Source organism: Abramis brama (assembly GCF_963993115.1).
Source record: "Abramis brama genome assembly, chromosome: 2".
Classification (NCBI taxonomy): Eukaryota; Metazoa; Chordata; class Actinopteri; order Cypriniformes; family Leuciscidae; genus Abramis; species Abramis brama.
In genome coordinates this window covers 61589735-61661823 of record NC_139964.1, presented here as the reverse complement: position 1 = coordinate 61661823, position 72089 = coordinate 61589735, and the positions used below count along the sequence as shown (strand labels likewise).

The 72089-nt window shown below is 37.2% G+C and overlaps 3 protein-coding genes across 3 annotated transcripts; 1 reads left to right on the top strand and 2 right to left on the bottom strand.

The window, feature by feature from the left end:
* Positions 1 to 13815: 13815 nt before the first annotated feature.
* On the bottom strand, positions 13816 to 24418 carry efnb2b (ephrin-B2b). The gene is made up of 5 exons (XM_084105752.1): positions 23712 to 24418; positions 20447 to 20736; positions 16260 to 16352; positions 15760 to 15873; positions 13816 to 15398 (listed from the first exon to the last, which is right to left on the bottom strand). Exons 1-5 carry the CDS (start codon positions 23822 to 23824, stop codon positions 15001 to 15003), a joined length of 1008 nt encoding a protein of 335 aa, XP_083961878.1. The 5' UTR covers positions 23825 to 24418; the 3' UTR covers positions 13816 to 15000.
* Positions 24419 to 26104: 1686 nt separating this feature from the next.
* arglu1b (arginine and glutamate rich 1b) lies at positions 26105 to 38519 on the bottom strand. The gene is made up of 4 exons (XM_084105758.1): positions 37910 to 38519; positions 35648 to 35873; positions 33969 to 34052; positions 26105 to 27079 (listed from the first exon to the last, which is right to left on the bottom strand). The coding sequence occupies exons 1-4, from the start codon at positions 38242 to 38244 to the stop codon at positions 26915 to 26917; spliced, it is 810 nt and encodes a 269-aa protein (XP_083961884.1). The 5' UTR covers positions 38245 to 38519; the 3' UTR covers positions 26105 to 26914.
* Positions 38520 to 45837: 7318 nt separating this feature from the next.
* en1b (engrailed homeobox 1b) lies at positions 45838 to 50324 on the top strand. Its single transcript, XM_084105757.1, has 2 exons — positions 45838 to 46620; positions 49401 to 50324. The coding sequence occupies exons 1-2, from the start codon at positions 46116 to 46118 to the stop codon at positions 49718 to 49720; spliced, it is 825 nt and encodes a 274-aa protein (XP_083961883.1). The 5' UTR covers positions 45838 to 46115; the 3' UTR covers positions 49721 to 50324.
* Positions 50325 to 72089: the final 21765 nt, after the last annotated feature.

Sequence of the window (72089 nt, the reverse complement as noted above, 5' to 3'; positions counted from 1 at the left end):
CCATTTATCGGTGCTTGCAAAGACGTGCCTCAATACTACTTTTTATTTTCTGCAGAAAACTTGCTGTGTAAACTATGATGCATCATTTGTGCTTCACATGAATATCTCAACTTTTGCACCTTTTTGGAGGATGTGCAATTACTTTTCTTAATTGTTATTTATAGGACTATCTATCTATCTATCTATCTATCTATCTATCTATCTGCAAAGATAATAGTTATATATTAAAAATGAAAATCATAAATTTTACGTTAAAAAGAAAATAATACTCTCTTGAGCTGTATTTATCTGGTACAAAAAATAAGGATCTCCATTAGTGACCCAGCAAAAAAAAAATGTTCTTAGGAAGTTTTACTAACATTCCCATTAAGTTATGAAAAAGTTACGTCCAAAAGGTCCAGTTTTTTAAACATTTTGCAAACAGTACATGGACATTACTTTTTAATGTTTTCTGAACGTTCTCAAACAAGTAGTAACCCAGCAAACACAGAACGTTCCCCTAATATTCCCAAATGGTTCCCATTTGGTTAGTTTTTGGAAACCAAATAAGAACGTTCTCTGTAGGTTCTCTTTTTTTTTAAAAAAACTTAAGAGAACCTTTGAACGTTCCCTGTACAAACGTTCCCCTAACAAACATTACAAATACATGTTTTGGGATCAAAACTAGCGTTCACAGAACGTTCTGGGAACCAACAATCATTTAAAAAAACGTTAGATGAACATCCAACTAAAATGTTTCAAAAAGAAAAACTATTTTGCGAATGATAAATACATTTTAATGATAACATGTTGAGAACATTATTAAAGACCATAACTCTGAACAAACATTCTATTACTCTTTTTCAAAATGTAAAACTTTAATTGTGAGTAGCTTGTAGCTTGATAAGGTACAGTTTAAAAGCAACTCCTCAACGCTGATGTGCATGTATATAAGTCAGTAATATAGTAAGAGAACCACTGCCGTGGCATGATGTCAGCCTTGGTACAACGACTCTTCCCTTCCCCCGCACTGGAAAAGCCAGTCACAGGAAATTATGTTTTTTTTACACAGAATATTTTCCAGGCTCTTTCTCTTTGTTTCTTTTACTCTCTCTGTCTTTTCCCTTTCTCATGTTCTCTTTACTTCTCTAATTTCTCTCTTGCTGTCTCACGTTCATTCACAAATGACTTGCCTTCAGCTGTCACTGTGTTTGCAGGTATTCACAGGGTGCATGTGTCGCACCTTAAAGTTGCCGCTAGCTGTGACTCGTTTAACACATATATTTTAGCTTTCTGCTGCTGGCTAGCTTGGCCAGATCTGTTGATTTAAAGCCTCTCTAGTACCAGAACTATTGCTGAATCTCCACACATCAACTGTGTGTTTTGCAGCCTTCAGGGAAGCCTAACGGGATCTTGAAGCAGCATGGGCTTCAGAAATGCACCCATGCAAGTACACTGTTGCGTGGACACACCCTGCCAGCAATCAACCTTTGGCCCACTGCCTTCTGGGTAAGTCTAGAAAGACAAAGCTTTGTGAGCACACATACATACTGGGAGAAAAAAAACAACAAATTTTGGGTGATCCAGTAGCACATGTGAAGGCCTCAGTTTGGAGAAGCGTAAGATTTGGTGGATCAAGCAAGAAAAAAGCCCAAAAGAAGCATGCAACATTACTGATGTTAGGCAAGTGACAGCTGAAAAAAAAAAGATAGATAGATACAGTGCAATGCATAAGTGAATACACCCATGCTAAAGTTGACTAAAAAGAGGAATAAAAAATCATATTTTGGAAATTGAACTTAATGCCTTAATTTAAAAAATTAGGAAAAATCCAACCTTTAAGGACACCAATTTTCTTTGTGAATGAATAATGTATCGTAAATAAATAAATGTTCTTCCTTAAAATACATGGTGCATAAGTGAGTACACCCCTATGTTAAATTCCCATAGAGGCAGGAAGATTTTTATTTTTAAGTATTTTTTTTATATTTTTTTTTAGGATACTATGCATCCTGATAAAGTTCCCTTGGCCTTTAGAATTAAAATATCCCCACATCATCACATAGCCTTCACCATACCTAGAGATTGGCATGATTTTATTTCAGTTAGCCTAAAAGCTAGTTTGATTTGCATTGAGAGATGATCTTATGGAAAGTACCCCATGCCAATCTCTAGGTATGGTGAAGGCTATGTGATGATGTGGGGCTATTTTAATTCCAAAGGCCAAGGGAACTTTATCAGGATGCATAGTATCCTAAATTTTTTTTTTTTTTAAATACTTAAAAATAAAAATCTGCCTGCCTCTATGGGAATTTAACATAGGGGTGTACTCACTTATGCACCATGTATTTTAAGGAAGAACATTTATTTATTTACGATACATTATTCATTCACAAAGAAAATTGGTGTCCTTAAAGGTTGGATTTTTCCTAATTTTTTAAATTAAGGCATTAAGTTCAATTTCCAAAATATGATTTTTTATTCCTCTTTTTAGTCAACTTTAGCATGGGTGTATTCACTTATGCATTGCACTGTAGATAGATAGATAGATAGATAGATAGATAGATAGATAGATAGATAGAATCGAAGGTGGAAGGAAAAAACATTTCATATTGATTTATGGATTTGTGCCAGTAAACTTTTGTGTAATGAATATAGCCACCATAATAATGAGTAATTAGATACATGAGTATCTGAGCCTGTATCGCAATAACTGGTGCAGGATGTGCATGTAAAGTGTTTTGTATGTGGCATGGCTGTGGTTTTCTGTGATTCACGGGTTCCTTAGACACAACAGTAGTGGTCTCTTTTTCAAAACAAACACAGAAGTTAAACAAAGTAAAGATGGTGGTTGTGGCCAAGTTGGAAATATACTGTGGCTTTAAATGTTTTCCCAAGCTTGGCCAACAAGGTGATGGATTGAAAGAGGAATATTATGGCCAATAACGATGTATTGCTTATTTTAACATTTTTTAATAATGACTTTGATTAATAATGATCATGAGAGACAAAAACTAAAATTTAAAAAGCTTCGGGGAAAAAAAAAAAAGTAAAGCCTTCACAGTCAGTTTGATTTACTGTGGCCAACATATTTGATTTACTTTTTCTACATTAAATCAAATTGACTCTATTTACTTTCTTAGTACACATCACTGGTCTTATTGTGAATGATTAATCAGCACGAGTTATTCCAGAGAAAAAAAAATGTTTGTCTTTGCAATCCTTCATCCTCCAACCACCTGTCATATTGAGTCAACTTTTCACCATTTAATCAATCCCCTGGAAGAAAATATCCAAATCCGGTCCTACTTTTTTTTCTTGTTGAATTTACACTTTCACATAGAAATATGTACCATAAAAATGGTCTGCTAATGCCATTTCATGGTGACTATAATAATTACCTGATGAATATAGTTTACAGCACAATTACTTTACGTTTACATATAACTGACTTTAAAAGCTTGCAGATCTATATTAGTGTATATTGATCTGAACATATTAAATTGTTTTTCATTTCACATTTTTAGCAGGTCTTAAATGTTGCACGTTGTCTGGTTGAAATACATGTAGGTGAATTAAATTGACCAAATGTAAAAAGCCTCACAATTAATTAACATTTCTGTAATCTGTTCATTACATGAGTGATGGACATTTAGGACTAACTGACTTACTAGAATGATTCAGACTTTACAAAGCAACATATGAGATTATAGGATGAACAAATTCACTAAAATGTATCAGACTTGAAAAAATGTCTGAAAAAAATAGCACTGTTTTAAGATGCATGGTAAGAATAGAATGAATCAGACTAAGCAGCGCTACATAAGAGAGAGAGCCAACAGTGTTGTTGTTTACCTCTATTCACAGTAATAAAAATTGAACATTAAAAACTGCTGTTGCTCTAAACCACAAACTAATGAGTTTTTCTCAAAGCTACTTAAGTTATATAGGCTATGTGGTTGGAGTGCCATAGTGCTGAATGTAGGATGGTAAAAAGAACCCCACATGGTGTTTCTTTTACGGCATGAAACAGATGGTGCGATAGTATTTCCTTCCCTATTGTGACGTATATCCAAGTGCAACAGATTCTTGAAGAAAGAAGAAATGTAGGGTGGGACTTGATTTAGTCCATCTGGAATTGATTGAATGGTTGTTGTTTGCTATTGGTCGACCTCATGTGAGTGACAGGTTGCCCCGCCCTTGCGCCAGTAAACACGTCAGAAGAGAAGAGATACGCTACAAGACGGAGGGAAGTTATTATGATTAAAGATTATGAGGGGACATGACATAAAAAAAAATCATTTTTAATAAATACTACAAAATTCCTTTTTGATTTCATGGTGACTAATTTATTTTTGACCATCTGTTTGTGCAGAAACAGAAGACTATGGTGGTGTTGTTACTGTGAAAGAAAATTAATCACTCTGAAAGTGAGAACAAAACAACAGAGTTTTGTGACTAGCAAATATTTTTACCTTGAAAAAAATGTGTTTGAAACCTCTTCAATCTTGTATTCACACCACTTGACATTTTAGTCATTAAATCAACATTTATTTTTCAAAAATGTTTGAAATCAACATGAATTTTAAGGTTACATTTCTAGATTTTTAAAAGATTCATTTTTTTACGTCTCATACAATCTTACTTTGATGTACAATAGAATATCAAAAGATCCTCTCCTGAGATCCTCACACCAGCTTTAACAACCTACAACAGATTTAGTCTCCTTTTGAATGCCAAAGCGGCTTTTATTTATTTATTTATTTTTATCGTGACTATAAAGCTAAATATTAAAACTGTAATCCAGACTATCTAAATCCTGCAGCAGTCCAAATCAATCATATTCTGCTGAAACCTTGTAATCCCTCCGTGCAGTCCATCCTCACCTACTCAGGATGGATTTTGTCATTTGTTTAAATTATTCATCGTCGTGTCTTCCCGTGCTGAATCTCTGGAGATGGCAGGAGCTGGAATGATCACTCTGGTGTCAGGCAAATGTGGAACGGATGCTCTGATGTTTCCTGGAAGCCGTGTGTGTACCGTAGCGTTAACACGCTCTCCTCTCTTCTCCAGCCCGCTTCCCAGGGTGCACACAGAGTCTTCGTCAGACTGTAGCGTGTGGCAGATTGGGTGGACTAATTCAGGATTAATTGCATGCTTGTTACAACAGGGCGCCCATATGGCCTCAAACTCACTGGAGTGGCACTTTTGTGTCAAATCACACGTTTGCTTGAGGAAAGGGAGGTTGCTGTTGGACTGAGTCGTGTTTCACGATTCTGTCGAATCGGCAGAAACATCCAAAATCCTGCTGGCATGTTACATGGATCTTCCTGAATTTCCAGCGGCAGTTCCGCAAGATTGAAAAGGACGTGATTGAACATTATTCTCAGGCAAAGAACTGCTCACAATGGAGAGTGATAGGTTATATTGTGTATTCAATCAGAAATCGAAGACATTCGAGATGAGGGAATTCATGAGTATGTGAAAGGCACGGGGGAAGGCATTTAAGCCTGTTTAGAGTCAATGTCATACAGATGTTCAGGATGGGATCCGTTCCTCAGCAGTAGAAAGCTATTAGAATCAAAAGCTCCCTGAATGCTTGTTAACTCCACAGTACTAAATCCATGATCCGATTCAAATTTTCAGAAACAATGCCGTCATGATCTATTTTTCACTCAAGAGGCCACTTTTATATCAAAATGCTTCAATGATGATCAGTTTTGGCTTTTAGCAAGAGAAAATTCACCCTAATGATTACTATTCCATTGCAGTTCCTTTTTGCTCAATGCAACTAGTATTCAGCATTTTGTAATTGCCTGCAAATTATTGTATTGACAATTCTATACTTATTTTGGTCATTGCATATTGGATGTGACATTTAACCTTGTTGGCTAAAGGCACATGCAACGGAGACAATAAAGTCGTTACTTTGCAATGACATATATTAGAGGAAGTGTGCTCCAGATGCAAACCTTTCCATTCTTTCCACTTTTACCTGTCACAACAAAGAAACCTCAACTCAGAATGGAACACATGAAAACATGGTGATCATTTGCAACAGATGTTTGCATAGCGGATTCCATCTGCTAGTTTTTTCATCAAAACATACAGGGCAACTTTAGCAGGCTCTCTAATTCAATTACAAAGTGGCAAACAAAAGGTTTGCAGTGTTGTAAGAACAAATGCTCAAAGGTGTCATCTTCTTTTGTGGTCCACACACTTCCAATTAGCTGCTTCTATCTGGGTGTGAAATCTACTAGCAAGAGCGATTTACCGAGCAAGTGACAGCAGACAAACCAGTTGGCTGCGAGGACAGAAATGAAGGTGGCAGGCGGACTGTTTGTGGTGTGCCGTAAGGCTCTCACAGCGGGTTTGGCTCTCACCTGTTTCCCTGCGAACATTTCACACTTCTCTGCAAAGCTAGTCTCTCTATTGAGGTTTGATCTAGGGACTTTGTTCTTCTGTCTTAGCTGTTTATATTAAATCAAGTTTTTTTTTAATTTTCTGAAGAGTGTACGTTCTTTCTTGTGCAAAACTCACCTACCACACTGTTGAAGTTGGTCTGACATATTTCCCAGTATATTCTATTCTGTTGTGTTCTGAATGGTTTCTAGGGCATTCCGATGGTTTCTAGGGTTTTCTGAGGGAGTCTTGCTATAGTTTACAGCCCAAAGTAAAAAAAAAAAAAAAAAAAAAAACTGCTTTGATTCCTTTTACAGATTTCCTACAGATTTTTCAAACCAGGCTCTTTAGAGAAAAACAAAAGAAAGAAAAAAACCTTTCCATTTCTGCAAAATGATATTGCATTGCTTCTTGTACATTTCCCAACACGTTCAAAGTGAAATTTCCAGTGAGGGGTGCTAAAAGATGATGTTTGAAATAACGTACCACCTACACTAAATCCTACCCTAAACCTAATCGATAGTCTTAAAGGGTTAGTTCACCAAAAAAGGAAAATTCTGTCATTAATTATTTATGTTACCCTCATGTCGTCCCAAACCCGTAAGACTTTCGTTGATCTTCGGAACACAAATAAAGATATTTTTGATGAAATCTGAGAGCTTTATCTCCCTCCATAGATAACTATGCAACGCTTCAAAAAGTTCATAAAGCAATTGTAAAACTAATTCATATGAATTGAGCGGTTTAGTCCAAATTTTCTGAATAGACACGATCACTTAATATAATGAACGGATTTAATTTAGGCATTTATTCACATACAGTATAAACATTCATGAACTCGCACATCAGTTGTGGTAAATGGAAGCTCAAGCATGTTCGCTTCAGGGTTATTATAGTTTTGCATTTTTCATTAGTTTTTATTTTTATTTCGTTTTGACTTTTTGTTTTCAAATTCAGTTTAGTTTTAATTAGTTTTTAAAGTGGGTTTGCTAGTTTAGTTTATTTTTTATTTTTTGAAAATGCTTAGTTTTAGTTTAGTTTTTATTAGTTTTAGTGTTAGTTTTAGTCTGTTTTTGTAATTTGGGTTATTTGTCAGGGGCAAGATTCAAAAAGGTCAGAAAAAGTATTGTGTAATACTAACTCAACAAAAATGTCATACAATTTTAGGAAAAAATTCACACCCCATTGAAATTCCTTTACCTCTTACATTTTGTAACACGCCATACCAGAAATCTACACATCTTCTATACAGAATTCACACCCTATACAAATACCACAGCTGTACAATTTTCACACCCTATACTTAATTTATCCTATATAGTCAATAGCCTACTCATCTGGATTGAAGCAGCAAACATTCAGTGTAAAAGTAAAAAAATGACATAACATTATTTAATATCTGAATCACAGCTTATAGCCTATAGTGTTTTGACATCGACAACCACAACCAAAAAGTGCATTTTACCTCAAACTTGCGACTAGTTAACTTTCTAAAGAAGGCGCAATCGCTTCTCGGGTCAACATTAACACACTGACAAAATTATATTCAGAATTTAAAATATTTTTATACCACTTTTTAATGTGTGATTGTGTAAAGGTGTTCACGAGATGGAGATACCAACCTTTCGCGTACTTGCAACGTCGAACGAACACTCGTTCTCATGGAGACGCGGTGTGCACGGAGGGGAGGGGCTGTGTGTGTGTGTGTGTGTGCGCGCGCGCGCGCATGTGAGAGACGCATGAGTGACAGAGAGACGGAGGGTGAGCAGGGAATACGCTGCGTGTTTTAAATAGCATTAAAAAATGAAAGACCTTGACAAAGACGAAAACTAAGGACATTTACTCTATAATTTTATTTTATTTTAGTTAGTTTTGCCAAACACACATTACAGTTTTAGTTATGTAAATGCCTCATTTTTATTTTTATTTCAGTTAACAACAATGTTTTTTCGCACCTAGTTTTCGTTTTTTCGTTCACGATTATAACCTTGGTTCGCTTGACATGCGAGAACCAATGAGGTTCATTCTCGTGTTACGCAGCACGTTTGAGCTTCAGCAAGAACCAATGAGGTTTGTTCTCACGCTTTAAGCAGGTTCGGCTGAGCTTCTGTTTATGTTCGCTGATCAATGTTCATGTGAATAAAAGCTTAAATTCTGTTCATCATATAAAAGCAATACAGTCTCTTAAGAAAATTTGGACTAAACTGCTCAATTCATGTGGATTAGTTTTACATCACATTATGAACTTTTTAAAGCGTCAATTAGTTGCGTATCGGTCTATGGAGGGACAGAAAGCTTCCTTTTTGTGAAAAGCAATAAAGGTTGTTGGTGTTTTACTGCTACTAGTGTTTATTTCAGCTGGAAACTTCAGTGAATTTTGTGTGGGTACGTTTTGAAGCAAAAATGTGGGTAGATTCAAGTTTTTTATTGAGCCTGTTGAGGTTTTTAAGCCAAATTAATTAATTAATACAATTAAGAAAAGTAATCGCACATCCTCCAAAAAGGTGCCAAAGTCGAGATATTCATGTGAAGCACAAATAATGCATCACAATTTACACAGCAAGTTTTCTGCAGAAAATATACAAACAAACCAGATAGATAGATAGATAGATAGATAGATAGATAGATAGATAGAAGAACAAAAGTTTGATTGTTTCCTTGGCGGTCTAATTAAATATTCATCCCCTTCTGTCTCATTCTCCATAATGATCTGTAACAAAATGCAATCAGATGTCTTTCTAAACCCTGTTTTGTGAAAGGCCTGTGCGGGTTACGAGGTCAAGGTTCAGCTACGAGGGGTTGAACTCCACTAATTGTCTCCCTAGAATGAGGTCTACATCTCTTTCAAACTGCTTTCATTGAGTCACGTTTTGAATTCGGTGCTTTGACTAACTTTACAAAGACTAAATTACAGACACCGTGAATGAAAGCGGCAGATACTTAAAATGTAAAAAAAAGGCCTCCAGACAGGGATGTCACATCACAGATTGAACAGAAGGGGAACTCCACACCCTTGGGCCAAAGTCTTTCTAGTGCCAAACAAACGACAGACAGCACATCTGGCTGTCAATGTGCGTTCCTTTCAGCTGAATGTTGGTTTTCTTTTACTGGGTGGTGGAACAAATGTAGAAGCATTTGCAATTTTAACACTGGTTGCTGCTTTATTACCTGCATACGCAAGGCTCCTTGAAAGAGAACAAATTTTTTGACCTTCAATTCATTGGCGTGACATGCCGGAAAGGCAACCTGATTTAATCGAGCTATTAACCCTGTGCCCTGAGCATTAAGTGTAGCTGAGGTAGAAAATGGACGTGTTTTTTAAATGTTTTCACACATTTTATTAAAACTCCATGTTGCGAGATGCACCGAGCCGTGGCAGCAATGACACTAGGCGCTAGAAAGTGAGAAATGAGATGAAGGCACAATCAAAAAGGTGACGCTGGGGCCTCGGTGGGACTGTTAGTCATCTGCTTGGGTGAGGATGGGGGGGGGGGGGGGGGGGGTATGGGGGGGGTATGGGGGGGTGACAGACAGAGGAGGCGTTCCGCCTTTTCTTCTCCATTACTTTAATTGTTTCCAAACCATTTGGCCTTGAACGTGCGCTAGTCTATACTCAGCACACATGCTTCAACCACACTTAACATTCCTCGGTGCACAAGCCCTTAATCTTTCCTCCACTTTCCCTGTCACTTGAACGTAAGGAGGGTGATATATGGCGTTGAGAGACACTGAAATTTCGGGTAACTTTGAAGGCATCATCCGCAGGCAGTTAGTCTGCAGGTCTGAGTGATTGCTTTTTGTCTTTCGTGCTAGCCAGCTTATTGCTTCCAATATAATATTGGAATATTGCATCTTATGTGGCACTTCATAAAGAGTCTGGATATTTTTCAGCGTATGTCATGCAGAATTTTTTTTTTTATATATGGCCATGAATTAAGAATTTGTTTCCATGACTAAATTCATGACCATGTTTTATTCATTTGTTCCCTCGTTTTAGGTCAATTGTGGCCACTTTGAACAAATTCATCCCTTGGTTTGGTCACGATTGAACTAAATAAAAATGAGGAAACTACGTAGCACAATGTGGCCATGATTTACCTAAAACAAATTAATAAGTTGTGGGAAGAAATTCTTAATTCATGGCCATGATATCTTATTGTTTTTTTTGTCCCTGAATGTCCTGTGCAGGGCTCGATATCGTCGCTGGCGGATGCGTAGCCTATCTCCAAAAAAGCTACTAACGCTACAGGTAATGGAAAAGTATTTTTTCACTTATTAAACACCACGTTGTCAAAGTTGATAATGGGGATTTATATGTGGTCAGATACTTGCTTGTGCAATTATATTACTAACATTTTACCAAAATCAACTTTTTTAGGGAATTTAGGAATTCGGACATAGGCTACGTTTGGTCCATCATTAGAAAGGCCGCATCTGAGGCAGTAAGTGCATTGCATTAGTTTTTCATCAACTTACATGTTATAAAGGTTGCTGTAGCTCATCTTTTTTCTGTTATTTGGCCAAAATCTTGTGTAGAAGACGAAGACGAAGCTGGACGATGACATCACGGACAAAATGTTTGCGGCACTTCATTCATGATAGAGGCGGGTGGAGTTATGAGGTTTGTTGACTGACAGTTTGAGGATCCAATGGAGTCACAAGGTTTAATCACAAGCTGTTTTTAATACTTTTCATCGGTTAAATATTTGCAAAACCCACGGGCAGACATAAAGGGTGACCAAGAGTAAAGATTTATGAAAGAAAAGAAAAATGAGATTGGCCTACAAGGTTTCCGCCCGAGATCGAGGGACGATTTTGTCTGTTAGAGCATTGCATTTATTTTTCCAATTGGCCCAGCAAAACGGTTACCTTGAGCACGTTGAAAGTTAAAAGTTCACACAAAAAAATTAATTCTGTCATCATTTACTCACAGTCATGTTGTTCTAAACCTTTGGTAAAATGTTTTTCTTCTTTTGTGTTCAACAGAAAAAGAGAATGTCATACAGGTTTGGAACTATCACATAAAAAAGATAGCATCCTTTATGCTTTATGACTAGTGATATCTCCTGATAATAAAAATACAAATATGTTTTCGTAGCACAATGATATATAACAGAAGCCTGCTAGACATTTTGTGGAGTCTAAGTGAGCACCTCGATTTAGTCTAATACAGGTTAAGCGACCTCATGTCGTTTAAGGAATTCAAACTTGTGTACAGTAGTGTTTTCACACAGAGCCTTTGTGACAGGTCTCAAATGATCTATGGCTCTCCTCCAGAGTAAAAACATACTTGAGGCCTTTCCTCCCTTTTCTTTTCTCACCCTGCATGACAGATGTGTCTCCCTTCCCCCACTAACTCCCCCTCCAGCACCCTTATTTTTCCTCACTGGTCCTTTATTTCATCCTACACGCTTTGGTGGGGAGGAAATGTGCCTGCCACATGATGATATCTTGATTTTCCCCAAAAGTTTCCCATTTCCTGTGAGTTCTGACTCACAGACATTAACAAAAAGGCGCACAATCAACCACGTCTCCAAAAGTTATTCAATATGGCATAAGGCATTGTGGTCTCTGAGTAATTGTTCCTGATTTTTAACCAGCTGTAAATGTTTGGGGCAACTAGAAAAGGTCTTTTGTCATTTCTAGTCCAGATGTGTGCTTTCTTCCGGATATGCGACTTCAGCTGTTCTCTCTGATTTAATGAAGCATTGTGTGTCGCGGAATCGGATGATGTATTTCAGTCATTGTTTAGCTTTTATGTATAGTGTGTAATAAAACCTCTCAAGTTATCCATACTTGGCAGAATATTGGTCCATTGTAAAGTGCTATAGGTTTAATTTCATTGTAAGTTCTTCAGAATAAAATCAAGAAACTTTGCTACAAATTATTGCTTGACTGATATGACAATTCCGTCATCATTTACTCACCCTCATTATTGTTCCAAAACCATAAGACTTTCATTCAACTTCGAAAGCCTAACTTAAATCTGTTCATCGTATTAGGCAATCATGTATCTTCAGAAGACTGTTCAATTCAAATGGACTTTTTTAAGTGCCAAATTTTTGGGCGAATGGCCTTACAATGGAGGAACAGAATTCTCTCAGGTTTCATTAACAATATGAAACAAACAGCAAATGATAGCAACATTAACAAATAATACAATTCAATGATGGCAAATTATATGTATACTGAACTTGTTTTACGCAATATTTGAAATTGGAAAACATTTTGAAAATGACACATGGGGAAACTAACAAACTGAGCTGCATCAGATGATGCCGATTCTCTCAAATTGAACTAATATAAGCTTATTAAACAGCTTGGCTGATATATTGGCCAATCAGTACAACTAACCTTATCTAAGAGACCTCCAGACCTTGTCAGCATTTCATAATCCTGAACATAAGAAATTGAAGTTCGCGTTTCAATGATTGTGGAGATGAGAAAAATATATTTGCAAAACAACATCATAAATGTGTACATTCCAGGATGCAGGTTTTTATAAAATGACAGAAGTGTTTCTTTTGGCCGTCTGTGACAGGCAGCTGGCTTGACTTGTAGATTTACCACCCCATTGTTCTGTCCCTCCATAACAAAAACACACTGTTTCCTGTTCTGTTCTAACCATGCTTAGTATTCAGGGTGGAATATTGTTTGTAACGTACGAGGGTAGAGGAAGGGCCACAGATAATGTGCTGTGGAAGGTTAGAGGTCCTTATCTGAGTCTGTAAGAAAAAGCGCAAACGCAGTGTGAGAACATCATGTGTGTAGCCGGGATTGTGTGAGGGGGTAAAGTGTGTCTGAGGTCATGAGGTGTGAGTGCTTCTTTTGAAATGCATCACACTACACTCCCCACCGTGGGAGAGCTCTGAGTGTCCTGTGACCCAATGCGTCATTTGGAAATCAAGCCAAATGGTTTGTGCTTCCTATGTAGTCATCAGGGACAATGATCGGACAGTCTTGTTTCTGATTAAGTTCTGATTAAGGTAATACTTTAGTTTAGGGTCCAATTCTCACTATTAACTAGTTGCTTATTATCATGCATATTACTAGGATATTGTCTGTTTATTAGTACTTATAAAGCACACATTAATGCCTTATTCTGTATGACCAAATTCTACATCCCTTAATCCACCCAATACCTGAACTTAACAACCTTACTAACTATTAATAAGCAGTAATTAGGAGTTTCTTAAGGCAAAAGTCATAGTTAATTGTGAGAATTGGACCCCAATCTAAAGTGTGACCCTGATTTGTTTTTTGCTTCGAAATTGGTTGAAAATCAGCAAACTTGGTAAGTATTGATGATGCATATGAGGGCACATCTCAATTATCTATCTTAATATTTAAACAATTTTCAAACTGAAATCCTCTAAGCTAATGATTAATGATTTACTAACAGTGATGCTTTCAGATATTGAGTCAAATTTTGACAAGAGGCCACTTATTTTATTTGAACTTTTCATTCTTTCAAACAGAGAGAGAGAGAGAGAGAGAGAGAGAGAGAGAGAGAGAGAGAGAGAGAGAGAGAGAGAGAGCAGCTCAAGCGACTATGGCAAATCATTTCATTCAACCTTATCAGCCATCTGGAATGTGAAATTTCCTCAACACACTATTGGTTAGAACCAACAAAAAAGTTTAACAAATGCAAGATTTAAAAAAAACAACAACAAAAAAAAAAGCCATTATATCCAACATGTTGCTTCACGTTTGCTGAAGTAAAACCCTGAAGTATTTTAACAAAATTGACTGAACATTCAATGATGAAACGTAACGGACGAGCAATATTCAGATTCATAGAAAACATAACTTAGAGCATAATTTCAGTGCTTGGCTATTGTATTTACATTACCAAGTCAACAAAGGATCTTTCTTTATTTTGATCTTTAGATTTGTTTGTTTGCTGTTTGAATAAATGTTTGAAAAGTTATAAGCAAATGGGGATAAAAGAACCACATGCGTTTTGGACCACACCGGCTTGCACATCAACAGCATAAGGGCTACAAATGTCTGAACTGATATGTAATATGCATCCATCAGGCCAGCTTTGGGATGCAGGCAGCCAAAATTACATTGGATGGACTCAAATGACTTGAAGTACAGGAATCAAGGCCTCTTCTCGTGCATTAAAGTTCGATATTCAAGATCTGAGAGTTGAGAAACATAAAAACAATCAAAAAACAATAAATAAAAAAAAAAAATCCTGTATTTTCCTAACAAAACCAGTTTTTTTGTTAGAGTATTCTCAGATTCTTCACATGAGATGTTTATTCAGCATGAGATTGTTATTCTGAATAACAGCATGTTATTCAGCAAGTTTTGCAGCACTTCTTCACTGCTTGTTCATTTGTTCAATCCTTTGAAAGTCATCCAGATTTCCAAGTTAAGGTATAAACAGAGGGCAAATTCCCATGTGCTCCAGCATCTAATCCAGAAACCAGGCCTCATGACCAACAAAGAATGAGTTCTTCTGAACTAGACAACACTTCGGCCCTTGTAGCATCCAGCCAACAGGGCTAAATCAACTGCAACAAGCAACTGATCTGAGCAGCATCAAAAGACTGATGTCCATCATTAAAAACAACACCATTTCAGTGTCCGTAGCTTGTCCATGCTCTGTCAAACTTTGTAGTAGATGTTTGCAGGATTTTGTGGTGGCATTTCTTGGACGATGTAAACAGGGTGTCCGTAGTCACCACTGACCTTCTCGTAGTGCGGACAATACATGCTTCCTGAGGTCCGAAGTGGAAAGATGATGTCACTCGGCTCAGAGCCGTTATTGTTGCTCCCGCCACTGGCGGCGCTTCCGCGTTTGGGCAGCGTGTTTAACGGCAACTGGGCAGAGCACTGCGCGGAGTGTTTCTGATGACGCCGATGAAGGAGTGCTACAAGAGCAATGATGATGATGATGAAGATGACGGCACCGGATGCAACACCAGCAAACAGGGCTACTTCAGATCCAGCAGATCCTACAGACTCTCCGCTCTTCCCTCCGGACTCACCATTCTGTATAGAGTCTGGGGAACGAGAAAGAGTTTATGACCAGATGTAGTGTACTCTTTGTAGTTTAAAATTGAGGAAAAGTTTGACATCTGAGATTTATTAACATCTACATTGTACATCTGAGTCATATTTCAAATCAAAATCAAAAGAAATATATAATTTTAGGACTAATTGTATTAAGACTTTTTGCATTGTGTCATTAATCCTCATTATTTGTATTTAATTATATTATATATTGTATAAAGTATAATTATATATATTATTCCCATTATTTAGGCAAAATATTATTTTTTGTTTTTGTTTTTTTTGGGGTGAAATTTGAATTGCATAACTTATGATTTAATGAGATTTACCCTCATATACATGAATACCTACCGATTTTGCTGACAACGTCATTCTCTTTGCTGAAGGTGTTTTGGTCCTTATTGTCCGGGTATTTTGGAGGATGTCTTGTGGGATGATTTTTTGCTGAGATTGAATCTGTTGGACCTAAAAACAAAACAGAAAATTAAATATAATACAGCAACAAAGATTACTAGTGGAGCTCAAGCAGTACGAAATGTTCATCGAACTGAAAAACTGATCTGAACATAATATCGGACCACCCTTACATCTTTTTGGCTTCTAGGCATTATGCCCCAGGTTTTGAGAGAGAATTTAATGAATTGGCGTAAAGCTGCAAGTATCTCCCCACAAGCCCAAAGAAGGGACAGCTGGCATAGCCATAGGAAACAAGCTCACATGACATTTCAATTACACGCTGAGGCACACTAGCATGGACACCCACTAGAAGACCGGTGACATGAAAGACTGTTATGGAAGCAGTGATCTTCATCATTGCAGGTACGGAGAGAAAGGTTGTGGGTGGTACTCACTCTGTCCAACTCTCAGAACCAGCTTCATGGATTTGGTCTTACAAACACCGCCATCATGGTTGTCCAAACCTTCAAATGTGCTGTTGGATGTGGCTGAAAGAGGGAAGAAGGAGAAATTAATTAGCCATTGATATCATTTTGTTAATCACACACACAAAAATCTCACAAAATCTGTCAAAAACATGTCTGGATCATATTTTTCCTGATGAAAATACATTTTTTCCATTGTGACATTATTTTCAAAACAATTAAACACATTCAAATGTCATTATAATGAATCAAAAATAATAATACATTCAGTATTAGAGCTGCGCGATTAATCGTTAAAAGATCATAATCTAGATTCAAACACTCACTCAGTTATTAAACTTATCATGTATATCTTTTTAACCACACAGTATCATTATATCTGGGTTACAATGATTCAGAGTATCACATAGGCTAAGTACTGGGATAAAAGTTTAAAGTTCGAATATAAACACTGATGTCTAAAGTAGTGATCAAAATAGAGTAAATCACCTTTAGAAAGTAACGTGAAGCTTTAAATAAAGATTGTATCAAATACATCATTACACCAGTAGGTTGCGACAAGTGAGTGTTAAAAATGTATTTGTCAATGAATCATTCATTCAAGAGAATCGTTCAAAACACTGATTCATAATGAAGCAAGTGAAGTCTTTATGAGTGAGTCATTGAATCATTCATTCAAACCGATAAAAAAAAAAAATCAAGTTAATTAAACATTTTTAAATAGACTGCAGTAATTAACATTTTGTCAGAACCATAGTGAATTGCATGCTATTTTGTTTAGTTGTCTATTCAGAATACAGAGAGAATCGTGATCTCTATTTGAAACAAAAAATCGTTTATAATCATTTTTATTATTGCTAATTATAATGTGATTGGGAATATAAGGATCAACAATGACATAATAACGAGAATTACAAAACATCTGCATGGATTACAGTAATGACAATATGGGGGGGGGGGGATTTGTTTGTTATGAAAAGTCAAAGCAATGTTGAAATAGGAACATTTCTAATGCAATTTATTTGTTTTTTATTGTGAGAGTCACCCATACAACATTTAGTAGCTTACATTTCTGATGCTGAATATTTATAGCCATCATCCATCTTAAAAACGTTTGCATGCCACCAAATTATTCTTTCCTCTCGAGGCTCATTTCTCTTACAGTCTTGTGGATGAATTTGGCCATATAAGGTTTAGTAGCACTAAGTGAGCTAGTTTATGACCGGGTCAACTTTCCACAAGTGTACTCACAGGTGCTTTAAAATCTTTAAAGTGTTCCTTGCGGACATACGAGTCACATGTTCATCAGTCACTGTGTATGTGTATGCAGAAGGTGAAGGTTCAACTTGCTCGCACAAAGAGAAAATCACAGTTTTGCAGCTTGGCAAAGCTTCTTAAAAGCTTGCGTTTGTTTGCTAGTAAATCCTTACGAAAAGCATTAAGAGGGGCGCGCACGCACTCACATGCACGCTAATTTAGAAAACCCTCATACTGTGAGTAATAAACCCAGTGTAATCACACAGGTTTGAACTTTACAGAAACTAAGCATAATACCAAAGCCTTTTCACATCATTATCACAGAATATCAAGGATTTGCTTTGACCGTCAATCCACGGCTAGTGGAGTGGCTTGGTGGAACGATTTAAATACCATTGTGGTTGGGCACCCATGCTGTGTCCTCTGATAGCAGAGCTAAAGAATTCCATTGGGCCGTAATCTCTCTTTCCCTGCGAGGATTAAGACCAATCCCACATGAACAAATGGACTTCCCCTTCAAACTGCTTAGGGCACAGAAAGAACTGAGTGACCAGCAAGTGAAAGGGCAAGAGAGTGGGGGGGGGGGGGGGTTGGCAGAGAAAGCAAACGAGAAAGAGAGCTAAGAGGGGAAAACAGGGAGGGGGGGGGGGGGGGGAGAGAGAGAGAGAGAGAGAGAGAGAGCTTTTACCCAACATGTCCCAGTTCCCTGCAACCATTCCCACATTCATCTGCAGCGGCCACTCTAGATGTGACCCGACTCTTCGGCTTGAATGAAGCCCGCTCATTTCCTAACCACAACAAGCACATTTAGTGCCTCGGGCCGGCGCAGCTCAGTCACTCACGAAGCCAGCGACCGAGCAACAAAGTGGAGGTGGAAAATTGAAGTTGCGCGCACACAAAAAAAAAAAAGTGTATCCAAGCAGATGTTATGGTTTCAGTAGGGTTTTTTTTGTTGCTTTTAGCAGACATTAAGAAGTCTAACTATCCTAGAGATCATATTTTAACCACATATACGCAGTGAAACATATCCTGTCTGACTGTCTGTCTAGAAAAAAATGCTAATTATTTGTTGTAAGTTGCAGCAGGACTGGTTGCGCAGATATTCAATGGTTGCTCGTAATTTCTTACATATTTATTTGCGGATATACATTGAGTCATAAACATAAATGCAATTTAAAAGTCTCTCTTTCTCCTTTTAAAACTACACTTTAAAATATGTAAGAAACTTAATGTAGTCAGGTTGATTCAGTCAAATAAAATATTAACAAATGTCTCTGTGACTTATTTTTCCAATTACTTCCACATGAAGTGAATTTACGTTTCTTAATTTACTGTACCAAAAGTCAGTTAATTAAATGAAATATTCATTGTTACAAAAACCTTAATGTCTCTCTAGAAACTTAAATTGTTAAGAAACTAATAGTAGCTAGTGTCTTGTTCACAAGAAAATACAAATAAAAACAAATATAAACTACAGCTTGAAAGTTTGGGCTCAGTACCATTATTTAATGTTTTAAATAAGTATTTAAGTCTTTACGTTCACCAAAGCAAAAATACAGTAAAACAGTACTATTGTGAAATATTATTACCGTTTAAAACAACTGTTTTCTATTTTCATATATTTTAAAATGTAATTTATTCCTGTGATGGCAAACTTGCATTTTCAGCATCATTATTCCAGTCTTCAGTGTCACATGATCCGCCAGAGATCATTTTAATATGCTGATTTACTGCTCAATATACATTTCTTATTACTATCATCAATGTTGAAAACAGTTGCGCTGCTTAATATTTTCTTTGCTAAGTGAGATAAAAAATGTTCAGGATTCTTCTATGAATAGAAAGTTCAAAAGAACAGCAATTATTTGAAACACAAAATGACAGTAAATACATTCATAATGTTACAAAAGATTTGTATCAATTGAATGCATCCTTGCAGAATTAAAGTATTAATTTGTTTTTTTTAAATCGCACTGACCCCAAACTTTTGAACGGTAGTGCATGTCAGGACTTTCCAACACGCCTAAAAAATGTTTTTTAAAAATTGTTCTCTTCCTCTCATTTTGTCAACTCTCACACACATCACAGTTACATGCACATGTTCTGACATTCACATGCACACAAGGCACACACTCACACACAAACACACACTCAAACATCGAGGTAAGTCTCTTTAGAATCATTTAGGTCAGATATCCATGTCCCTCGGGCTGCAGGCCGAGCTGCCCTAAACAATCACATCAAACCGATCCGTCTCATACTGGCAAAGGATTGGGGGATTTAGAGCGTGTAAATCTTAAAATCACATAAACGGCCATTAAGGAATGTGCCAACTGAAAAGGGGCTGAGATCAACACACGCTAAACTGAACGATAACCACTTTTCGAAGTGGTTGAATGATACTAATAACATCCATGTAAAGGGCCATCAACAAGACTTGCTTCACAGAGAACATCTCAGACTCTAGACATTTCCCTCCCCACATGAGAAGAGGACAAAAATAGACCTGGGAAAAACTACATTTAAAAAAAACAAAGAATTGATGTGTGCTAGGCAAGCTAAACAATATAATGATTAATGAGCATAAATATCTTTATGTTAATGACAAAGACATCTTGTGTGGTAAACACACTTGCCAACGGATTTAACACATTTCCATTAACTATAAACTTGATTTGTTCATTATGTTTTGAGGGCTACTCTAGACAGTCGCCTTCCCAGACGAAAAGACGGAAAAGATATCTTGGGAGACAATGCTGGAGGCTGAAATTCCCATGGGTGGGATCAGTTCTGCATTTGGCTCCTTCTACACAGTGTTCCAGCTGGCAATGGAGGTGAAAAACTATCATGAATCAGCACCTAAAGGGAAAATTTTTGAGTAAGAATGGAAATGAACTTACAGATGATGTGATAGTCCTTTCCTTTGAAGAACTCCAGGCCCCACAGGTTGGGGCTGAACTCTTGAAACTTGAAGGTGAACTTCACGTCCTGGTCCGGCTTGTCACAGTTGAGCAGTAACATGTCGCTTTTAGTAACTCTACAGGTCTCCAATTGTTCTTTGGGAACAAGATAGACCCGGAAGTATTCAATGTTCATCTGCTCAGTGGAGCCTGCCTTGATTCTTGGACACACAATGTCCATTTTGTCTCCGATCTGAGGGTATAGTACTACACCTTTTCCTGGAACAAACCTGTAGGGAACAAGGGATGTTAAATATCTTATAGTGTTACAGAGATGGTAAAAAACCTTATCATGACTAATAATTATGAATCAATTAAGCATGAGAACTTTAAAGGTAATGTAAAATATATCATGTTTGGACGTCTAATAAATGAATCTGTATCTGGTGGTTTCTTCAGGTAATTCAATTAACAAAAGAATCATTGGCTTCAATTATGTCTTTTGAGGGTCAATTATCCTAGATGGGGATAGTTTACCCAAAGCAGTCCAAAAAAACAACAACATTGGCCCAAAAAGGGATCCAATTGGGTCGAAAACGACACTGGACCCCATTGACTTTCTCTGTATGGTAAAAAAAAAAAAGAACAAAAAAGAGACATTTATCTAAATATCTTTGGTAAAGTTACACAAAGAACCCAAGGCTGCCCCCTCCATTCATATTAAAACAAGCAACTGACTGAAATGGATTGAGACAAGCGATTTCCTTTGGCTAATCAGAGTTCTGTCTTGAAGCAGAATGCAAATGCATATAAAGCATTTGGGACCTTGGCTTACTTACACTTTTTTTTTTTTTTTACTAATGTCTGCAACTTTTCATTTTTTACTAATGTCTGCATCCCCCCCCCCCCCCCCCCCCCCCCCCCCCCCCCCCCCCCCCAACTTTACATACTTCTCTATTCTGTAATGCATTTGCACAATTAACAATCGCTCACTCCTGACCGTTTGCTGGCAGTCCTTTATCTGCCCTCACCGTTTGCTGGCAGTCCTTTATCTGCCCTCAATGTTTATTACAACCTCACTATAGCTCCTATTACAATGTTCACTTGTTGTAAAAGGATTCTGAAATTGACCTTTCAATTATTTGCAGATTCTCAGATTAAGCTGATTTCTGATTAAACACACAAATTCCATTGTAAACAGACTTGTGTGCATTGGGTCTATCCCTTTATATTTTAAATCTACCATGACAAAGTTAGACATGGTCTCATTCTCGCTAACACCATAAGGCAGAATAAAAGAGTCACTTTCTAAGACTAGCTTCCATCCTCATAAAGTCATTAAGAAAGGGACCCTCAAGGTTCTGCTGGGGGTCCTGAGAAGACAGGAAGCTTCAGTGCCCCTCCTCCGCCCCCCCCAATACCAACTTCAGTGTGGATAAACCGGGATGGGGGTTGAACAGTGCCTTCATCCCAGCGCACCTTTTGTCTCCAAAGCTCTGTGATAAAGATGACCCACTGAGCTACTGGAACTCATGAAAACCGATTACAACCTGCAGCAAAGCTCTGCTGCACAACGGCTTAGCATCTTAAAAGAACGTTATCCTGCATCTAAACAAAACTGATCTATTTGAATACAGGTTCACCACTGTGAAGAAACAGCCACGATGCTACCAAGGCAACAGTTTCACTCTTGAGCGATCAGATGGTGGAATAAAACACAAAGACTTTTAACACAAATTGAAATCTAAGTGCATGTTTGGTGAAATGTTTGCCCAAATGTCCAAACATGTTTCAGGTAAGTTTACCAATTGACAAGACCTCCCAATGGCAGGAAGAGAGTATGTGGCAGCTGAGAAAACACCAGGCTGGGTGTCTCAATCTCAGAAAGTAGTACTTAAATGCATTTCCCTTTCTTTTAACAGTGTACTGAGACTATTTGTCCTGACGCAGGAAGGTGTGCTGAGGAACAGATGCATAATTATCACAAGACTTTGGAGACACACTTCACAGTGGAAAAAAGGAGCTCAGGCAACAGATCTCTCTGTGGCAATCAGCGAGAGGTTGTAATCCACTCTTCAATTTTACATTTCTCAGCTTATAATCAGTCCTAAATTTAGGCTGTGGCAGCACTCTTACACGATATTAACCATGATGTAAGGTTTCCAAAAGTTTGATTGCTCTAAGTGCAGATTCATTCTGCAGCTTTTCCTCAGCAAATACCAGGGTGCATGGAGTTCGCAAGCCATGTTACAATCTCGCCATATAATTTATAGAAACCATTGCATTTACCTGCACTTTTTGACAGGGCGCGCACAGGCTAATTACTTAAATTACAAAATGCATATAAATGAACATTTACAAATAGTGGTAACATCTATGAGGTGGAAGTTCGTAAAGGATAGCCCAACTGATCTGTTTTTAAAGTTTACGCGGTGCTCTCCTTTTAGCTTGATTCTGTAAATGAATGCACTTGCATCTCAATGTTACTGCCAATAAAGCATCATTGTAACTAATACCCTGCAGTCTGGAAAGGTGGGTGGTCCTCCAACAAAATGCCATGGATTACGAATATGTTTAGTGGGCTGTCTTGTGTTTAAATGACTATGACATGGTAATAAAAATCAATGGAGAAATCAGCTGATTAAAACTGCAAATGAAAGTGTGATTACAGATACACTTTTAAAATGAAAGGTTCTTCTTCAATGGTTCTTTGCTACACCTTCAGAACCCTCAACTACCTTTTTTAGCTGTATATTTTGTATGAACTAAGTAAAAAGATTAAGACTAAGATAAAAAAAAAATATATATAATTATGTTACATTATAGGTTCTGTCCTACCAGTCAGCATATATTGATTATTTAAAGTTCCAGTACATATTTTTGCCTTTGAATTATATGGGCATCTGTGGTTCAGTTCAACTGGTAACTATTCATTGAGTACTAGAATGTATTTCTCGTTATATTCTTGATGTCCTTGTTTATTAGACATTAGCATGTATTCCATTTTTAGAATACTATAATTGTTGCTATATGCACTTGATCATACATAAAATAGGGGATTAGGGGAACATAAAATATACAGTAAAGGGACTAGACACTTCTGTCAGAAATGGTAAAGTACATTTGGGAAAATCACTAGTAGGCTACAGTTACTCTGAAGGCATATCATTTGCAATTTGTTAGGCAAATCATTTTGGTTAGGCTCCAGTTCCAAATGGAATAGTTAGTTCTATTTGGAGTCTCTATTTAAGTGTAGGCTACTTACTTGGTGTTCGAAGTATTCCAGTATATTGATTCTAAAACTGTTGATCGAGCCAGTTTTACTCGACAAGCAACCACGAAAAAACAACATATATAAGTCCACACAGATGTATCCATTGCGATGCAAAAAGAGTTCAGCAGTCCAAATCTGATTCTAACAAGTGAGAGATCCACAGGCACTAATGCGAGGAGAATCCGATGTTGTTGGGCGCTCTCTTCTGCTGAAAACGCGTTTTATTTCACAACGAAAAAAGAACACAATTCGCTAAGACTCCTTCGCACCTGGCACTCTATAGAAAAAAAAAATAACAACAAAATAGCCGGACAGCGGGAGATAATCCATGTAATCGCGTTTTTAGATATTAAATGTCTTAATATGCATCCTTTGATGACCAGTGATTGACATTCTTATGAATGTAGAGAAAACAGTAAAATAGTGCAGGTTACGTGGGATATCAGCACAGCTCTAAAATTCTGATGTTACTGAGCTCAACTCTAAAGGCGGCATCAGTGCTTCTCCTGTTCTTCGTCTTTGCATTCAACTCTGCCAGTCTTGGAGTGCCCTCAAGACGTGCTCGGAGACTTCTTAGGACAACCCAGTGTTGCGGTTAGACCCCGCCCACATCACACTCGATTGGATGACGCTAAATGAGTGACACCTAGCCGAATTGAAGGAGACTACACAGAAGTCTGGCAACTCTGTTCTGCTATATTAATCATTTGGCTACTACCAGAGCACAAAGTTTACCTGAGGTGCAATGCGGTATCAAAATGATCAAAATGCTATTGTTTTCAACCGGGAGGAGGCCGTGACCCACTAGGGGGCCTCAGTGAACATAATAAAAAAGCCATGTTAAATTAAAAATAATTTGGCAACTCGTCCTGTCAACGACTGTATCTAAGTAACTGAGATACATTCTTATGCTTAGAGATATTCAAGCATGCTATGTTGTCTTTACAAAGCCATAAGCCATTTGAGCTTTAAGGTAAGTTTTAAGGAAAATAATAATATTGAATTGACAGATAGAGATCGATTAAGAACTGCTGGTATAGGCTACGTATTTTCATTTCTGAATACATAGTTAGTGTGTGTGTGTGGCCTGGTAAACCGTAAACCTTACATTATGGGGACAAAAATGTCCCCACAAAGATGGCGATATCCTAAATCCTTGTCCTTGTGGGGACATTTTTTGGTCCCCATGAGGAAAACAGCTTAAATCATATACTTAGTGATGTTTCTGAAAATGTAAAAATGCCGAAAGTTTTCTGTGATGATGAGTATAGTGTAGGCCTACTGTAGGGGGTACAATCTAGTTTGTACAGTATAAAAAACATTTTGTCTATGGAAAGATGCAGAATGCACATAAATACACTGAAAATAATACTGTAACCGTTAGGCCTAAACGCACGAATGTGGCGTCGCGTTCGAAATGGAATGATTAATCTTTTTATTTTAATTTAAACCGCTATGGGAGCTTGTAACTAAACGCATTTCCCACGAACTTAACCCGCTTAGTCATGTAGCCTGCCCTAAACCTCAATAAGTCTTAAAAATCTGTTTCAGGCCTACTCACAGTGTTTAATGTTTAGAAAAAAAGCAGCCTTCCCTAAATTACGCACATTTTTATCTGAAATATTAGATGCCTGAGATAAATCAAAACATTTGTTCAGGCAACTTTTGTTTATTGTCCTTTGCGTGTTTGGATAATAATCAAAAGGAAAAACTTAACAGGTAAGATATAATTGGATGTCGAGCGGTGTTAAGGTGTGATGCGTTTGCACTTCCATCGTCTGGTCTGCGTTCGAGCATGAATCAATTGTGTATTTGCGCATTGGGCTTGTGCCGAAATAACAGAGGTGTCAAACAAACTATTAATTAGGCTGCGGATTTGATAGCATTTGGTGATGCGTTGACATCCTGACGTCAAAATGTTAACCCACTTAGTCTTGTTGATCCCATGTCTTCCAGATTATTTGATATCTCGAATGCTTTTTTTTTTTCGATGGTAGGCATTAAACAATTAAGGGAATATTAAAGGGATAGTTCAACCAAAAAATTTAAATTGTGTCATGATTTACTCAATCTATGAATGAATTTGTTTCTTCTGCTGAACACAAAAGAGATTTTGAAGAATATGTAACCACACAGTTGAATGACTTTCATATATCAATGGGGCAGAACAAATGATTGGTTACCCATATTCAAAATATCCTTTTGTGTGTGTGTGTGTGTGTGTGTTCAGCAGAAGAAAGAAACTCATGTTTGGAACAACTTGAGTGAGTAAACGACAGAATTTAATTTTTTTGGGTGGGCTAACTATCCCTTTAATCCTATTTGATTAATTTGATACTTGCTATTTTTTACTACACAAGTTAATACAAATATGCAAATAGATATCAGAAACACGACACATTAATGGATTTATTGGAGATTCTTGACATATCCTTGATAACTGGGTCAAATATTTAACCAGACCACAAACACAAATTCTGGCCAATCAGCAACCTTTCACTCAATCACCTCTAAAAGCTAACCTCTCATCACTAACATATAAGAAGCTCAATGACATGCAACGACCAGGTACCCTTTATTACAGCATCACCTTACCTCTTGAATGTACAATTATGAATGTGTAAGTAAAAATGATAAAAGGAGGTTACTCTTGTTTTATGATGCTTCTTGGTTGGACTGGTTACCATTTAAATCATAGTGGTCTGTGCCATTCAAAATAGAGGGATGGACTTCCAGTTCAAGCAATTTCCCAGCCAATCTTTCATTCTAATTACTTTATACTATGAATAAACTATTAAAAAAAATAAAAATACTTCAATCTAATCAGCCAGGAAAATCTGTTGAGGTCTTGAATTAGTGACACCGGAAACCACAACGTGCATTAGGGATAAGAGAGCAGGTCAGGCCGGTCCTTTTTTACCCATACCCGTGCAATGCACCAAATGTGTTTGCAGATACTACATGGAGTTGATCTATACAAGGAGTCAGTAATACAAAACAGACAGGTAAAACAGGGATGGGGGGGGGGGGGGGAACCGTAAGGAAATTTGACAAACTGATTGTTCCCGTTGTTCTGAGAATTTGAAACACACCACACAAGACCTATGAAGAAGAACTTGTGCTGCAGCACAAATGCCTCACACGGAGAGGTGGTCTGGAGAAAGTCTGGAGGAATCCTGGCCACATTGTTTTCATCACTCAGTGGCCTTGAAAGAGAAAGACAGTTTAGGCCTCGACTTCCCTTTCCCCAAAATGATCTTCTGTTCTTCTTTCTGCTGTTTCTGTCGCTCTTGTTCCAACTTCATACGCTCCTCATGTATTTTTCTCTGCTCTTCAACTATTCGTAGTTGTTCCTCAGCCTGCAGGACAGAAAAAGGTGTTTATTAGGAGATAAATATTAACAAGCGCAATATACTGGTATTGAAGATAATCATGATTTTTTTATTTTATTAAATATTGATATTGTGTTGATTAGTGATGATGCAATATACCAGTATTGGCGATAACCATAATATTAACAGTACACATATAAGACACTAATAATCCAGCGGCAGTATCTGTTTGACATCCCAACTTACAGTAGGTGGCGGTATTGCACCTTAACACTAGGTGCCAACTGTCATAAAGCACAAGTAGACACAGTGTGCTACTTCCATGCAAAAGCATGTGGTCAGATATGACAGACACTCCACCCGCACTCCAAAATGACTCAATCACCCCAGTCTGCAGGACTTGCCGATCAACACTGAGCGCAAAAGGTGGGCAATACAACCAACCAGGTCACCCACCTCCGCCTCTGTTATCTTGCAGATTTGGCCACTGTACAGACAATAAGTTAGTCCTAAATAGTCCTGAAATTGGAAATGTTACATTAACCTGTTAACTGCTGACACCTTTCTGTTTTATTAAATTTACATCCCTTGGGGCTTTTAGTCCAAAAGTGTGCTTATTCAGATAAAAACATCTAGAATATCTTTAGACGGCAGTATTGTTTTCTATTTTTACCCATTTTTAAGGACGATGTGAGCATGGTGGTGCACTAAACTCTTTACATCTATTTTATGTTTCATTCATATTCGACGTCGGAGGGCACAATCGCACAGAAAGTCCACAAGTGAGACTCATACGAGTAATAAAACCCTAATATGGACAAAGACATTCAGATATCACACGTTATAGCTGAATAAAACACAGATAGAGACATTATGACTGATTAAACATGAAGAGAGTTAACATTGCGACAGTCTATGGTTTATCTGTGTTCTTCAAGCGATCTCGGGTATTTTCATCAGGATAATGTACATTTATAATGCAATGCCAATTGACACAGCCTTAAGCACTGTATAGAATACTATAAAATTATTTCATTTCTGCCTTGTTCTGTGATAAGAAGCAACATCAGTTCACAGAAGGAAGTTATTTCAAACTGGTTGCCATTAAATGTAATTGTTCCTTTTGTATGCAATTGTTAAAAAAAAAAAAAAAAAAAAAAAAAATAAGATGAATTTAAAGGCAGGGTAGGTAGGACTATAAAAAAAAAAAAAGATCCAAATTTGTTAAAACTTTCTATATATATCAATACATAATTAAAATGTAAGTACTCTGAAAAAAAGAGTATAAAAATCAAGTGACTCTAGACCGTTTAATCTGTATTAAACACAGCTCATTATTTCGATTCGGGACGAATCAAAGGATTGGCTTAGGCGACTGTCACTCTCTCTCGCAACCATGGCAACAACCCTTTTGCCACGGGATCTGCCCACTTGCGCGCGGCCGCGCGCACGTTTGATTTGAGGAATTCGAGAGGCACTGAACCTAGGAATAGCAAAACAATGGCAGAGAAAGAGCAATCAAAATTCACATTACCGGCATGCAGTTAGTGAAGGCAAACAAGGCAAAAAAAAGAAGACAGTACAAGAAAAGGTAATGAACAAAAAGTCTTTGGATAAACAAAGAAATAAAACGCGTGTCAATATCAGCGTAGCTTTCCAGCGACCACCCCGTCCTCAGCCTCTACTTCCTCGGACCCTAGTTGCACGCCACGGCTTCTTGCACGACCTCCTCTGCTTCGCCCTAAAATTATTTTTATTTTACAAAAGGACATTTTACAAACCTACATTTTGCGCATGTGCTCCTGCATGCACTTTTCCAGTCACAACACAGCAATCAAAGGAGGACGCGCTGAAAACTGTAATGCTGTTCTCTTCCTTCGAATGTTTGAGTTGCAGAGGAATTTGTGACTGTTTCAGCTGTTCAACCACATCAAAGTTTCGTAATTAGTAAGTCCGTGCTTTTTCTCTTTTTGTTCTTATGTGCTGAAGGGCTGCTGTGCCTTGGTGAAACGGTGTTTGTACGTGAAGAGCTCTTTTCCAAAACGCCATAAACCTAAAAAGCTGCCTCAAAGAACCAGCAAAAGTAATGATTATGAATGTGTAAAATATTGCAATAAGACATTTTAATTGTTTATTAATTTCTGTGTCGGCTGCAAAGATGAAGTTGACGATATTTGACTCGCGATCTTCGCAGTAGGCTAGTGAACGCATGCACCGGAGAAATGCACATTTAGGCTACATAGTTTTATTTTGTTTTGGATGGTTTTGTTTAGAACCAGATTTCTGTAAATATATTCCACATTTTTTAGGCCTGTGAGGCGAGGCTACGGTTCGGTTCACGATGATATAATCTCCAGTTCAAGCACCTTATGTTGTGATTGATAGCCTATATTTACTTTATGTATTTAATGCAGGAATGAAAATATTAATGAATTAATGAAAAAAAAAAATATTAAAATTAAGATACAATTAATACAAAACGAAATTCGTTTTAAAGAAAGGCTTTGTGCTTTCTGTTTTGAGGTCTCTGTTAAAGTTTGAAAGTCTCAGTGCAGCTTTCAGAGCGCTCGCGTCCATAATGGAGAACTGTCAAGTAATATTGTTTTTTCCTCATAAATGCAAACACGAAAAATAAAAGACAAAAACTTTTTTAAAAAGACAAACCATAAATTTAGAAAAAAAAAAAAAAAGATGGATTTATAGCGTTTTGGGGGAAAAATGAATGGATTTATACCGTTTTGAAAATGTTAATTTTTTTTTACTTTGAATTGATCATCAACAATATTGTTGTTTGATTTAATAATCACTGTTGCAAGAAGTGCCTAGTTAAGTTTTTTTTTTTTTTTTTTTTTTTTGTAAGTGGAAAAAGTAGGGGGTGCCACAGATTCTGTTTAGTTAGCTCCTTTATTGTTTTTTCTATAGCCTAGAATAATATAGGTCAAATGCAGCAAGTCAAAAGACCAACTGGACCTTCTTTGCCAGTTTGCTCACATTTCTTTGAAGGATGGCAAAAATATCGCCTGAATATCTATATCTAGATATTGGAAAAAAATATCGAGATATTCATTTTTGTCAATATCTCCCACCCCTACATGCAGAACACCATATATGTTATGAATCTTACACGAAATTCATCTTCATCACAATATAACTGATGGTAATGTAAAAAAGTGTATCAATGCAACCTGTTTTTAGCTTATATAACTAGCTCGTTAGCGAATCAAAAAATATATATTTTAAATTTACCAATATCAATATGCTAGCTTGATAGTGAGTACTAAAATACATCTTATTTGTTTATATTCATAAGCAATTAGCGTTAGATTTTTTTATTACATGTGATTCTGACATGATGTCACTACATGCACTGTGCTCCTTCCTCTCTGCTTGTCTCAGGTAAATAATGCGTCTTCAGCTCAGCGGTTGGAGTCGCGCGTTCATGTGTTTTGGGGGCGTGGCTTTGGAAGGAGCCCAGAAGGGAGGGGGTGGAGTGAATGGAAATAATGAACTGTCTTTAAAACAGTCCTGAGAGGTCTACAGACACTCGATTTTTATACTTTCTTTTTCAGAGTACTTACATTTTAATTATGTATTGATATGAACATAAAGTTTAAACAAATTTGAAAAAGAAGTTTTTTAGACCATTCCTACCTACCCTGCCTTTAACTGATAGCATTACTTTTTTTCCAAGATTTCTATAAATATCGCAATATGTCGTTACCGTGAATTCTTTTGGCCATGATAATAGTGTAGTGAAAAATCAGATATCCTGACAGCGCGAATGCGAATTTAATATTGGCTGATCCCAAACCGTCAACAGCATCGCCATATCTTGGAATGGTGACCATCTCGATTTATGGTTCATGCAATATACTTTTTGCAGTTACATTTGTTAAAAAATAAAGATATAAAATAATAAAAACATTCAAGACTAGACTATTCATGCACATTGCATTCATAATCACTAGTCCCACACTTTAATTAAAGCTTCAAGCAATCGCTCTGTGCTCTGACGTTCAACATAATGTGCAAAAGAGCTTTACCAATAGTCGGTTCAAATTTGAGTCTTATATCATTTGCAATATGTAGTCGTTTATGACAAACCGAATTTTGTGGTAACTGTTTGAAAGGGACAGTTGCAAGACCGCATCTGTTAGTTCACTTTTACATGTTGACAGGTGTATCTTGACCTTTATGGCTTGAAACTGAGAGGATCCCATATAAGCTCGGTTTTGTAACTAAACTCATCAGCAGAGGCGGTTCTAGAGGCGGGGCCACAGGGGCCCTGGCCCCTGCTGAAATCTGATTGGCCCCTGATTGGCCCCCGTTCCTAGGGGTGGGGGGAAAATCGATTCTTAGATGCATCGCGATGCGGACGTGGACGATTCTGAATCGATTCACAAATGTCAAAAATCGATTTTCTAAAATAAAAAAATATTTTTTTTTCCTAATAACTTAATATTGACGGAACGCAAAAGGCGGAACTCTAAAGCGGACGTGCAGTGCGCGGACAGTCTGTGGCGCGCACATAACAGAAGCATGATGGCTGAGCGCCAAATTCGAACGGCACCCTCTTCGTTATAAGCTAAGAAAATTGGCAATTTCATTGTTACCTATTTAGTATTTTTTTTTGTATGAGAGCTGCTTTCTGTATTGTTTAGTTTTCACATCAATATGCTGTAAACCGATCTGTTATACGTACGTTATACACTGCCCTGCAATATGTGCAATGTCAGTCACAAAAAGTTACATTTTGACTGTGCTCTCTGCAGATGTTCATTCACTTTTTTTGTATTATAAGCTGTTTTTGATTGTGGTATACAGCAAACATTTCAAGTCATAACTATTATTTAGTTGTGAATAAGAGCGGCTTTGTACGTTACTAATTATTCAGAATATGCGTAAGTCCACAAGCATTATGTTAGTATGAGAGCTGCTGGTACATAATCCTATATTTTTGAACGAAAACTGTTTGTGAATTTGCTACAGCAAAATGTTTTATTTTTGTCTGAAGGATTATATTGCTCATTGGAATTTGGAAATAACAAGAGGATGTTGGTTAGAAGTCTATTATTAAATGCTAGAGATTCAGAATATGCTGAAGTTGGTATTAATTTACTACAAGTACGCTGCTAGTACAGGCACACATTTATTTTCCTGTTGGTCCTTTGCAATGTTGGGACAAATGCTGGCAAATGTAACCTTTTATTAATAAAATTAATATAGGAAGTATTGGAAGTAAGTTAGTTATGGGTCATCATAAATATTTGCTTGAAAAGTACCAAGTAGTAAAAAAAACGTTAATAATCGATAATCGTTACCCTCTGAATCATAATCGAATCGTGAGGTGCCTAGAGATTCCCACCCATCAATCGTCGACAAGAAGAGCAACCGGAGAATTCTTCTCAACGATCACAGATGCAATTCCACCCCCGAACAATTAACAATAATTTACTGTTTATAAGCGACGACATGATTATGATTATGAAACTTAAAAGATGGAATTCAGAAAGAAGTACATTGTGTCCTTTATGCACAGTATAAATAAATGAAAAAAATCATTAAGAACTTTACTGGCTCATAATTTTTTATTAGAGCGTTTGAAAAAGGAATGACTGCCGAAATGTATTTGCACCGTACTGAATAAATTATTTTGTGTTCTTGAATGTACCCTGTATTTGGCCCCTGAATGTAACATGTGGCCCCTTAATGGCCCCTGTTACAGAAAAATCCTAGAACCGCCACTGCTCATCAGGACTAAAACTGAACTGTGATCTCCTTTTTTCTAAAAGACTGCTCTGTTGAGAAAGAGAACTCCACAAAACAAAACATGTCTAGTGCTTATGCAATATTAATGTCCCACATGGCCACAGAGCAGGGACATTCATTCTATACGAGAAGACAGCAAGGCCAATAGAGTGCTAGTTAGAAAGAATTCAAGGTGCTCGACACAAAGAACAGCTTTTAATGCTTTATCTGAAAATTCTGAACATGACCCAAGTTTGTGCAGCAAGCATAACATAAAGGTTTGATTGTTAATATCTAACTAAATAGCTCCTCTGCCCTTAATTTCGATCACATACACTACTTCTCAAAAGTTTGTATTTAAATGAAGTCTCTAAAGGCCCATTTATACTTCTGCGTCGAACTGCCGCCGTAGCTACGTCGTAGGCTGTGTGTAGCGCGCGTACCCTACGGCGTACCCTGACGTGCACCTCTCCAAAAATGTAACAACGCGTCAATTCTACGCGGACACAAGCGCTGTGATTGGTCTGCCAGAACCCCTCCCTCGGGGTTTCACATGCTCCCTAGGTGCGCGTCAACGCGGACAACGACACAGAAGTATAAATTAAAACCAACACGTTGCCTACGGCGTATAGGCTCCGGCGTAGGTCCGACGCAGAAGTATAATGAGGCCTTTATTCTCACCATTCAAAACGGCAGTAAAAACAGTAATACTATGGGATATTATAATTTAAAATAACTTTTCTATTTTCATATATCTTAAAATATAATTATTTCTGTGATGAAAAGGCAAATTTTCAGCATCATTACTCCTGTCTTCAGTGTCACAAGATCCCTCAGAAATCATTCTAATATGCTGATTTGGTGTGAAACATTTTAATTATTATCAATGTTGAAAACAGTTGTGCTGCTCCACAATATTTCCGTGGAATCTGTGATATTTTTTTCCCAGATTATTTGATGAGCAGAAGTTTAAAAGAGCAGCATTTATTTGAATTATATACATTTTTTGCAATACTGCAGTTTTTTCTATCACTTTTAATCAATTGAATGCATCCATGCTGGATAAAACTTATTAATTTCTTAAATAAAACTTTAATGAATTGCTCCACTGTTTCAGCTATTCAATTCAACTTTTATATGAAATGAAACATGACAAAACCACACGTACCAGTTTAGCTTGAGCATCTGCTATCTTGCGATTGTTCTCCACCAGAATTTTCTCCAGTTCTTCACGCTTTGACTTCTCTTCCTCCTGCAAAGTCAAACCGCTTTAATGTGAGTTGTAGTGGCAGAAATCATAAATATTCACAAAAATAAGTGGCACAACTTGAGCAAACACATAAATGAGTAGAAAATAAAGATACATTCAGCTCACCAGACATGGATAAACCTACAGTAAACTTGTCCTTCACTCACGAATAAAGTTCCTAGAGGAGTCAGGGTCATATTGGGAATACGTTTTTTTTGTTTTTTTTAAAGTACAATGTACAACCAATCAGCAAGGGAGGTTCTTTCAAACCACTGACCTGTGTTCTTGGTACTTCTCTACTTACATCTCACTCTCAGAAAAAAAGCCACACAGTGAAGTGCCGTCTGAGGAGCAGTCAGCTTAAATGATGTATAGGACCAACAGAAGCGTGAATAACTTTCATCACTTCTATTCATAAACAACTGAGAGGGATAGTGAAGTTCAGGCGAATAGCAACCAAAGCTCATGGAACTCGCAGGAGTTGTGCATGAGCTGTTTTGTTCAAGAAAACTGTGAAACATGAAATTAAAGATAATAGAACGGTAGTACTGTGTATGACAGAACTGTCATACTCAGTGCTACTATGATGTGCGTAAGATTAGAGTTACAATAAATAAAAAATTCACTTAATTTTGAGAGGAATTAGGCTAAAGACCCTGACATACTTCAAGCGACATCGAAGAACAAACTGAGCGTAATTTCTAACAAAATCAGGCCAAAACGTAGTTCGTTTTGAGTTTTGAACTTTCACTCCAGCTGGTAAACGCCTTCAAACTACAATTGGTCCGTGGCAATAATGTAATAGGTAGGTGTAATCTGAGGCTCCGCCTTCTATGATGTGGAAAATTTAGGTCAGATCTGCAAATAAAAACATCAAAACATTGGAGAGCTGCTTTAGAGAAGAAACTGAAGTTGTACTTCTAATTGAAAGCGACACCGACACAGTGATACTGTAAAGCTGCTTGCTTTAAAGCAATCTATTGAATAAAGTGATAGATAGATAAACGTGACGTGACTTTACTGGAGTCCCGAATTGCAGAGCTGGTGCAAACATATCCAGGTCGCTAAGATCACATGCTTTCTTAACTGCAGCTGTTCTCTCACAGCTGTCATTTTTGTTGTGCCTTTATCTTGTTATTGCATGGAAAGTGCGCATCATATATTTACATATTCATCTAATCGTCGCTCTCAGCAGTGTGGGCGCCGTCGGGATGTTCGCTAACACTGCAACGGTATTTCAAACTTCTTTTTACCCCTAAACGGAGAATGAAAGAGAACTTCGCTGTGAGTATATCAGAGCCTTAAGGCCTGTTTTACACCACACACTCATACAGTGTGCAAAGAAAGCAACATCAGGCTTCACACAGGTTGCTTATCCACGAATAAACAGCAGATCCAAACAGAAAATAACGTGATATCTGAGTAACTATATCGAATATTTCCAATTGCACAGTTAATATGAATGCCTAAATATTTGTTGCTTTCGTGTGTGTGTGGTGTGAAACAGATCCAATTCCAACAAAACTACAGGAACCTACCCATTTAACCAGCATTCGTAAGCACACACATTCTGTGCTGCCAGTTCACATGCAAGTTACCTCCCGAGCTTTCTGAGCAGCCAGCTCCGCGTGTCTCTGTTTCTCCAGCTCCTCCAGCAACTGCTTCTCCATGATGCGTTTAGCCTCCTCCACCCGTCGCAGCACTTCTCTTTCAATCTCATCCTTTCGCTTTTCCAGTTCCTCCTCCACGCGTTTAGCCACAAGTTCCTCTACGCGCCGCGCCGTCTCCTCCTCAATGAGCCGCTCCTCGATCTCCTGCTGTCGACTAGGGAAGAAGAGATTACAGTCAGTAAGTAATACAAAATGAAAATGTACTTAGTGTTAAATATGAAATGAAGCAGGACAGGTAAACATAAACAACTTGAAATGCAATGCACGTGCTAGCTGCCATTGTGCATGGAAAATCAACAACTTCAAAGTGTCAGCTTTTCAGTTGTGGTCCACTTCTATAGGCTTTTTAAAGTCCAACATTGAAACTGCAATCAATGTTGAATGGTAATTTAATGATTGGGGTAACATATCTTTAAGTATAATTATGCATCTCATTTATAATACCTTAATAGCTATGGTTACTACTGCTTATTGGTTTTATGACAGATAATAAAGATTATATTCACTATATTGTCTAACACTTCCCTAGAGGACACAAAATCAAAGTTAAAATTCAGACAATAGGCTATTTATTTATGTATGTATTCAATGACATGACATGCACATTATTGTGTCCAAGGACAGTATTTCCTTTTTAAATAATTAGATAAATGCATGACATATCACTTTATTCTATAAAACCTATTTAGAATTTAAATAATGCATATTATTTTGTTTTATCATCTTAAACACCCAAAATGTCAACTGTCTGAACAACTGAACAGACTAAGAAAACAATTTAAAATGGTGTCTTAATAACAAAATTAAAAACTAAATACTATGGCATCATTTTAGGTTTGTAACCTTTCATATTAACAAATTTTATAAATATTGGTAGTTTTACAGCTGTTTTAAAGCTAAAAAAAAAAAAAAAAAAGTTTTCAGAGTTTTAGTGTGAGTACTACATTAAACATGTATATATGTGTATATATATAACACATAATAATGCAATGGGGAAATATTTGTGAGTCCTGATAATGCCAAATGTCTCATGTTACCAGTAAAAAGTGGCCTACATTATTTTAAAGTCAGTGACAGTGCAGGCCTGTTCATCTGAAATAATTCTGTATTTTCAGCTTCAGAATCATGAATATTTTTATTCTGGTGTCACCACTGTCCTGTGCATTGGGTTATCAGTAACAAGTCCAAGCCTATTCATTTCAACCCCCACAATGTAATATAAAATGTAACCTTTTATCATATGTCTTGGAGTATATGATATGATATGATATATATATATATATGATATGTATAGAATCTTGACATGAGGGTATCGTTACACCCCTAGTAAATATGATTATGCATCATCCAGAAGAGCCCAACTGATCATTGTGGCAGAGTGAAAAGTTTGTAGGACTCTCTCAAATACTAGTAAAAAATGCTCATTTCAAGTACGGGTAGGTTGGTACACTTTCCATGTCTGGACTATACAACTATTTGGTTGTACCGCCTGAAATAAAAAGTCAAAAAATGAATTTAAACACTTTGAAATGTAATCTAACAACTGAACACAATGTTTAAACACATTGTTCATGACTCAGAAATATGAATTACATCAGTTTTGAAAATATTTTTAAAAATGACCCATTATGTAGCCAAAGTTTCTGTCAGATTAATTTAAATAACCAGCCTGGCTGATTGATATGGGTGTATACTTACACATTAGAGCAAAAATTAAGATTTTGAGAATTCAGTCACTCCACAACCCAGACATACAATGTATTGCGGTTGTATTTCGAACATGGTTTAATGGTAGTGTGTAATTGTTTTGACATGCACCTCAGTTTTAACATGGTATGCTTTGCAAAAGCTCGGTGTACTAAAGTAAATATAATTCAGATAATGTACTATGTATGGCAGTATCTTGACAGTGGTAACTTGGTATCTGATGGTACTTTTAAATGTGGCCTGAAAACCCACATGAAAATACTACCACGTAAACACTATTGTACTGAAATGAGTGTAGTTGCATGGTACTCCCAGAACACGATGATACATGTACAACAAAAACACGGTAGCTTTCTTCACTTTATGGTTCCTCCAAAGTACTTTTGTATCTTCGTGTGGCTCACATTATTCAGGAGATGTCTACTCTACAGCATGACTGTCATGACGCGTTTCGTTTTGGAAAGTGTGGGTAACGTTACTCACATTCTCCTCTGTCTTTCCATTTCGACTCTCTTCTCTTCTTCCTCTTTCTTCTGCTTTTCGTCTACAGCACTCCTCTTACTTATCGCCCTGCCGAAAATATCGATTCTCTCCGGCGGCGTGGCGGCTCTCTCCCTTTCCCGGCGAGCCGCGGCCGTGTTTGATTTGGAACGAGAGCGCGACTCTCTCTTCCGACTCCTTTTGGACTCTCGGGACTTCGAGCGCCTCTTTCTCTCTTTGTCCCGGGACCTTGATCGAGAGCGGCTTCGCTTTTTACTGTGCTTACTATTTTTGGAGTGCTTGGAGCGGGAAGAGCTGCGGCTCCGCGAACGACCCATTTCAAACGCCGTTAGAGTTCAGTAGCAGTAACCAGAACACTGAACACCTCTAAAGCATCGGATAGAGGAGTGCACGCACCTGGTCGTCTTTCAAACAAGCCCCAAATTACACACTTAAGGAATCAGTCCCGACTGCATGACAATAATCTTGAAGACGAAACTCTTATTTGGAAATAAATTGTTTAATAAGAACGTGATTGCTTAACTGCACGGTACCATTTATCTTGTATGGTTAAAAAGCAAGATGGAGGATGGCTGTTCTCAGATCCCAGAATGCAATTTCTTATTTTTTCCTACGTTGTGGCGATCGACACTTGGTTACATCGATTACTGCCATCAACTGGCGTGGAGCGTAAACGAGAAGCCCGAATCATTTGGACGGTTCGTTCAATGAACCGATTCACCACCGAGTCATCACTCCCGGCTATTTTCTATTTTTTGTGTAGTTGATAGATAGATAGATAGATAGATAGATAGATAGATAGATAGATAGATAGATAGATAGATAGATAGATAGATAGATAGATAGATAGATAGATAGATAGATAGATCTTAATTTTGAACATGTAACATTATAACTATAACTAGAAAAATGCATTTCCGGAGGAACTGCGAAGTGTGCTTGCTCGGGTGCGGTTCACTAACGTTAGCAGGTAGTGGATAAGGGTGCGTTGAAGTTTGCTTGATCTGAGAATTTCAACAATAGTACTTTTTTCAAGATTGTGCAAAAAGGTTAAAAGTTATGTGCATCATATGTTTCACGCTGTCAATGCAGTGGTCTGCGTTGCGCTATCGAGTGTAGGTGCAGCATTCTAACATTGAGTCATAATGAGCTGTTTGTGAAGAAATTATCCGCTTCCCAATGATGTCATTTTAATCACGAAATTGAAACATTAAAAAACAACAGAGCCGGACAGTAAAGGAGTACATATACTTGAGTACAGTACTTAAGTACAATTTTGAGGGATCTGTACTTTACTCAAGTATCATTTTTGGGGAGTACTCATGACTTAACTCAAGTACATTTGAGAGGCAAATATTGTACTCTTTACTCCACTACATTTCTATCCATAACTGTGAGTACCCGTTAATTCTTCTAAAAAAAAAATTACATCTCGGAAACCCTCAATTTGTTGTTTCCCTCTCAAACGTGATTGGATTGTGCAGGCGCCACTGATTGGGACAGCCTATCAGCAATCACCTTCAGCTTTCCGCCAAAGTCAACTCCATGGTCAGATTTAGATAAGAGACGAAACCATGGACGAAACAATGGATGAAGACGCAGGTCCATCCCGGGAGCGATATTTTTTTCCCCAGGATGGTAGGGGAAGACTCATGAATATTCATTAGGGAAGTCATCCCTGATTGGTCTTAACCCCAGTGACGGGTAGGTTTAGGGGTAGGTCATCAGACCGATCAGGGATGACTTCCCTAATGAATATTCATGAGTCTTCCCCTACCATCCTGGGAAAAAAAATATTGCATCCCGGGAATGTGCCAAGCCGTGGCCCCACCTCGCCAGACTATTTAAATTTTCTGAACAAGTTAATGATAGTTTTCGCTTCAAGTGTTTGCTGTGTTTACCAATGTAAGCACTGTGGCAGTAGTAATGCAATATTTAGAAAATGTACTCTTGTAGGCTACTCTTGATACTCAAGTACTTTTAAAAACAAGTACTTTAGTACTTTTACTTAAGTAGACATCTGACTGTAGTACTTTTACTTGTACTTGAGTAAAATTTAGCAAGGGGTATCTGTACTTTTACTCAAGTAATGTAGCTGTGTACTCTGTCCGCCTCTGAAAAACAATTTGCTGTTTATGGTGTGCGAGTGATAGAGCGCGGCAGCAACGAACCAACTGGTCAGCTTGCAGCCTGCACAATTTTGATGCAATCTGATATGTATCATCAATTATGAATAAAAGCAGCAGAATATTTAATTAATCTCAAATGCCAAAATTAAAAGGCTGAAGTAGGCTAACAGCATGCAGATGGAGAATTGTAAGATATCCTTTAATCATACACATTAAGAAAATAATAGAAGGCATTATTATTATATTAATACTACTACCAATACCTGGGTTTAGTTGTTCACTTCGATCAGTGCTTTGCTTGCTTTTCAAGCTATAACATTTTTAGTTGGAGTAAAAAGACAGATTTCCATGTAATTAGGTTCTCTATGCACGAATATTGATATTAATTGCATTTGGGAAGTTTACATGAATGAGGTGCTAACTCCAACTAAATCCATGTCAAAAAGCATTTTCCAAATAGCATCATGAATACAGGCTTTTTGAGATCAAATTAATAAATAAAACAAAAAGCATACCAATATTTCTTCTTAAAGTGTGTCCCCGGCTTTAGAGAATTCTAAAAAGGACTATTGAAGGGAATTGTGTTAAAACTTTAATCATCATTTTAATTATTAATTTATTTCCCTTCTAACAAGCACTTTTCCTTATAGGCTGCCTATACATTCATTGTATAACGTTGACAAAGCTTGATGTTTGTAAAAGACTCTCTTGGACTTACACTTTAACCATCTTCATATCACCTTTATGAAGATCAGACAGTATTAATTGATCCTTTTAACATCATTTATGATGTCGTCCCTAACATGAGCTTGGTCTTTGTCAAAAACACAGCCTACTAAAACAACACTACCCTGACACCTGCTGGTCAAATAAAGCCACTGCAAGATGAGACTTAACTCCTCCCAAACGCTGTACGTCAGTAATCAAGTAGCCTATGAGATACATGGATGGAGCAAAAACAAATGTTGTGTAAATACTCCAAGGTGGTAGGCTATATGTTCATTTGAGAGATTATGTCTAAGGAAACTGTTTTATATTTATATAAAAATGTGTTTCACATAATTTGTCAATATATTGATTTAGCATGATGTTGAGTAAAGTAGGCTACACACGCATAGCCAAGGCTATATTAATTAATATTAATTTCCTTTAGTTGCTGTTTCTTGTATGTTGGTATGGAGTGTGTGTACAAGAAATATATATTTACTTCATTTTATAACACTTGTAGGCTAATGTCAGCAACAGCAAGGACTTGCAACGTTCTCCCTTGCAACACTCTCCCTTGCAACACTCTTCATGTGGACTTTACTCCTTTGACCACAAGATGGCAGCCATGTTTCGCTAAATGCCAGTGTTGAAGGACGATATCACGCTTCTCGGACATAAAGGTTCGGAAATTGAGAACTTTTGTTTGTTTTGCTTTTTGTGTCCCAGTCAACCATCTTCTCTCAGCCCGATACATTTGTCGCAGTGGACCGTTTATAGCTAGGCTAATCCTCGTAAACCGTTTTTCGACCGAAACCTCTCGACTTAAAAAGGTTCACTCTTTAATTAATGCTGTAACATAGGCTATGGGCTAGGCTACATGTTATTAAAAGTAGATAAATACATTACTTAAAAAGCAGCCCAAAGAACTTGCTGCCGTTTATTTTTTTTTCCTTCTTCAACAGATCCCCCCACCTGTTTATCCCAAAATAAATAGGCTATTAGATGGAGTCCAGATACATTTTTGTTGTTGCTATGAACTAAGTTGACAAGAGTGATGTAGAAGTAATGTATTCGCTGTGAAGCTTACACTGGCGACGTAGGCTATCCTATCTGAGAAAAAGGTTTTCACGTTAAGTGATCTAATTTTTAGCAGTAGGCTAAGAAAAAAATGTGTTTTAAAGTTGTAGTTTTTGTCGTCATCATCATCATCACAGTTATGCATGATATGATAATAAGGCCTGTCGTCAGGGAGTAGGCCTACGTGTTATTTAAGAAAAATATAATTATATTTTGAGAATGACAATTCATAGACAACATAGGCTAGTCTGTGGGGTAAAACGCCCCCAGGGGGCATCGCTTCCCACTATCATTATTACTGTAGTTACCATGTTCTGAACAACACATCCTTTGTTTTTCCATCAAATGTAATCTAACTAGGTGGTTGAATAAAAAATATATATATATATATATATATATATATATATATATATATATATATATATATATATTTGGAATTATATAAAAAAAATTACCTCAAGTTAGCATTTGCTAGCTAGTTAGCTAGCCAATTAGAATCAGCTAACAATATTTTTCAAATAGGCTGAATTTCAGCATGGTTACTTTAATAAATAATCATATTTATCTAACTTGTTAATATTTTGGCTTGTCTTTTTTTTTTTTTTTTTTTTTTTAAGCTAAAGCTGTGTGTAGCCTACTCTGATTTTGCTGTAAATGTATAATCAAATTGCTTTGTCAGAGTGGGGGCCTTTTACCCCACCTTGGTACAATTTTTTTTTTTTTTTTTTAAATCTAATAACATGAAAACTGGACATTTTTCATACTTGGTTTATAATTTATGTCATTGTCACTGAAAACTAGGATAACTATTCTAGACACAATTAACTTTTGTTTCACAGAAAAAAATTACAGTCCTTAAGGACTGTACCCACTACACAGAACATCCATTGGGAGGCGTTCATGTAATTGCAAAATATAAACCAGCTTGATGGGAAAAAACGACACCTTTCGGCTCACATGCAGCTGGCCCGTTGTTCAGTGAATTACCTCTGTTTTTATAGGCCTACACAGTAAACTATAGACCTAGATTAAAATGAAATTATTATCATGTGAAATTGCAACAAAATAATAATAATAATAAAATTTGAATAAAATGAAATAAAAATAAGGAATGGAATCATAAGGACAACAACCATCAGTTAACTCTGGCTTTAGACAATAGAATAGGCTTCGTCACTTTTATGCAGATCGCTTGTGATTAAATCATGCCAATCTAATATTTAAATTAGTCTAGAATAATTAAAGTAATAAAGGTATTTTAACCTACACCATATGGCAACGTCATGTAAACCCAGTATGCAACATTAATAATAGCGGCAGATTTGCTGACGTGAGCTAAAAATAATGCGCTAAAATTTAATTCGTTTTAGCTAGGCCTACATCTATTGTGAACCGGTGCCTAAACTGCACGTCTTGAAACTTTGCCTTTTATTTTATGACAAAGTAAAGTTCAAGCAACCTCTTTTGCAAAACTTAAGTTAAACAATGAAAATAACTGAATTTCCGATACAGTAAAATCTTTGCAAATGTTAGACTATGTAGCTAATGCACTGAAGCAGAACGAATAACAAAAGAAGTTGAAGCACTATCTTTCTTCAAGAAACTCACCTTGAACGTCGTATCGTGATCAAACATCCAGGAAGATTTAGAATTATTTAGAAATATTTTAGCCTATAATCAACATCTGAAAAGACAAGTTTAGACATTTTGCCCCCAGCCTTTTTATTGGAGGAAATTAACAAAAAGTTGTTTTATCTTTTTTATCATTATTAATATATAAATAGCCTATATATTTTTTGTCTTTTTCTTTGATTTGAAGTGAAAAGCCGAGAGGTTCTGCTCACATTTTATTTGCGGGAAAACATGTCCTAAGTAAAACATCCCTTTTAGTGAAAGTGTTCACTTGAAACAGTGAATGCGACTGGCAGCGTTTCACATTGATTTATTTTGCTCGACAAGGTGTAGTTATTCTTGAAGGCAGTGGTGGATTTTTCATAGTTGAATCAAGGCAATTATGCTGTTAGCTAATTGGCTGAAACAATTCTGAAAAGCACAACTAAAGCAATCCATAAAACACACCTGGGGTGAAAATGGATGCGTGTGGATAAGTTTTATATATGGAATTTTTTTTTTTTAACCCAAAATCCTATTGTGTTGTTGTCAGGTTCTCGCTATGAGCGCCTATTTTATGTAATTAAAGATCCCGTGAGCTATCATTGCAACAGAGCTATTCAAGACCGGACAATATTTCAACCTGTCCATAATGAAATTAAAATAGTTACAACTTCGATTTTTACATGATTTTCGAGACATTTAGAGAAGGGCGTGTGTATTATATTCAATAATACGAGGTGCGGCCCGTTGCCACATTCATCATCCCATTACTGTACCCAATCCAGGTCCGATTCGTGAAGGGTAAAATGAATTACCGACGTTAAGTCGTCAATAAAGTCATTTCAGTAAATGGTGTCTCAGATGACTCCGGCATTATTCAACGGGCTTTATCAGCACTGGGGAAATTACGTCGCCTCTACACCTCATGTAATACGGCCCTGCTTACCTTGATAAAGCGCCCTGCCAGCGGCTAGTGACAGTGCTTTTGACCGGCTTTTATTCACTCGCTAGTGATGAACGCCAAGCTGATCAGGCGGAATGGGCGCTAATTAAAACCTATAAATTATCTTTTGCAGCCCCTCTCAAGACGTCGCATGCAGCCGAGATAAGAGCTGGAGTGCTAATTTACCGCCTGAAAAGGAGCGTGCCTCACAATGGCTACTTGGCTCAAATAGCATATTGATAGTGTCCTAATTAGAAATTTATTAAGTACCCACTCGAGCTTTTCGAATAAAGATTTCAACCCAACCAGTTTTATATGAATAAATGCTGTATGTAGGCTACTAAAATTCCGTGTTATTATTCTAAATGTTTTGTGTGCGTGCGTTCCTGCTTCCCCTTTTGGCGTATTATTTTGAGTAGCCTAATTGGTGAAACTTTAAACCATTTAGCCTACTTGTTATTAACACATCCTGCTTTTATGTTGTGAGTTATTCTTTTTTCGTTTTAACTAAACACGGTTGCTACCACATTTTCTTGATGTGGCCATCCATTTGTGATCATGCGAGTAAACAGTAAACTGTCCATTGTTTTATAAATGTAACTGGAATGCGATTCATTTATCTAATTAACACGCTTTCATTCAAACCAAAATATTATTTAATATGGCTGCATTAATATGACTAGACATTCGGATAGGTTACACCAGCAAAAGTGTGTTGAATTATGGGTTAGGTCAGGTAGAAATCCTTAAGGTAGCAATTGCAATTTAATTACCACTTTTGACAGTGTCTGGTTAAAACGTTTCGACTGAAAAATAAGTAAGTATAGGGCTATAAATACGGTCTAGTCTGTTGTTTTGTTATTACGATAATTAGGTGAATTATATAGGCCGACCTTATATGCTATCAGACTATAATATTTTGACATATAATTGCAAACTTTAATATTAATATTATTTATCAATCTATCTAATTTTATGGTAATTCTGCTTCTTAACCATTATTTATTTCATTGTCTCAAAGAATAATAATCTTGGTCAAATTATGAAGGCTCACTCCTGTTTTCTTTCACTAGCTCCGTCTATCGCCTACCTACACTAAGCATCCAAGAAAATAGCTATTCGCGATGTTATTAGTGTCTAGTTTTGACAAAAATACAGCGAGCAACTAAAATAATGAATTATCAGGCAGCAGTGTCAGATCTTTTCTGTCAAAAGCCAATGCCGATCCAAAAACATCCAGTCCTCATTAGAGTGGATTTCCCGTTCGCCAGCGTATTTGGTCTTGGAAATCCATCCATTTGCATAAGATTGTAAAATTCTATTGGATATTCTCTTCTTGTGACACCAAGGATGTTGGTACCCCATTGGTCTATTGCACGTGTGTCTCGCTCACGTGCTTCCGGTTAAGGAAAAAAGTATGTGAGGGGCACAGTGATTTTAGAAAGAGTTTGTTAAGCGCGAGCTGTCACACGGGGCAGCGAGTCGGGGACTGCGGAGCATCGCGCGATGCATTATCTGACATGAATAACGGGTGCGTTTTGACACTTGAAACGCCTTGATCGCGGAAAGCATTCCGATGCTATGACAGTCGCTCCTCTTAAGGTATTTCGTATACCTTTATTTTAACAGTATAGACTGTATTCTTGTTTGTTGCTATCCGGATACTGCTCTTTGCAACAAGTGGAATTTTGGAGTGCAGACCACGATCCAGCTTGTCATGGAGGAGCAAAAGGATCAAAATAGTCGTGATTCGACTGAATCTGATAGCGTCTCGCTCTCACCCAATATACCATCTCCTCCGATTTTACCTCACCAGGCTGCGCAGCAAGCCCACAGAACCACGAACTTTTTCATCGACAATATTCTACGGCCAGATTTCGGCTGCAAGAAAGATCTTGGGAGTAGGGACCGCGCGCAAACCTCGGGTAGGGAGAACGTTAACCCTATGGTAATAAGGCCGTCGCATAATAGCAGCCTTTGCCAGGATTCAAACTGCAGTAGTGACAGCACTTCTTCGTCCTCGTCGTCTTCACCATCCTCAAAGCAGACCTCGGCGAAGCTTGTCGAGGGAAATGGAACTACCACAGCAAGGTACGGGGAGAATACGACGTCGATAGTGGTGGTGAACGCTAACGGGGGAACTCCGCCGGCTAAAGAGTCGCAGCCTTTACTATGGCCTGCGTGGGTGTACTGCACCAGGTACTCGGACAGACCTTCATCTGGTAAGGCGCTAGTTTCTTAATTGCATTGCATAATTCACAAACAGCGATTGACGCTGCACGCGAAAAACTTTTTTTTTTTTGTTCTTTTTTTTTTTTTTTTTTGGAGGTCGCATAGTGAGCTATTTTTTATGATTGGCTACAGCGCGTTTTAATCAAACTCGTTTTACGCAGCGTCTGAAGCTGTCACTAATATTCAGCAGTCTTGGGTTGTTTTGAGGCATGAGCGAACAATAGTCACTTAGGCCGCAAACCATTTTGTTCACTTTCTGGAGAAAAAGAAAATATGCTAAGTGCGTTATTGTGTAGTTCAAAACATTATAGCCTATAGTTCTGATCGCCCTTTGAATTTCTAGCCTTTTTCTGGTGAAACTTTACAATAAGGATTCAATTGTTAACATTAGTTAATGTATTAACTAAAATGAACTAACCATGAGCAATAGGCCTACATTTGTTATGTGTTAACGTAAATAAAAACACTGCTGTTCAACGTTCATGTTAGTTCACAGTGCATTAACTAATGTTAACAAATACATGGATTTTAATAATGTATTATAAATGTTGAAATTAACATTAACAAAGATGAATAAATGCTGTAAAAGTGCAGTTCATTATTAGTTCATATTAACTAATTGTGTTAACTAATAAAACCTTACTGTAAAGTATTAACCTTTTTCAATACAAAATAAATATAGCCTACTATAAAACCATCTTACAATCATTGACAAAGGGAATGGTGGATACGTTAATGTCAAGTAGCCTATAGATAATGTGTAATAGATAACACGTAGGCTATATATTTATATAATAGTAATCCGTTTTAAATTAGTCTGTCTAACCACAGTTTCCCAGCAGCATAATGATATTCATAATCACAACAATAACGAGCATATCTTTTCTCAGTATAGCGCTTAATTTATCTTAGTCTGTGATCATGGTTATGCGTTAATCTGAAAGTAGTTTGTTTATAATCTCAGTACAAACAGCTTTATCTTAATAAAGGAAAGATAAGAAGAGGAAAGTGCCGAGATTTAATCAACCAAGTTTTGTGGCGTTCGTTAAATCCACCATGACTTTATGCTGCTGGCTATATTTGTAATTAATTTATGATTGCAGGATATTATTCGATATTCAATAGATATTTGCATAAATAGCCTATTTGAATTGCTATTTTGTTATAGGGCTAAAACTCGAATTGATTGATTGTCTGTTATTATTAATCTCCTCACGCTGTAAATGTGTTCAGTTCTTACCTTTAGGCGGTTTTTATACCTGTCTTAAACCCAGTGTATTCCCATGGTTTCAGTATTTTTTTTAAAATATTGTTTGACTTCAACAAAAGCCAGTTCGTTTAGATGTTACCACACGAAGTAGCCTACATTTTTAGGTTGACTGCAAAATATTTGTACACTGCATACCTGCCATAAAGTCAGCTGGCTTGTTGGAAAAGATGCTTTGATTGACTTCACTGATTGACTTACTGATTGAGCGATCAGGCACTGGACTTTCACAGACGGCAAGCAGAATTTCGATCATCTGAGTGCAGTTTCCTGCAGGAAAAGCTTTTGGTCCTGATCTGTTGTTGATAATGCAGAAAATTGTTTTCTTGACGAGCGTGTAATGTCACATGCGTGGTGATATTTGCTTTGCATAATATGCTGTAAGCAGGTCTTTAGCTTTTCTTATTTTATTTTTTAAATTGCACACTGTGCATGAATGGGTTTGGATATGAGCTGCATTATTCATGGATACATTAAAGGTAAAAACTATTTCTAGAACAATAACAAGACAGTTGTTGCAACGGAGCAAAACGTGCAAATGCAAAATCAAAAATATAATGTCGGGAGAAAGTAAAATAAAGTAGAGTTATGTTTAGCAATCAACACAGCTCGTCTGCAAACGTTACCTTATAGAGCTAGCTAGCTAGTTTTTATGTACATTTCAAGTTTAGCTTGCATTTTGAAATGTTTTATTAAAATATAGTTTTTTTTTATAATACCTAATCGCTTGACTGTTTTATATTGAGAAAAACAAAAACGTATTAATCTATCGATTTTATTTTTCTCTGTAACAAGGTGATTTCGAACTTAACTACTGCTATTGTTGTCCAAAACAGGGAGAATATAGGGCTATAGCCTATGTGTTGACATGTTGTCTGATATGCTGGTAGTAATAATACACTATATTATACTCTGTGCATTTAATGCAACCTAAAAAAATATATATATAACTTTTGTAAGAATAAGCTGACTCACACAAAGACTCATTCGGCTTTCCCGCCATGTTAGCTGGGTGTAAGCTCAAGTGACAGTCGAGGACTGAGGCCTACATGCAAGCTTTCAATGCAGGTCTACGATTTGCTTATCATTAAATATCTTATAAATTTAACAGTGCATTTCATGGTTACAGCTATTATATTTTGTGATTTAGAAATAAAACAAACTAAACTATTTTTTCAGCGGCATTTTGTTTCACTGCCTGTTTGGCAATTACATGTCTACTTGTCAGCTGACGTAATATAGTCCACCCCAAGACTCATTATGTTTCATTGCAAACACTCATTGTTTATTCAGTAACGAAAGAGAAAGGGCTGCGTAATGAACTGCAGTATGAATCTTTGTCGACATTTCTAAAAGAACGCAGCCGAAATAGCTTGTCCAATACGTAAGTGTCAGGTAGGCCGCATCAATCGTTGCATTCTCTGTCAGGTGTGGGTAACCTATGTAGTGTTTATACTGCTTTATGATATTTATGTCTTCGTTTTATTGTTGTTTCTACACTAGGCCCAAGGACACGAAAATTGAAAAAGAAGAAAAGCGAGAAAGAAGACAAGCGACCGAGAACCGCTTTCACGGCTGAACAGCTGCAGAGACTTAAAGCCGAGTTTCAGGCCAATCGGTACATTACGGAGCAGCGGAGACAGTCGCTGGCCCAGGAACTCAACCTCAATGAGTCACAAATAAAAATCTGGTTCCAGAATAAGAGGGCCAAAATAAAAAAGGCCACTGGCTATAAGAACGGCCTCGCTCTTCAGCTTATGGCTCAAGGACTCTACAACCATTCCACAACCACAGTTCAAGATGAAAAAGAAGATAGCGAATAAAATGGCCCGGGTCCTCTTCTTGAAAAGGCCATGGACGCTGACCCCAACAAAAGTGATTTTTCATATTTTTATGAATCAAATGAAAAGGAGATGTCTTCGAATTCTGCGAAACGAAGATATGATATTTAAACAAATTTCTGTTTATCATACAGTATATGGACATGCATCTAAATACGAACACTATGAAAATTTATATATAGCCAAAACTGTAAGATGTATATATTTAATTCCAGGTAAGGGGATGTCTATATTACTCCTTACTTGCTGTATATTTCTAACGTTTCTTCTCCTTTCCCAATGTGGTTGCTCACCGTTTCAGTAGGCCTAAGTGTCAGGCTTGTTAGAGTTTTTGTGATAGCCCTGTCTCTTAAATCCCTTATCTCACAGTTCTTCAAATGCGTGACTGAACCAACGCTTCAAGCCAAAGATTTTAATATGTTCAGATTATGTTGTCTGAAATAAAAAAGGTAGAATGTGCCATTGCTTTTTTTTCCTAGTCTACAAACCCTTAACATAATTACACGATCTGTAGCTATTTAAACGCTACGATGACTTGTCGTTCTCCCAAACCCTTGAGAGATTTTTGTTTAATAAATGTATCACAAAACGATGCTTTTCTACGCTACTCTAATTTGTTTGAATGAGGCAGTGTGGTTGCACTGCAAGAGAAAGGTGTTTTACGGATAACGTATAGCAATTGTTATGATGGGAGAGATTATAATATTGGGAGATTTAAAAAAAAAAAAGTCAAGTCTGTTTTAAGAAATAACATAAGGTCTACATTTATAAATGTATTCTAAAACTCCTTAGGCTACTATTTATGATTATTCAATTTATATAGGACTAAATGTAGGCCTAACAATATGTGCCATTTTTATACATAATTAAGTATAAAACATGGAATACAAAATGTAAGGGCATTTTTAAGGGCAGCTAATATAAATGATAGATAGCCTATACAATTTGAGCCTTGCTGATATTGCGTAGTTCTCTTCCACAAAATATATTATGTACAATAGCCAATAGCATATATAAATATAAATGTGTATACACACACACACACACACACACACATTATATATATATATATATATATATATATATATATATATATATATATATATATATATATTAGGCTACTAAAAAACCTATAGGCTACTATTATTCCAAATGAAAGTATATCTTGGAACGCATTTTGTATTATTTTAATTTAGGCAAGATAATTGGACAGCATTCATTCTTTATGACGCCAACAATCCAACTATTGACTTGAACCAAAATTCTGCGCATGTCAATGGTAGACTATTGTACTTACGTCAAAATAATTGTGCTCTGCGAATCTGCCAGACTTAATTAAATGTTTATGGAACGGCATCTTCTACATGGATTTTTTTTTTTATTATTATTATTATTTTATTGTTTCACGTGAAGGCCTACGATTGCATGCATTTATCTCTGTATTTGCTGGTTTCGCTTATAGCAGACTATCATAATTTGCATCAACGTCACACATCTGACTTCTTGCGATGACAACAGCAGTGCAGAAAGCGCTTGGATAGCGGAGTGTCTTTGCGAGGCAGTGTGCAGGAGCCTGTGTCTAGGGATCAAAGAACAAATTCAGAAAACTCTCCCAACGAGGTTAAAAGGTCAAGCTGAGCAGTCAAAACAAAATCATGGATGTTTAAAAACACCACATTCTCTCTGAACAGTCCGCGTATTATCTCAAGACAAAGCGCACTGAACATTGCGTTTCAAAGTAGGGCAATAAAGAATCTTGTTATGAAATTTTAGTTTAATAAAGGTATGCTGGCGGCCAGTATTTGGGTGAATAATAAATTTGTTTTTATGTGAAACGTATCTTAGGCCTATAGTGATCATTAAATGTGCAGAAAATTTAAGCAATTTGTTTACAATAATATAATCATTTTAACTTAGGGGTCTAACGGTGCAAATAACATAAAATATATTCGCCAATAACCTCTCTTATAGTGTAGATATAATGCATTGACAAGTGAGTCATGATGACTAAAACAATACAAGAAGGGACAAAAAATCAGTCTTAATGTATAATACAATGAGTCTTGATGTAAAATGCGCTGTCAGGTATTGTTGGGACGAGACTTATGGGCACATTTAATTATGGTTTATTCCCACAGTTACTTCTGAAGGCTTACTCGATACTAAAATATATTATAAACAAGACTTAACAACAGCAACAAAACAACAACAATCAACTGTCTAAATTTACAGGCTATAGGCGCTCTTTGTGGCAAAAACAAAACATTTGTCTCTTTGCTCCAGCAGGCCTCGCCTTAGAATGTTTGGACTTGGAGGCATGTCTATAAACAGAGCGAGTTCACATCAGAAGTGTAGCTATCATCATTTATTAGTTAAAATAAATTGTTTTGGAATATTCAGTGTTGTTGGTGATTCGTAAGAAAATTATTTACAGCTATTTTGTCTCCATGTTAAGAGACTATCTAAGTTTACGGGACTGGTGTTGTGCTGGTTGCAATTTTTTTTTTTTTTTTTGACGATTGTTACAAAAGTATATGCCACAAATCGTTTAGTTGAATTCCCGATTTATAAAATTTCTTGACAATTGTGCTTGCACGACTATAAGTTTACCAATTTTTAACCTTCAGTTCTTGAAGCATTTATTGTGGGACATGATATGATATACTGAAGCTATTGTCATAAATGTTTTTATAGCAACGGTGACAATATCGGAATGGGCATTAGCTATAAGCCTAATGTTACAGGATTTCTCGTTTTATTGTTATTATAGTTCTGCATTTTTTACGTAATTGTCACAAATTACAGAAAAACAGGGAATTTATTTACTAATTTAAATCTACTTTCTTTCACTCTTCTAATATAGAATAATTCCTTTCTTTAACTTAAAAAAAGGTTGAATTAATAAATATTTTGGCTTTCCATGTGGAATACGAGGGTTTTGTCATCACAGGAGCCCGCAGGCGGCTTTTATTTGTAATTATTCTGCTTCTAATATAACTGCTGCGCATAATATTCAGTGAATTTAATTAACAAACTCACATATAGCAAAGAGAACCATTTAAAAAACACCTGTACATTAAATGTTAATAGCCATAAACCGATTGACATTACTTATTTAAACAGGCTTGAACGATTATTAATTTGCTTTCGTGGACAAGCCAATCCCTCGTGCTTTTCTGCTCATTTAATAAAATGTTATGAAGGGCCTTATTATTCATTTTAAGTTGTACAATAAAGAGCGAATGAAGCCTATGTCTTTTTAGGTACCTTGCTAATAAAATAATAACAGCGAGATATTGAATGTGAAATTTGCATTCTAATTAGGCTACCGACCATCCAAATAAAAATTCTTGCAAGGCCCAGCTATAGACGGGCAAATATTAAGTAGGCTACAGTATAGATTCCCCCATTAATTTGTGTTTAATGCGTTTACCTATAATCTGGTGTTTTTAACAAATCCTATTTGCACAATTGTTTGGGGGAAAGCCTTCGGAATGCGCAGCTAGCTCACATCAAAATATCACACATTAAAATAATATTGTTCAAATATCCTTCAGTCGTTCAAACAATACGATTATACCTATAGGTTTCTGTGTCAACCTTTTGAGCCTAAAAATCAAGGGTAAAGTGCATGAACGTATCAACCTTAATATAATGAAGGTTGGGGAACTGGGCTATAGGCTACTATAGCCTATGTATTATTTTTATCCACAGATAGCCGTATATGCTGTGGGCCAAATAAAGGTTCAATCCACAATCTACTGCAAGGACCATAATTACTGACATTACTAAATATATAGAACTCATTCAAAAACGGCACAAAACCGCCTTGCTTCGTTCAGCAGGTGCTTCGCTAAAACAAAAGGCAACTGAGATCGGAGCGTGCTCACTACATTCTGCCCTACAGCTACCATTCAACATGTATTTAATATATATGCAAATGAAAGCAATAAAAGACGAAACTATGGAGATTATTTAACAGGGTAGCTGCAAACGAAACACTAGAAACTTAGCAACTTCAGACAAAGCAAAGGTAAGAGAACGCCAGTCTATTTTCAATGAAAAATAGGAGGGAGGAGAGGAGGACATGATGTTTTGCAAAATGGCAAGTGGTGGACTTAAGAGAAAGCACGAGAAAAGGCGAAGGCCATGGCACTGGGGTTGAGGACAGGAAAAGCTTGCACAAATTTCACAGCCTCGCTTGGTTGTCTCGGTTTGTGCCCTCGTTTACCAGAGGCGAACGCGCACCATTGATCAAAGAACAGCGGAAGAGGCCAGTGACCCTGAATAGGACTAAAGGATGCAAATATATGAGCTAAGTGATTGGTAATCCTATTAGAAAACACTGTGGGTGGGGGCCAGCGGTTCAGGGGCTATTCGCGTCTCAACACTACCATCCCTTGATGCTTATACACGGCAGTGCTCTTGTACTACACACACAGCTAACATGTGTTTCTGTTGTGCGCACGCGCGCACGCATGCAGAGGCATCATCGCCAGTGCGGCCCCACTGCTTAACTCAAATATAATCCCCCAAGGAATTACTGAGCAGAAAGTGTGATAAAAGCATCAAATCAGTGAGACTTGCATTGGAAAGAAGATGCCTTTCTGTCGCAAACTTCAAAAAAAAAAAAAAAGCAACATTAGACGCAAAGTTAATTCACACATGCTCTGGCAAATCTACTTGATTTTTTTTTTTTTATGCATTATAACAAAACTATTTAACCTTTAGTGCAAAATGTGCTCTGAGGTCAAACGTCTGTTAATTCTCTCATGTTTTCAGAATAGCCTATGCCTTCGAAAAAATGCACTGTCCTATTCTAAACATGCCCCCTCCCTCCTTTAAGTTCCACATCACTTCAGTTTTTGCTGTTGAAATGTGTGACAAATGCATACAGAGGCAATACTGGTGGGGTGATTCAACAAAAGATGGCATTGAATGTTAACCTCCCAATGCGCCAGTGTAGGCATTAGGACTACTGGGAGAGCAGCCACAAATGTGGGAGCAGATAAATGAACATTACATGGTGGATACAACCAAGTACCTTCATTCCCCTCCACCCACCCCTAACTGGTCAGCAGCACAGGGCCAGACACAAACACACTGCTGCAAAGGCTTTGTAAAAGAAGAATATGATGAGATACGCATATCAATACAAATTTATAATAATAATAATCTGCATAACATTGTATCTGTTGCTGGCTGACTTTCTAAACACTTTCCGTTATTATTTAAGTTATTAGCCTACTGTTTTTTATTTGTTTTTTTATTTTTTTATTTCACACATTATTTACATACAAGTAAGAGAAAATAATACCACATTTGCACTGCAAACACAGAGACAATAGGCCTATTTGTGAAATTATTTAAATATATTCACTTATTATTGAGGCAATTAAACCCCTCAGAGTCAGAGAAATTTAGTTTGTCCATGCATTAGCCTGCAAATGCATAAACCTCATATAGCCTAAGCATTATTTTTAAAAAATGTATTTATTTTTAATTTTTCAAATGTAGGCTATCTTTTTTCAAGTAGCAATTTGTCTTACCACAGTTAGTTTGGTCAACCGATTTAGATGCACGATGTTGATAAAACATATAGGCTTTTCAGCTTTATATAGGCTATGGCAATATTTAAGATGTGTTAAATAAACTACTAGTTTTTCAGTGTCCACGACAACCTATTCAACCCCATCCCATTTGCCTGACAGGTCCTGCAGTAGTGCCGTAAAAACACTTTTCTCAAACAAAATTTCCGTTTCGTCGCAACCATAATGTGGGTTAATGACAAATATGAATGTCAGAGAAGATAAAAAAGCTTTTTTAAAAATCTAGTTTCAAAACATTTTTTTTAGGGGTAGCCTAATCCATTTTCATAAAATGTCAAAATGTGATTTAAAAAAAAAAAAAAAAAAAAAAAAAAAAAAAAAAAACCGTAATGACCTTGACACAATCTTGAGTGTCTTATGGGGTCCTGTCACATGACAGCAAAATACCGTCGGCCTGTTTTTAAATGGCTAGGCCTAATATTTAAAATCACTATTGATTTTAATTAAGACATTTTTCGTATGCATTGCATTTTTAATTTATTTTTTTAAATAACTTAATAGTTTCGGACAAAAATAAGTGTCACGTCATTGACCCATATATGAAAGGAAGAAGAGTTGACAAGAATTCTAATTACAAACAGAAGGGGTCCTATCGTGGGACAGCGGTGGGTGTTCACCCCGTTCACAATGGCATCTGCTGTGCAGATTTTTCAGAGCCCATCCTGTCAAGGCGCTTTTTTATATAATGAAGGTACACGCACAAAGAGAACAAAGCGCGGGACACCTGGTATCATAATATGCGATGGGTGGTCAAGACTGAGGCTCTTCACTCCGCGTGCCTCTCACATGTGGTATTACTTTCCCGGCTCCGGCTCCGGCAGACGCAGACAGACAGACAGGGCCTTCCACGATGCGCGCTAGCATTAGCGGCTATGTTTTCACCGTCGGCCTTGCACTTCAAAAGGCGAGTGATTCGCGAAGTCTCCTTCTCGGTCTCTCATCGCTGGCTGTGTGCAGTCCCGAGGTGGAGAGAGGTGAGCCGGAGAACACTTCGTCATATTCAATTAGCACACGGCTGTCACAGGCCGTGATGTCATTCCCCGCGAGAGAATATGAACGATTGTCCCACCTTTGAGAAGACATGATCTGAGAAAGCACTACTACCACAGAGCATCAGTAGGGTATATTAAAAATTGGATATTAAAACAATGAGCTTATGAATGGGCGATTCTTCAATTAGGGGAACTATTCTGTCCCCTGGAATGATTTTAACACAAAACACAAAGCACAGGTTATTAGCTTTAATTAGCCTTTGAAAAACGTTTAATTCATTTTCATTTTAATACTATTTGGGGCTTGTCCTAACCCAAAATTTAGCTTCCCCTCTATATAAAACAGTTTTGAAAAAGCAGTAAACTAGGGTTTTCCAAACTATTTTTTTTTCTCCAAAAAGAGCCACATGTCATCACTGAAAGTTGACGTGATAGGCCTACACATTTTAACATGGATGAAACATTTTAAACTCTGATTTGAAGTAGTCAAAAGTAAGTTTAAATGAAGAATCAGCCAAATGGCTATTGTCAAATGACTTGCATGGTTTAAGCAGCACATGCATTTTATGCTATTTTGTATAACACAAAAATGCATCAACCTATATCTGGTCCAACCTTTAAATTGATTTTTATTGGTGCCCAGCCCTAATGTATAGCAATTCAGGTTTGATCAGTCATAATAAATAACATTTTTGATTTGAATAAAGCCAGTTTATTTAGATTTTAAGGTGTCCTTGTTACAGTGTAATTATACATTTAAGCACTGAGTAATATTAATTAACCACATGTACTATATTGTTAGGATTAGGATTGGTTTAGGGTTAGTTGCATGTGATTATTATAGTAATTACTACAGAAAATGTAACATGTCTAACAAGGACAATGTAAAATAAACTGTTACCGCACATTTTTACGTTGCTTGACAAAATTTATATCTCAATTTATATCTCATATTATCTGAGCAATAAGAGCAAAACTGCACAATCCCCCCCCCCCCCCATATGGTGTATAAAGATGCCTACAATTTCAAAAGCCATTTAATTTCAACCAAGTATAAATCTCTTATACAACTTAGCCACTTTAATATCCTAAATGTGTATTTAATTCCTATTCAAATATGACAAGTGTCATCTCTCCATCTTTTAAATGTTCAACAAAGAGGCATGTTTTAAAAGTTGCTTGAGACTTAAGTGTATTTGTGTCTGTGTCTTGTTTTTATCCATTGCTGCATTATTCTCAAATTTAAAGTGGTAAGCCTGTTAATGTATGTTGTGTAGGTGTCAGTGGTGAAACACGCCTGTCAACGCATCTGCATATGCCTGTATCATTACCCAAATAAGGTCCTGTTCAGGGACTACTTTTACCTCACCTAAAATCCATATGACGATCTGTTATGGCACCAGCCCGCTCCAACTCCATGATTTACGGTTTTACGTCAGCCCTTAGCCCTCCTGCACAGCGAAGTTAAATGACCCGAAAATAACATTAATATGTACCAGGGTCTGATGGAGTACCGTACAGGAGGGGTGGTCTGCGGCGTCGGCTTTCACCCGCAGGAATATAAACTCCAGGGTCGGGATGGGTCAAGGGGTGGCATCAACGATACAGCTGAAGTGCAAAGCCGACAGAAGAGAAGAGAAGTGGAAAGCCAACTTCAGGCTAAAGATGATTTCATTTGAAGTGAACCAAAGATTAATGTTGAATGAAATATCTGATGATAATTAAATAACTGTGTGACAAACACACAGGAATGCAATTTCTGTTCATAACTACCTTTTGGGTGCTTTCACATTATTAACAGAGAGAGGCTTCATTTCTTCGTGTACATTTTTGATAAAATATAGAACATGATAATAGGCATATGCTTGTTTTCCTTTCTGAAAGTATCACTTCAGGATGGGAGTTCAGTAGTTTTGGATGAGAGTCACAGATATAAACTAACAGTATAGAGACAGTTGTTTACCTTCATGAATGAAGTGAATGTGAGACAAAGATAAAAATAAAAGGCAAAAAAAAATTATTGAAAAATAATGAATATTTAATAAATCAAATAAATAAATAAAAATAATACTTTTATTCAACAAGGATGCATTAAATTAATAAAAAGTGATAGTGAAGACAAAAATATTCTAATTTCAAATAATTGCATAACTTTATGTTCATCAAAGTAACTGTTTTCCACACTGATAATAATAAGAAACGTTTCTTAAGCAGCTGAAAATTCAGCTTTGCCATCACAGAAATAAATAACATTTTAAAGTATATAACATCATGAAAAGTTATTTGAATTACGTTGTAATAATATTTCATAATATTACTGTTTTTATTGTATTCATCAAATAATTACAGCCTAGGCGAACAAAAGAAACTTTTTCCAAAAACATTTAAAAAAATTGTATACCCACCCCAAACTTTTGAATGTATATTTATATAGCAAGTATAAGCATATAAGTGTTTAGGTATATATCTATTTATACAAGTATAAGTAGTCATTTATGTTTTTATCTTTCTTGCTCACTTGTTCATCTGTATAGTAACCTGGGATCTTGCTTAAAGGCAAATTTAGATTTTCTCAAACCAGTTACGAGCCCTGAGCTTTAACCAGTACACCACATCATCCCCACTTGACTCATTCACTCACTCACTCGCTCACTCAACTAACTCGCTTGCCCTTTCAGATGACAGAACCAGCTCAAGAGAACGAGTGATTTCTGGGACAGCCGCACAGCATTGAGCATGAAGAAGTCCTTTTACACTGCCTGCGAGATGTGTGGTCCGAAGGGTGCTATTCCAATCCTCTCTCTTTGTCTTGTGTGTGTGTGAGCTCACTGTGTGTCTGCCCAGACAAGAAGGGGAAAAAAAAAACAGACACACACATTACAGCAACAACTGTTCCATGCGAGTAAATCATTTTATGGATGTTCAGGAAGTTTGTGTTGGGATCAGGGTGGGATGGCTGGGCTGTAGCGTAAAGAGGGTAATACGCTGGAATGCATCAGGGTTTATCAGAATTGCAGGCTGATCTGTCCCATGACAACAGGTGCCAGTGTCCAAAACACCTGTAGTCCTGACACAAATTTTGCTCAGAAAAAAAGGTACAAAAGCTGGTACCCCTTTAAAAAAGAAAAAAAATAGTATGTACCATTTAGGTACTAATATGTATACTAATATGCACTCTTTAGTGGTAAATAACGTATGGTACAAAGGTGTACTTTTTGAAAGGTTTTGTACCTTTTTTTCCTGAGAGTGTAGAAGAGGAAAAAGTTTGGCCAGATCACTAATGGCGCGTTTCCACCGAGCGGTACGGTACGGTACGGTACGGGTCGGTACCCTTTTATTTGCGTTTCCACTGCCAAAAGTTGAGAATGGTACCAAAAAGCCGAACCGTACCGTACCACTTTTTGGGTACCCTTCCGTTGGGGTACCTAGCACAGTGGTACGGTACTAAAAGGTGGAGCTAGACTCACTGCAGGACGTTGATTGGTTGACAGAGAATCGTCACTTGCGCGTGCTACGAGGGGAATGACAACATAAGAAGCGCCATTTTTTTATATACAGTTTAATATAATATACTGTTACTGTGTCACGAAATGTAATTTTAAGAGTTTTTCAGGCGAGAATGTAGTTGTTTAAAGCTCTAATCTGTGGTTTATTTATAAAGATGATTTGTTTTTCCCCGGTTGTGAGATCCATGCGATCAGCGGGCGCTCGGCGCTCATGTTTCCCGGCTGGATGAGCCTTTCCTCGGCTAAGTTAGTTCTTCTGACGTTCGCCGATGACTCCGACGGTAGTGGTTAAACATGAGATATAATTCGTCTTGTGCAGACCTAACGGGCGATCTTTGGTCTCGTGAATATATAATTCGTTCCCTGTCAATCGTTTTGACTGAGGGCTAAGTTTAGTTTCATATTATAGGCTATTTGTATTTAACTTTACTGTTGTAATGTTAGACTAGCGCAGCATTTGGACATTTGACTGAATTGTTTGCTTTATTTCTTATTGTATAGCTTCTTGTACCTTTTACTTAAACTTTTATATTGGCTATTATTGATAAAACTGAAATTTTACAAAAAGAAATATGGTTTCTTGTCATTTTCTTATTACAAGATTATCACTGATGTTTATTGCAACATTTGTACAAATGCATATATTGCCTGTAATGTGTAATTTTTTTTATTATTTAAACGAAAAGAGGTAACGTTAGGGTTGTGTTTTAAATCGTTTTGTTATAAATAGAATAACGTATAACGTGCAGTGAATAATCAATATGCGTTGCGCATGAACCACATTTGTGTCCCTATAATGTTTAATTTATTTAAATGAAAACGAAAAGAGGCAGAGTAGTGTTTTATAACATATTTCGTTTTATTGTTGCTTAAATTTGTACATACAGAGTAACAGAGATAACCGGAGTAGCAGAGCGAGCTGAGTGACGCTTTTAAGAACGCGCTGTACCATTTGCATGTAGGAGTCGCACATGGCAAGTACAAACTTTGCGTAGCCTACTTGATATTGAGAAAAGCCTAATGTCGGCGCTTGTCTTCTTGTGACAAACATGTCGAGGAGCAAGAACAAGATCTGCTGTATGTCATCCATTGTAGTTTACTATGTTCTTCTTCGCGCGAAAATTACGTCGATCGAAACACCACGCCTATCAAGTAAGGGTACTGTTGGCAGTGGAAACGCTAGCCAGATCATGGTTAACAGACCCGAACCGTACCGTACTGTACCGTACCGTACTGTACTGCTCAGTGGAAACGAGCCATAATACTGCTTACAATCAATTTTATAAATTCATAAAGCAATTTAAAATAATAAAAGTCTACCCAAATATTCATATTTTGTCCTGTCTTTCTGCACTTTTGTATTCGTTAAATTTTTATCCCAAATACAAAGTTTAGTGATGCACTTGTGGTGAAGAATCAAGCAAAATCTATACGCCGGCATGTTTAAGAAGCCGAGACGACTGGTTTCAAAACACGTTTCCATCGAGCAGTCGCAGATGTCTATGAAAAAAAGAGATCCTGACACACACAGCTGCTGCCCAAATCTGCCTTGAATCAACGGACGAACTGTGTCACATACTTCTCACATTCCTTTCAAAGTCACTTTTATGGATGCAAACACTGTTTGATCTGAACAAAATTACCATCAAGTACATAATTGATTAAAAAATACATAAATATATTTTATTTATGTTTTATGCAGTGTTGTAGAACACGAGCATGGAAATACTTACGGAGGAGGCCCGGATGTCAGTTCCTCCTCATGCCCTCTACAGAATGGACCTCCAAGCAGCGTGACATTACTCCATCAATCTGTGTTTAAAGAGCAGTGTGTGTCCACAGTACAGCATGTTAACAGGCATCTCTCTCTTTCTCTTCATGTTCATGTTCAGGCACACACAAAATCCCACATATCTGCTTGCATGCTCATCTATTTATGTTTCCATCACCCTTATAAACAAACAAAAACACAAACACACACACACTTGTTTTTATATCTTTACGTAGACTTTCCATAGACATAATGGTTCTTAATAATGTACAAACAGTATATTCTATCCCCTAATCCATACCCATCAGAAATCTTTTTGCATTTTTACATTTTCAAAAAAACTGTTTTCCTCGTCAACATTTTCACATTTTATCTTTGTGGGGACACTTGTCCTCACAATGTATAGGTTAAAGAGTAACACACACACGTGTGTTTTCATGTTTAATGGGGACTTTCCATAGACATAATTACACAGTAACCCTACCCCTAAACCATCACAGAAAACTTTCTGCATTTCATTTTTAGGTTTTCAAAAAAAAATAAAAAAAAATCACTTAATAGCCTATGATTTATACGTTGTTTTCCTCACGGGGACCAAAACATTTCCCCAAAAGGACAAGGATTTCAGATATTGCCATTTTTGTGGGGACATTTTGTCCACATAACGTAGGGTTTACCAGGACAACACACACAGTACATTCATTGACACAATGCAATCTCTAGCTTACCCATGACAACTAGTGCCCAACCTGAACCCTTACCCTAAACCTACCCTTAACCTAATTATAACCTTTTCCCTAAAGCCAAGTCAAACAGGCCTTTAAAGGGGAAAGAAATGTCCTCCACTTTACTCTTTGTTTTCACTCCGCTGTCTAAAATTCAAACCGTCCTCACAAAGATAGATGTACAAGTACACACAAACACACACACACACACACACATCACCTGCTGTGCTATATATTTTACCTGAAGCCTAATGAACACAAGAGCACTTGTCAGACATCACCATATCAAACCAAACGTTCGGCTGCTGTCACTCAAAGAACAGTATCTATCTATTCATTGCAATTAGATCTACTTGTAGCTTTCGCATAACATTTCCACTCTATGTGTGTTTTAAAGGTCATTGGGGTTGGGAGCCATGACACAGTATAGTGCAAGTTTACTGGGATGCAACTTCAAATTCGGCTTGCATCGCACCCTGATCCCTTTCCTGACTTTCCAGTCTTCAGTTTTCTATACGTTTAAATAAAAACCCATAAATGAACGACATTCCTTGGTTGTTGGGATTCCTTAAACATACATAGGCCTATTATGCAAAATTCCCATGGTGTTTGAACATAAATGTGTGTCTGCAGCAGAGGTCGCGGCCTTTCGCATTGTCTGTCATTTTGACGTAAGGGTCATAAAAAAATCCGTTATAATCTATTATTACCCGTCATTTTAATTTTCATATTTCAATTATGTAAGATTAGACATTTATTATGTTTTGGTTTACATTTAAATTTTTATTCTCGCACTTAGCCTACAGGACAAGAATATGCATTTATATATTTATGAATAGAAAGTTGAACAGAGACTCGGCATCCATTTTCAGTTTTCATCATGAATGTTTGTCCAATAAATTGCAATAGGCTATAGCTCTGTGTTTTATTACTTTATGAAACAACGTCTCAGCGTTCAAATTCTGTCCTTTTTATTACGAAATTCAAACAATAAATACCGTTTTGGCGCTCTTTAAAGTGGCCAAAGTGCGGCAGTGCAAACGAAGCCCACATGAACCGATCATCACTTAAATTTTACACGTAGATTTAGGCTACACAAACTTTATAGAAAATATAGCATAAACATATCGGGATACGTTGAAAGATACAGTAGCCTACAACTTACTGAAATCCATATCATGTCTCATGTAGGCTGCATATAAACAATAGCCTTCGCTCTGCTGCCACACTGGAGCACACTCGCCACTAACTAGACAAGGGCAACTTGTTACAAGTTGATAGATCACCTTAAGTGTAAACTGTCAAAATGACGGACGGCCTTAAAGGGGTCATCGGATGCCCATTTTCCACAAGTTGGTATGATTCTTTAGGGTCTTCATGTAAAGTTTGTATCATACTTTGGTTAAAATTCCTCAATGGTTGTGTAAAACAACACCCTTTTTACGAGCACTGTTCACAGCGACCGTTGCGGTGCATGTCTCTTTAAATGATAATGAGCAACTGCTCACCCCACCCCTCTCTTCCGTGGGACGTGTCGTCGACACAAGACACACTAGCTGTGTCCCAATGTGAAGGCTGCATCCTTCGAAGGACTGAAGACTTTACTGGAGGACATGGTATTAAGGATGTTTCAGGTCATACTTTCGGCTTAGCCGAAGATTCAAATGTTCATTTAGCCTATATCTTACCTTGATGCGATTTTGTAGGCTAGTGTATTCTTTTTAATATGCACATAAATGGACCATGGTAAATATATTTACACAGGTTTTTAACCCCATTTGAATATAAAACCCAGTTGAATATAAAAAGTCCAGTGTGAATGTTACTCCCGCTCGTCATCGGCAGCTGTCAGTCACTGTTGCTAGGCGACAAGAACAATCCTCTGTAGGCTAGACCGGTCCGAGCGCTTCAGATGCGCCCTTTGAAATTGGACGGAGCTGTAGTTAGCAACAATTTGTTAATATTGTGACAATAGGCCTACATTTTGTTACTTTAATTTTCAAAATAACCAGTGGTGGTATGTAAGGAACTACATACTTCGTTAATACTCGAAGTAATTTTTCCACATGGGACAGCAACACTACAAAACTGTTATTTTACAACATGATGCATTGTTTTACATTAAACTACACAAAAGTATATAGTTTAAATGTATCAACCTTGAAAATATTCTTAAGTAAAATGCAACATGCAGTAATAGAAATGCAGAATTCCTTTACTTTTACTCTTGATACCTTAAGTACATTAGAGTATGCAAGATAATGAAAAATAATAATAAAAAAATTGCTTAACTAAGGTTTAAAATATATGACTAGTAGTTTTTCGCCAATGTGGTATTAGTGGTTATTAAAAGTACTTTAGTGTAATAAAGTATCTCAATATTTATTCCATGAGTCAGCCCTGCAAACCTGTTGGTATACAACTTAGTGGATAGTGAAAATATGCAGTCAAACACTCTGGAGACCATCCCAGATGATGTCCCACCAGCAGGAGGCCTTACCAGGATCTCTATTGTGGAGCCCATCCCGGTCCAGCAGCACACCAGGGTCTCCCACTCAGCTGAATAAAAGTCTACATCATTTTTCTTATTTTATGTATGTTTAACGTATGTTGTAAATAGTTGGGGGTAAAAAAGGTATAGAAGAATTTGTTTCATGTAGAAATTATGACTGTCATTACAAAAATAAACAATGTCCAGAGCAATGAATTCTCTTTTATTTACACATTTAAAGTTGCATAAAAATAAATAAATGTACAGATTTTTTTCCTTTTAAAAAATATAGGTGAAAAAAAAAGTTAAACAAGAATATATATATATATTTCTCAATAATTCTTTCAAGAAGAGAAAACAGCCTGTCCATCCTCTCCCTATACTCTCCAGTGCTCTACTCGCCTCTGCAGTCCCATGTCTTCTCTAATCAAGTCCAAAAACTCATCCTCTCTGTCTCGCCTTCTTCGTGGTGCTGGTGCTGGTGCTGGTCCTGCCTCCTCCTCTTCTTGGGCACCCACTGCTGAACTCGGCCCTGGTCTGTCCTCGGGGATTGAGGCAATGAGGACAGGGGGTTGGTGCAACGCCTCTGTCCCAACACCTCATCCATGAGGACAAACCAGGGCCAAGTTTCAGCAGTGGGTTTCCCACTCACACCCTCTCCTGTCCCAGGACACGTGCAATCTAAGGCAGAGCAAATTAACCATGGCTTGTTAACAACAACAGCACAATACAACAGCACAATACATTTCAGCAAAGATGTGTGCATTAATTTTCTTATATATATAAAATTATATACCCATATAAAAATGGGTCTGGGGAATGTAACTCCCATACAGGCACAAAATAATATATATATATATATATAAAATATATATTATTTTGTGCCTGTATGGGAGTTACATACCCCAGACCCATTTTTCCCTGAATTGTTCTAAAAAAGCAGAAAAGGGTACTTAACACAGGGGTGCAATCTTAAGTGCATTGTTAACACTGCAAAATATGACACATCAAGACCAATTTAGACCAACATTAAAAACCAAATTTGGGGGTTGGTTGTTTTAGGCTTTAGGGTGAGTGATATTTCTTATAATACACAAGTGAGATAGACAAGTGCAAATATTACAAATAGGTCGTTAAACTAATAACTTTATTACCACAAGTTTTGCCTAAAACTACCTCACAAATGAAGCCATGCAATGATGACGAAGGAGTTAAGATGAAGTTTATAATAAACTTTAACTGTGGTTTCACTAGCTATTTGAGTAAATGAAAACATAATAGGCTACTTACATTTAAATGTGAATTTGCTGTCCACCACCGATCTCTAGTCTCGGCCGCCGGCCTGTCGTCAACGGCACGCAATGACTTATGGGGTAGGATAGGCCGCTAAGTGTCCATTTATGTATCCTTCTTTTCACGGGGAAACGAAGGGCGCATTTGGCGTCGCTTCTGAATCAGGGTAGCCTTCGTCGCGGCGCAATGATGCAACCGTCCTTCGAACACGGCCTTCGGAGGATGCAGAATTGAATTGGGACAGCCTTCATCGAGCCGCGGTGACGCAATCGGCCTTCAAATGCGACCTTCCAAGGATGCAGCCTTTGAATTGGGACGTCCTTCGTCGCGCCGCTGTGACGTTTCGTCTCGCTGCGGTGACGCAATCAGCCTTCAAATACGGCCATCCGGCCTTCAAATACGGCCTTCGAAGGACGCAGCCTTCACTTTGGGACACAGCTACTAAGTGCTGCTTTGAGGGTGGAAATATGCTAATACAGAACAGTCCGTCAGTGGTCATGGGCGGAGCATCAGCAATATCAAATATATTGCTCAGAAAATCCAAACGCTTAAGATTTTTCCTTCTCTGCTAAAAAAATGTGTCAATGATGGAAAATTCTCGGATAACGTGCTCCAGTCGGCAGTGTGTACACAACCACCATATAATGGTAAAAATTCTCATAAATCATAAACAGTGTCTTGGAACAAGGCATTTGCAGATTGTAGCTTTTGTGACGTCACAAATGCGTAGGCGCTGCCCACAACCACAGGTGGACTCTGACCAATACAGTACACAGTCCACCATGTTTATCTCCTTGCCAGAGCATTTAACAGCAGCATTCAAGAAATCTTATTAAAGCTACTGAAGTTATTCAATCAAGAGTAGTGAGTGGTTTTCTGTTTATTTTGTTGTTTGAATCATATTAACAGGATACAAGGCAGTAGGTACTGTAGCTATATTACGCTGCTTTCACTTTTTTCACGTGATTTCATACACATGATTTCTTTACTTGTTCTTTACATTCAGAGACATAAACGACTGTGTTTATGTGAACTTTGTGTGTTTTTGACATAACCTTGTGTATTTGATAATTTAAGCGCAATAATTCAGGAGTTCACACTTAGGCCTACATATAATTAGATGGAGTAAAGAGCAGCGCCATGACAGGTTAAAAAAGGTATAGAAAGCTGTATAAAGCTCCTGGATCACTAATTCAATTTCATGCATTCTGACTTATTTACACTGTTAAAGAGTTGGATTTTCATGCTAAACATGGCCAAAGTTTAAAAAAATGAGTTGGACCTTTGACAAATACACCTTCAGGATTTGTAAAAGTTTCGGAATGTTTTTTTTCTCTCTCAAGTACGGCCCGGTATGACGTCATAAAGGGGCGGAATACCTTGTATGGGCACTTCTCCCGGAAGAGTGCGCACACATCAACCAGGGGTGTGTTTGCCAAAAGCATGTTTAGCCAACTATGGTCGCAAGTTCCGTCATTATCAGCATAGTTCAATGAGTCTGTGTTTCCCGAAACCATCATTCCAACGAACATTTGCAAACATCATCGCAGAGTTGTGTGGCTGGAATGACAGCTCTCGAGCTGTGGTTAGAAGCATAGTTTCTAGCATGACATGTGGACTTAATAAATCCTTATCTTGAGCAAAATAAGCAAGATGACATTCAGTACAACCTGTGTCTTTTATTTAATATACAAATGTCATTTACGTCTTTGAGATTGTCAAGAGATTTAAAGCACCGTTTATGAGCCTATGATTGAATCTGGAAATAAAGCGAAATAACTGAGAAAAATGAGAAATAGTCCTCAGATACCATGTCTGTAATTTATAGCAAAACATCTAGCGTTAATTCGATCTCAAACAGATTCATTAAAATAAGTTATTACTCCACGTCATGAACCAACGTGGTTGAACTACCACTTTGCGACAATACAAAAAAATAAAATAAAATAAATAAACCTTTGCGACAATACGGTTTCGGGGAAACAGTCGTGACTAGCCAGGGGGGCAATGTTTCAGAAAACACTGAAGCTTCCCCGGGCACCGCCATTGATTAGCAGACCCCCACCTGCTGTTAGTATTCCATTGACTTCTATTGACTCCCATTCATTTTGGCGTCACTTTGACAGCGAATAACTTTACATCTGAGGCGTTTAAAGACTCCATTTGTCCATTATTTATTTCTAAAGAAACACGAAAATGTATAAAAGGCTCCATTACCTTGTATCTTACGTTATGGCCCCGTAGAAGCAGTTTTTGTAAAAATAGGCTAACGATTGTGTCATAACCACGCGACTCTCTGTCGCACAGTAGAGAAATTACCGTATGGACAGAAGGAGAAGCTTGCGGGCAATCGGGGGGACGTGGAGGCAAAATGACAAAATAATTAATCAGAATACTTAGCAAAAGTTTCTCCTGCTCCTAGCTCATGGACACCTCCTACTCACACTCTCCGTCTCTGCAAGTATCGGAAGGGAATGATTCAGATTTCTCTTGGCACAGCTACTAGAAGACAGACAGGTTGCTCACGTCACATCTATGTCGTCAAGCTCAGTTTGAGTCTGCGCAGTACAGTCAGCGATCAGGAAGTGAGTGCTTCTAATTGACTTCACTTTTCTCCGTTGAATCCAATGGGGGTCGCTATGTCCATTTCTTTTACTGTCTATGTGACTAGCTAGTTGATTTCTTCAACGATGCATCGTACTATGGAAGTTAAGCAGCGAGTTACGTTGTTGCTCGGGAAACGCACCCCAGAGCAAGAGCAAGAGCGCGCATCCATCAACGTGCAAGTTCGGGTTATGGAGGCCGTCGGCAGCGCTGTCATTTTGTTTTTAGACCACGAAATCAACAATGTCACCAAAGAAGTGTGTTTTTGGTTGTGAGGGAAAGATAACCTTGTTCAGCTTTCCAAAGAACCCAGCATGGAACAGTGGATGCAGTTAGTTTTTCCGGGGCAGCAACGGATTTGTGCAAGTGTGTTTGTTGTTCCCGGCATTTCGCTGACAAATGTTTTAAACAAGACCCTGTTCGACGTTGGATTTGCAGATCGTTTGAAACTGAAAGATGGAGCGGTACCATCGATAAAATATCCCGGTCATGAGTCGGAACTGCAGGCGGTAAGTAACACATGTCTGTGTTTTGTTGGCAATCGGCGCGTAAGTGCATATAATGTAAACAACACGAACGTAGCCTATACAGAATAAGTTATCCAGGGATAATGCGATTATGTGAGCCTGACTCTTTAGCTCCGCCCAAGGCACGCCTCCAGGAGCTCGGCTGTTTTCGGAAAGAATCGGTACAGTCACAGTGTATCTGTCTTTTATAAATCTGATAAAATATATGAAAGATGTAATACTACTCTAGGTACTCAAGATTAACATGAGATTGGCAGAAACTGCATGTTATGTGCCCTTTAAGCAGCACAACAGTCAAGAATGATTTATAAAGGTTCATGTAACACTGAAAACTGGAGTTTATATATATATATATATATATATATATATATATATATATATTAGCCCTTGGTGTAACGATACTGATGATCATGTCACGATTCGATACATATCACGATACTGAACTCACGACAATATTATTGCGATACTCCAAGACATATGATAAAAGGTTAACAAAAAATTGACTGTTGATTAAAATGCTAAATTTGGTATTACATTGGGGGCGGAAATGAATAGACTTAGACTTGGACTTGGTGCTGGTAACCCAATGCACAGGACAATTGCGACACCAGAATAAAAATGAATGATTCTGAAGCTGAAAATACAGAATTATTTTAGATGAATATGTTTGCACTCTGTAACTGACTAGATAAATTTAAAATAATGTAGGCCACTTTTTACACAAATATAATCCCCATTACATTATTATACATTGTATTCAACATTATATATAGTAGTTTAATGTAGTACTGACACTAAAACTCTGAAAACTTTTTCACACACAGTAATTTTTTTCTTGGGTGAACTATCTACGATACATATTGTTGCATTTTTGTTTTGCATATTGTGACACAATATATTGTTACACCCTTATTATATATAGGCCTATACGTATATCATATTTATATAAATATATATAGAGCCAAAACATTTTTATGCACATTCCTCACAAACTCAATATTTCTAAAAAGGTAATTTAACAGTGTATTCCCTATTCCTCTGGTAGCTGATGATATTAGGCTACTCTTATTTATAAGCTCTAAATGCTTTAATGGGGTTGGCTGACCGACTGGTTTTCCATTAGTGTAAAAATTAGGCAACAGGTCGATCCTCCACTCATTAGCCATTACCCTCAAGTCATTAACTCCAGCAGTCGATCACAATGGTGCAGAGTTCAAGTAAACACAGACCATCTCGTGCTGAAGAATCTTAATTAGTGAACACTTACAACACACTAACAAGACAGTTACAGGATCGCTGTTATATATCGTTTTGACTCGCAATATAGCCTATATTGTATACCTATATCATTTTATTAAAGTTACAACTACAGAGCACAAAACCTTAGATTCAGCTTTTAAACACTCTTAAACATTATCTAAGTGTTGTTATAATTTAGAGATGTTTAATACACCTTTTACAAAGTGAGAGTGTGCACACTTATTCTCAGATCAGAGGCAGGGAAATAATGATGAAATGCCTATCTAGTGTATTTTTCATGTAACAGTTATTTTGCCATTTACCCTGTAGCGTACTGTGCTAACATGTGAAATGCCTGAACGCTTCAGCACATATTACAGTACAAAAAACAAACACATAAATAGATTAAACAGAATCTGCCATACTCCAGAGATCATCCTGAGAGATGCTGGAAAGCTGCAAACCTGTTTGAGAATATTTGCAAAGGTAAACCCAGAGGAATAAGAGAGCCAACATGGGAGACACTAGAAAAAAAAGCAATGTGAAGCAAAAAACAATGTGGGGTCTGGAAACACAGATGTTCAGAGACACTTATACAGACTCGGGGGGGTGTGCAGTAACTCCCTGCCAGATGTGGATGCACACCACGTAATTTCACAAAAACTAACTCTACCCAGTCAACGTGAACCGACGAGTAGCCGTTCACTCAAGTGCTTCAAACTACATAATATTCCCAAACAGTGAAGATAAATTCAGGGCTAATGTCAGCACTTACAGTATTGTCAGAAGTTAACGACAGCACTGAAGAAAAAAAATGGCATCATCAGAGAGCTCGTATAGTTCTTGTCAAAACTGCTTTCATTCATGGTTTCTCTAAATTGTTTTGAAAACTTCCAGCAAAGAATCGTTTACAAGCACATGGTCAAGTGTGTAATGTAATGTAATGGTATACACATAATGCTTCAAATTCAATTCCCATAAACTGATAAAGAGTTTGAAGAGTTCAACCAGAAATACAAATTCAGTCATCATTCACTCACCCTCATGTCTTTCTGACTTACCTTCTTCTGTGGAACACAAAAGGAGATATTTTTAGGAATGTTTTTGTCCATACAATGAAATTCAATGGGGTCCAAAACAACACTGGACACAAGACATTTTTCAAAAAGTCATACACGTCTAGAGCAACATGAGGATGAGTGAAAAACAGAATGTTTATTTTTGGTCGAACTATCTAACTAACTATATGTAAGTATTTTCATGTATTAATCGCTTTTTCTTGCCAATATATGAACAGCTTGTAACAAAACTTAAAAAAAACAAGACCTTCCCTGACTTCCTAGGTTGTCTATGAAAGCATGTAGACTGATTTTTTTATGTGAAGGGATAGGGAATTTTTTTTGTGCGCTCCCAGGACCCTCTCCTCCGTTCTATGCAAATGAAACCAATGCTTATAAAAATGTTTATGACAACAGCATCTCTGTACTGTAATGTCAATGTATCATGATGCAAAAGATTAATTCAAACTAAGTCTCACATTGTCTATATAATCTCAAATATAGGCCTACTTTATAATCATAACAGTGTAATTTCA

Coding starts and splice junctions, on each gene's coding strand:
- efnb2b (XM_084105752.1), bottom strand. CDS start 23,824: ATGGATACATCTGTGTGGACTTATATATGTTGTTTTTTCGTGGTTGCT. Junction 20,737..23,711: donor TGGAATACTTCGAACACCAA/GTAAGTAGCCTA, acceptor TGTTCCCTACAG/GTTTGTTCCAGGAAAAGGTG. Junction 15,399..15,759: donor TGACGTTGTCAGCAAAATCG/GTAGGTATTCAT, acceptor CTCGTTCCCCAG/ACTCTATACAGAATGGTGAG.
- en1b (XM_084105757.1), top strand. CDS start 46,116: ATGGAGGAGCAAAAGGATCAAAATAGTCGTGATTCGACTGAATCTGAT. Junction 46,621..49,400: donor CTCGGACAGACCTTCATCTG/GTAAGGCGCTAG, acceptor TTTCTACACTAG/GCCCAAGGACACGAAAATTG.
- arglu1b (XM_084105758.1), bottom strand. CDS start 38,244: ATGGGTCGTTCGCGGAGCCGCAGCTCTTCCCGCTCCAAGCACTCCAAA. Junction 35,874..37,909: donor ATGGAAAGACAGAGGAGAAT/GTGAGTAACGTT, acceptor CTTCTTCCCTAG/TCGACAGCAGGAGATCGAGG. Junction 34,053..35,647: donor CTGCTCAGAAAGCTCGGGAG/GTAACTTGCATG, acceptor TTGACTTTGCAG/GAGGAAGAGAAGTCAAAGCG.